Source organism: Mus caroli, chromosome 8 (assembly GCF_900094665.2).
Source record: "Mus caroli chromosome 8, CAROLI_EIJ_v1.1, whole genome shotgun sequence".
Taxonomy (NCBI): Eukaryota; Metazoa; Chordata; class Mammalia; order Rodentia; family Muridae; genus Mus; species Mus caroli.
Genome location: NC_034577.1, coordinates 117,114,638 through 117,182,634, shown reverse-complemented (window position 1 = coordinate 117,182,634; position 67,997 = coordinate 117,114,638). Strand labels below are relative to the sequence as shown.

The 67,997-nt window shown below is 46.4% G+C and overlaps 1 protein-coding gene and 1 long non-coding RNA gene across 2 annotated transcripts; both read right to left on the bottom strand.

Annotated features, from left to right (window-relative positions):
* Positions 1–8,357: 8,357 nt before the first annotated feature.
* On the bottom strand, positions 8,358–42,140 carry Kcnk1 (potassium two pore domain channel subfamily K member 1). Its single transcript, XM_021170139.1, has 3 exons — positions 41,497–42,140; positions 13,649–14,044; positions 8,358–9,542 (listed from the first exon to the last, which is right to left on the bottom strand). The coding sequence occupies exons 1-3, from the start codon at positions 41,849–41,851 to the stop codon at positions 9,283–9,285; spliced, it is 1,011 nt and encodes a 336-aa protein (XP_021025798.1). The 5' UTR covers positions 41,852–42,140; the 3' UTR covers positions 8,358–9,282.
* A 2,871-nt stretch (positions 42,141–45,011) lies between these two features.
* Positions 45,012–45,549, bottom strand: LOC115031770. The gene is made up of 2 exons (XR_003837436.1): positions 45,516–45,549; positions 45,012–45,402 (listed from the first exon to the last, which is right to left on the bottom strand). It is a non-coding gene; the product is annotated as an uncharacterized LOC115031770 (long non-coding RNA).
* Positions 45,550–67,997: the final 22,448 nt, after the last annotated feature.

Genomic DNA, 67,997 nt, shown 5'->3' with positions numbered 1-67,997 from the left:
TCTCTCTCTCTCTCTCTCTCTCTCTCTCTCTTTTAAACATGGGTCCTGGGGAATTGAACTGAAGTTCTCAGGCTTGCAAGGCAAGCACTTTATGGCCTGGCCATCCACTCAGCCTGGAGTTACTTTTCTTAATTTTAATTCTGTTTTATCTTCCTTTTCATTATTTTTTTTAAATTTTTATTATTTTTATGTGCATTGATGTTTTGTTTTGTTTTGCTTTGCTTTGCTTTGTTGGTTTTTTGGGGGTTTTTTGCCTGCATGTATCTGTTTGAGTGTGTCAGATCTCTTGGAACTGGAGTAACAGACAGTTGTGAGCTGCCACATGTGTGCTGGGAATTGAAGAGGAGCCAGTACTCTTAACTGCTGAGCTATCTCTCCAACCCGTTTTCAGCTTTCCTAGTTGGATTTCTTAATGGAAGGCTCTCGGCTTTCCTGTTTGGGGATCATGTTAGCATACCACACAGCTGGCTTTCTGGGTCTGCTAAACAGGAATCTTTAGGGAGATGGGTTCTGGATCCTGACATCCAGTTTAGATCAGAGTGTCCTGATGAGCTGATCATGAAAGGGTTACATGAGATACACATGCCCTTGGACTTCTGGTGGCTGGTGACAAAGTGAGTCATGGATCCTGCTGCCTCTCTCCATAAATGATCCCAGCCTTATTTCAGACATCTCACTGACAGGGTCTTTTTCATATACTCACAAGCTTAAAAGATTGGGAGGGAGGGATTGTCTGCTTTGCCTGTGGTGGTTAATCTTGATTAACAGATTGATAGAGATTAACAGATTAATAGACTCTCCATGGAGCAGACCTCTAGGCATGCCTGTAAGGCAGTTTCTACAGTGAGTAGGTTGATGAGGGAAAACCTGCCTTATATGGGGATGACACTATTCTATGGGCCAGCGACTAATCACTAATATCTTTGCTTCTTGACTTCAGAGGTCATGTGATCAAGCCACCTCATGCTCCCACCACCATGCCTTCCTCCCATGATGGATTGTAACCCCTCCAAAATGTGAGCCTAAATCAACCCTTCCTTCTGACATGACATTAATTATGTATTTTTCACAACAATGAGAAGAGTAACGGATGATGCAAGATGTTCCAGTGGAACTTGGGGACCGAAGCCTGCATTGTCACCATCTCTAGCTGTCCTTGTCTGATAATTCTAACCATTCAGGATAGCTGCATCCATTCCAGGGCCCCAACACATGTGACTACAGAGTCACTGGAACTCATGACTGACATCCACAACCACTTCCAGAGGTTCTGTCTACAGTCATGTTTTGGCAACAAGCTTTGAATTACACTAGATGCTCTGCAATCACAGCATGCCCAGAGCAGAAGACAGGGTTCTCTTGTCTGCACCAACATATCATTTACTGCTCCCTCTCTAGACCGTGTGGAATCTACTAGATCTCTAGATTTGATAGACAAGCAGCAAGGACTTCATTTCCTTTCAGGGACATCTAATAGAATTTTACATCCCAAATGCACAGCAAGCACTAATTTCCATTTGAAACCATTTCTGAGATTGTTGCTGTTCTCAAGAGACACCCGTGCTTTGCCTTTGGGAAGCAGACTATCTAAAGAAGCCTCGGGAAATGGGAATTTCTCAGGAACCATATATAAGCTGGGAGAAGGAAAAGCCTGAAGCCTGATGCCAGCTAGAAGAGGAACTTGTCTCCCAGAAAGAATGTCACACAGCTCTGACAACTTGTGAGAGAGACAGGAGCTAACAGTGGTAGGCTGGTGATGGGCAGGGCTATGCCTTGACCTGGACTGCTTATCAATAAACACCTCTGGCCCTTTATTTAATCATAAACCTCAGGGTTGGCTGTGGTAGCTCACACCTTTAATCCCAGCACATGAAAGGCAGAAAGAGAAGAGGAGCTTTGAGTTTGAGGCCAACCTGGTCTATAGAACAAGTTCCAGGACAGCCAGGGATACACAAAGAAACCTTGGGAGAGAGAGAGAGAGAGAGAGAGAGAGAGAGAGAGAGAGAGAGAGAGAGAGAGAGAGAGAAATGGATAAACATAACCTCATGTCAGGACCCTCAGGGGGACTTGGGAGTCACCGGATCACTTCGTTTCCCTATTCAGTGTAGCCACAATGCATGATCCACTTCCTCTACTTTCCAGTCACTTTTTCTTTAATTGCTGTCAGAGGAAAGATAGAGAGCCTAGCTTGCTGGGACTGCCAGTTCCCAGGCTAAGAGCCTAACAACTCCAGGAACAAGCTCTGCCGTTTGGTGGCCATGTGACTTTAGCCATTCCACTCTGCTACTTAAAGGCATTTGACTTGCACCGACTTGCTCTGCTATTCTGATAAGTTGGTTTTCTCCATCTGAAAAATTGAGACCGAGTAATTCGTTTCACAGGTCTGTCTGTGAAGATATGATTAGAAATCACCTAGTAAAAATGCCAGGCAGAGGGAAAGCGCTTGCCAATTATCAATGCTCTCTCCCTTGACGCTGACCTCAGGAAGCAGACACCTGTCACAGATGAGAGAACGAAGACTCAAACAGGGGAAAGAGCACCCCTAACCCCACAAGGGAATGCCCCTGCCTCGTGCAGAATGTAAGAGGGTGAAGTAAGATTCATAAAATAGCTAAACTGGTTCAGACATGCATTATAATAGCTCCTTTAAAGGAAAGATTCATTTATCTTTATGCATATGAATATTTTTCTGCATGTATGTCTTAGCCACAAGCATACCTGATGCCCATGGGCTCCAGAAGTAGGTGTCAGACCCCCTAGAACCAGAGTTATAGATAGTTGTGGATGTGAGGAAATGAACCTGGGTTGTCTGGAAGAGTGGCCGGTTCTCTTAACGGTTGGTCCATCTCTATAGCCCCAGTTAAAACCTTTGAAATCAAGCTATTTGGCCTGGACTGCCACTCAGTTAGTAGGGTACTTTCAGAGCATACACAAAGCCCTAGGTATGATCTCAGGACCAGATAACCCAGACTTGATGCTACATGCTTGTAACCCCAGCACCTGGACAGTGGAAGAAGGAGAATAAACTGCCAAGACTGTCCTCTGTTACATAGCAAGTAGAAGGCCAGTCGAGGGCTACATAAGACCCTAGCACAGTAAAATAACCTACGATAACCAAATAATAAAGCTGGTAATGGAGCGCAATGACTTCTGTCTCTGTGTTTGCTGGTATATCTCACTTATCTGGAATAACATCTGCTGTCTTGTTGGTAAAATAATTATTTACTTCCTCTCCTCGCCGCCAGTATTTTATTCACCATGGACCTAATGTTGAGAAAGTTTGGCTTTCCCGACATCTTCCTGTCTTCAGTGTATGTGGAGCTTAGTCTCATCGGATACAAGAACTATTTCAGGCACGCTTAGACATGGCTCTTGCCCAGTGTAGTGACAGGATCACGTAATAGCAAATGCAGAAATCCATCTGTATTAAAACAGGAAATCTCATGAGAGATGCCGTAAGGACCATATGGGAAGGAACTGGTGGCAGGGGGAAGCTGGGTTTGGATAGCATTTCTTCAAATAGCATCTCTGAATTGACAAGAGAAGGACCTAGAAATGAATGTCAGGTTGGTTCATAGAAAGGAGGAAGAGTAAGAAAATTAGAAACAGCAGGGACAGAGCTGCAGCTGACAGAGAACAGATATGTTGGTGCAGGCTGCCACAGGACAGAACTAGGACACCAGCTAAAGGCAGGCAGGACAGATGGCATCAACCTGGTGCCAATGGAGGTGAATGAAAGCTGACGGGGCAGTAAAAGGGGAAGAGACAGACAGACAGACAAAGACTGTATATGCGTGTGTGTGACAGATAGTCACAGAGAGAATGTGTATCTGTGTGTGTATGTGTCTGTGTTTGTATGTATGTGTATCTATATGTGTAAGTACATATGGAGACCAGAAATCAATATCAGGTGTCTTTTCTTATCATTCTCCACTCCACTTTTTTTTTTTTTTTTGGAGACAGGGTTTCTCACTGAACATAGATCTAATTGTTTTGCTAGATAAGTGGAACAGAAAGCCTCTGAGATCTTCTAGTTTCCACTTCCCTAACTTTCAGAATATGGGTTCTGCAACTTCATCTTTAGTATGCTTTGGGAATTCAAACTCAGATCCATAGGCTTGCACAGAAAATAGGCATGGCCCAGAGGCAGGAATTTAATATTTGATAGGCAACTGCACTGTCAGACCTGTTCACCCAATGATGACAAGGTAAAAGAGAATGTAAACAGGTGCATAATTCTCTGAACTACGCCTGCCTGGTGGAAGAGCCGCTCTGTGAAGTTTCATTGGTTACATTTGTTACATTAGTTACATTGATTAGTTACATTCATGTATTCATTCAGGAGGGAAACTCAGTGTCTGGATCAAAGAGAAAAACCACTGCCCAGGGCACTTGATTCAGCTGCCCAAGTCCCCAGGTCATGTGCACGTAAGAAAGTGGGATGGCTCCTATTGGCTGTCATCTAGACCTGGTCAAGTCTCATCTGGTAGACAGGCCTCTGTGCATGTCTGGGAAGGGATTTCTAGATTATGTTCATTGAGGTAGGCAACCCCACCCTAACTGTGAGTGGCTTTATGCCATGGGCTGGGGGTGCTGGGCTGAATAAAAAGGAGAGAGAGAGAGAGAGAGAGAGAGAGAGAGAGAGAGAGAGAGAGAGGCAGAGAGAGAGAGAGAGCTAAGTACCAGCTTTTGTCTCTGCTTCCTGACTGAAGGTGCCATGTGCCTCCCTCTCCTGCCAACACGCTCTCCCTGCCATCACGGGCCATGCCCTGGAAATGTGAGCCTGAGCAGACCCTTCATTAAATTGCATGTGTTGGGTGTTTTATCACAGCACTGAGATAAGTAACTAACACAGAGGCTCACCCAGGGGAGGAGCCTACATGGGAGACCCTGAGCTTATTCAGGAACTGGTTCCTTCCACTCTCCCTTTCCTGTTTGGTATTGAGGGAGGCAAGGGTGACAGAGGTGTCTATTTTGGAAAGTAAAGAGAAAGTCTACCTTCTGGGATCCTGGCCATTCTGTCTTGCTTTAGTTCAGGATGGCAGGATCCTTCTAAGACATGATTATGCAGAAATATTAAGATATGGAACTGTGGAGGGGATTCTAGGCAAGAAAGGGCTGGCATGTTTTAATCACTGAAACTGTACTGATTCTCTCTGCTCACACCTGTCTTGAAATACCTCAGTCCCTGTTGTATTTGCACCATCTGGACTCCCCACACATTTTTGCTTGCTACCCTCCTTGTTATCTGCTTGTTCCCATCAGGGGGCTGTGTACCTGCAAAGACCCCTTCTGGAACCCCGAGGACCTAAGGTGCACTAGTGAACTCCTTTCCTTCTCTCTTCTGCATCCTTAAGACTGTCTGAGGGATGCTCTGATGATTTTGCCCTTCCAGAGAGCGGAGGTGGGTGGTGCCTGTTCCATTCTGAGGAAATGAACTAAAACCCTGAAGCAGTAGATGGACCCTCTGATACCACCCAGAACCAGGTCTAGAACTGTTGGAAGGAATGTGTGCAGACTGGAGACTGGATTTGGCTCTGCATAGAAGCAAGGATCTCCCCCTCAGGAGTGCCCTCCCAGAGGCAAGCAGGACAATGAAGAAAATCGGAGACACCAGGATGCTTCAGCAGCAGTAATATTAATTATGAATACTATTCTCCAAGGTTCCTCTTCAAACTATCATTTTAGGGACACAGGGCTGAGGAACAGTGTGGAAATTTAATGAAGCCAGTGAGACTGTCATCAAAGAATCAGCAGGCTGTGTGACTATGCACAGTTCCAGCTCTCCCGCATGTGACTCCATCTCTTCTTGATGGGTCAAAAGGCGCTCAAGTGCTGGGGAGATGTCTCAGTGGTGAGGTGCCTGCTGTGCAAGCATGAGAGCATGAGTTTGGCTCTATAAATGTTGGGTGAGGGAAGCACACTTCTAGAATGTCAGCACTAGGGGATGGAGACTGTCAGAGCCATGAGATTTACTGGCAACAAGCCTGGGTGAATTAATATGGTCCAGATCTGATGAAAGATTCTGACTCCAAAAATATAGTGGAAAGCAACTGAAGATGATGCCCAAAGCTAACTGGTCTCCACTTGCACATGTGTAAGTGTGTGCCTGCGCTCGTACATTTATATGCCACATGCACGCATGCATACACCACATGCACACATTCACACACAACACTACACATACATTCACACATACACACGCCACACACAGAGACCACACACAAATACATACACACATACACATTCCATATACATACATGTACACACAACAGAGACCACACAGACATATACACACCACATACATACATACACACATACACATTCCATATACATACATGTACACACAACAGAGACCACACAGACATATACACACCACATACATACATACACACATACACATTCCATATACATACATGTACACACAACAGAGACCACACAGACATATACACACCACATACATACATACACACATACACATCATATAACCAGAGACCACACACATACATACATACCACATACATGCATACACACATGCACCACATACATGCATATGTACATACAGACCACACAGGCACATACACATATATACACGTACACCCCCCACACAGACACATATGTGTATCTGTGACCTCTTCTCCCTCCCCCTCCTCCTTGTCCCAGCAGAGCTGATGCAAATGTTATTTTCATTGCACAGCAAGAGCTATGAAAAATAAATTCCCATTTTAGGCTAGTTTGTTACTTCCTGGACAGATGAGGTCATAAAACGCAGCATTTAAATACTGACAACACACAAGAAAACATTGTTTTAAATCTCTGTGGGGAAAAGTACTATCTCTCCTGGTAGCTGATTTAACAATAATCTTCACTCTGATCAGGCTTTCCCCTACAAACATGGAGCACAGGCTCTCCTGTAGACCACAGAGGCAACTACTATCATTTGTGTTCTCAACAATACCATCAGTATGGGACATGGCCTCCAGGGTGCCTGAGGTACACAGATAACTTTGGAAATGGTGCATCTGTGTACACTTACCAGAGGGCATGTGCATGGGTGTGCCGTGCTTGTGTTGGTGCATGAATGTGTGTTTGTGTGTGCACATGTGCGCACATGCACCTGGAGTCCAGGGGACAACTTCAGATGTCAGTCCTTAGGCAACAACACCCCTGTTATTTTGGAACAGGATCTCTCACTGGCCAGGACTTTGCCTCGCAAGCTAAGCCACTGAGCAGCAGGCTCGAGACCCACTTCTTTTAAGCTTCCCTAGCCCTGGTGTTACAAATGTGCTGGGATACCTGGATATTTCTTTTAATACAGGTTCTGGGGCTTGAAATTAGGTCCTAATGCTTGTGTGGCAAACACTTGACTGACTGTGCTATCTCTCCAGCCCAGAAATGGATATATTTGACAAATAACCTTGGCCAGTTAAATGCTGTAGAATAAAACAAACAAACAGAAAATGCCCTATAGGATGTGAGAAAATATCCATAGTTGTGGTTAGGTCTGTAATTAGCCATCCATCTACAAAATTAGCCTCCGGAACCAAGACTAACCATCTGGGAATACATTAGAATGACATGGGTGTAAGGTTTGGAAGACTAATGTGAGAATCCAGGCCATAGTTCCTCATAGTAGCCCTTCTCACAGATACGCTATCTGTGAGTCCTTAACTAATAGACTCCCGGGTTCCATTGTTTCTCACCTGCAGAGGAAGTTAAACCTAAGGGACTATTAGTGGATAGACATCCCACTCCCTACCCATTCCTGCCTGAGAATCAGGCAGCCCAGCTGCAGGCTTATGTCATGGGCCCTCCCCAGACAAGCTATAAGACAGGAGCCCACTTCTCCCACTGGAGCCTTGGTTTCCTCTCTTCAGGGGCCCAGCCACACTGTCTGTCTCTGGCTGGGGCCTAAACTTTCTTTAGAACCCCCATTTTGCTGTTGTCTGTCTGTCTGTGTCATAAATAACTCTTGGTAATAAACTCTACACCGTCAAAAACCATCCCTGTGACTCTCTTCTATGAAGGGTCAGGCATATAATGTGACAGCCATTGTGTTAAATAATTCTCCCACCCACAAGGTACCTAGATCCTGGGGATACAAAGGGACTTTCCTGAGCCCCACACTCAGAATGTAGCTTGGGTGACAGAGCCACAGGTGTCCCCTCTGCTGGGTATTAGCTGGTCTTTACCTGGTCTCATTAAATGTCCTGACATGCCAGAAACACCAGTGACTTGTTACTGTGTAGTATCTATCCTGACATCCCAGATGCACTGTTATTGTGTAGTATCTCTAAGGTAGGGTATACATAGACAACGTGCATAGAGAAAAACATCAGCTGTAATAAACCACAAAATTGCAATCTGCCATGATTTTATTGATTTCAGATTCTAAATGTAGAATTCTCAGGTTAACCTGACATAATCTGTTCAGGGGAGAGGGACACTGCCATTGTGCTTTAGTGTGAGGTGGGTAGAAATGGTGGTATGCCCTCCAGACCTGTGAAGTGGGTAGAAGTGGTGGTATGCCTTCCAGACCAAATAGATTCACCTTCTCACCAATTCACTTGTTGTCTGGTCCTACACCATTGCAAGAGGGTAGAAATGTATACAGGAACAGAATATCATACCTATTTTCTCTTGGGTTTGTTAGGCCTCCTAGCTTGTTGTAGCAATTCTGGGTTCTTTTGTATAAAGAGAAATCAAGAAGAAAAAAAAATATCTCTTATCTTGGCTTAAGAAGTACAGGGATATCTGTTAGCCTACACATATGTACAGAATATAAACATATTTATATGTTCTATGTACACAGTGGATGGTGGCCTATTCATTATAAATAGAGTTAATTTAGACTCTACAAAAATAATCATTTTGGATAGGCACATGCAAGCCAGGACACTTAAACCTATTTATAAAATACATCTCTATAGATTTTTGTTTTGTTTTGTTTATAAATATAAATGTTGCTGCTTAGCTGTCGGCAAAATGATTGGAATGCAAACCCAGAGTCCCCAGTTACATATAAGATCTGCCTCCGCCTACTGCAGTACACTGTTTCAAGTATTCGTCCCCAGTGTGTGGCACCAAGTGATGACATCTCCTATGAGTTACAGGTGCATACCTCATTTGCCCAGGGATTAAAACCCACCCCAAGAAGCCAAAGTTCCATGTTTTTTTTTAAATATTGTTAACAGTAGATACTTCTTAAAATAACATCATCTTAGCTTTGACTTTCTTTTAAAAATGGATGCAGTCAAAGCTCTGCCTCTTGTCCGCCCACACTCAGTGGTCTGCAGAGCCATCCTCATAGGGTGGGGACTGGGAGGCCACAAAAGGCTCATTTTGCTTCTGCTCCTCCTTCAGGCCCGCCACCTGCTCAGTGACGGAGGAGAAGGACAGCTGGTCGTGCTCCATGATGTGAACCTGGTCTTCGTCCTTGTCTTTCTTCACATAAAACATCTTCCTGAACTTCTTCAGCTCGTGGAGTTCACAGAAGGTTTCCAGGACAACCAGCATGGCGATGAGTCCGAGGAGCAGGTAACCTGCGAAGCAGAAGACAGGCAGCATCTTAGTCTGATCTGGTTACCGTAAAATCAAGACGGAACAACTTCTCCCCGTCCCACGCCACACACAAGGGTTCTCCGGCAGGTAGGTCCACTCCAGCTGATTTCTAGGAAGGTTTGAAGTCCACACAGCTCACGGAGGAATGCAGAGAGAAAGAACGAGAAAACACTTAGCATCCGATGACTTTGGATTAGTCACAATCACAGGCTTCAGACGTGGTGTGAGTGAGTTTCACACAAGGGGGAGGGTGCACCCATGCAAGTGAGTGCAGAGGCCAAAGGACACTGGATGTCCTGTCTGTTGCTCTTCACTTTATTTCCCTGAGATAATGTCTCTCACTGAACCTGGCATTAGGCTGGCAGCCAGCAAGCCCCAGGATCATCCTGCCCCCACCTCAGCCAGCTAGGGCTGCAAGTGTGCAGCCTGCTTTTTATGTGGGTACTGGAAATTCAAGCTCAGGTCCTCATGCCTGCTGTGCTCACACCTACCCACCAAGCAGTCTCTCCAAGCCTGGCTTCAGTTGTCTTTAGGAGTTAAACACTCTTTATTTGATATCATGCATAAACTGCATCAAAATGCTATTCGGTACTAAAAGACAGCAACCTTTGACACAGGGAATTCTAATCAAATCTTAAATCGGCATCGTCAAGAGCAGACAGCTATTTCCTGGTTTTTAGCCACCGCCTGTACAGGTCTGTGAACACAGACGGAAACACAGCTCGGTCTTCTGCTTGATTCCGAGTCCATGAAGGACTGACTGTTCCTGTGTTTAAACACACTCATGTGCCCGCTACATACATCTAAGTATAAAAATGTTCTATTGCTTTTTGCAGTGACACCTCATCTTCGTAGAAAGTTGGATGTCACTAAGGGAGAGAGAAGAGTGAAGAATTTACACAACGGGAATAGTTATTTTCAAAAGGATGATACCCATGGGACTACCAGGCGCTTGTATCTAAATCTGGACTGTCCAACAGAAACACCGTTACCATTCATGATCTAATGTCTGATGTCTGAATTGAATTATGGTTCACATTAAAAGCCATGAGACATTGTTTTGTAATAAATAAGGCAGGTGTTTTTACTCAGCAGGATGAGCCATAAGGCCTGCTCTTTCTCCCTTTTTCTTAATCCCAGTGAATATTATTCTGTTCCAGGGTTGTACTTCTAGGTGTTCTCTAAATGCTCAGCATAGCCTCTCCCCAGGCCATGCCTTTGCTCTTGTTAGTGCCTGTGTAAGACAATCCAGAGGCCTGATCTGTCTTCTGCCCAAACAGACCTGGAGATCTGGTCCATTCTATGCTTGCCTGCCCTTTCTGCACTTGGCACACATCTGAACAAGAATCTTCTTGCCTTTTCCAACATCAGCCATTTTTAATTTGCTCCCCGCTGTTCAACACTGCTAATGCCTCAGCCTGAAGCTGGGCATCCTATTCTCCTCTGGCTTTACTCTTAGAGGAAGAAAGCAGTCGATTGTTGCTAATGTGGCTTTCCTTAGATCAAATGGCTTGTGATAGTCGCCCAGTGTGACCCTTTCCTTGCTGACTCTAGAATCAGAGTCACAAAACGTCTTTCCTGTTTTGTGAACACCTTTCCAAGCACTCAATATTATCGTCATAACTTCCGCTTCCTGAGCCTACTCGTTTCATGTTCCGGGAGTAAATCGTAAAAGATTGCCAGAAAATGCAGACAAGGAAAGTTAAAGTTTGCATTGTTGGGGCTTGAGTGGGTCCTGGATTTGTCAGGCACAGTTTAGGCATTGCCAGCTTTGACTGTTGGCTTTCGTAGTAAGCTGGTGCCATGGGGACTTTTTTGTGCTTGGCAGCAGCACTGGTAGCAGTCGCACTAGACGAATCCACTCCCTCCATGGTTATTATTTAAGCAGACTCTGGAACTCTGACAGAAGGGCCCATGGGGTTTCAGGTAAGCTGTGGGATTTGATCCCACCTACATCTTCGGAACATTCATTCCTTAGATAATCAAGTCCTGAACACTCCAAGCATAAAATCTCTCTTGGTTGGCTGCCTGAAAAACAAGGTCCACACTGTAACAAGGGGTGCAGGTTAAGGAAGGATTTGGTATTCTGTGGACAGCTGAGAGAGTTCCTGTGCCAGGAGGAAGAGGGTAATTTACCCAGAGAGAAGTGTAAGCAGAAGGCACAACCAAGGGATCCTCTACTTCCCTAGCTCACGAAGAAATTAGAAAGCAAAATGGAAGTTAAACAATTGACCTGCTAGCTTTTAGAAAGTTAAGATGATATCTATATTGTCATCAAAGCCACACAAAAAAATTTTTTTTTGTCAATGCCACCCAAGGAGGGTGGGAACTTAGATACCAGTGATTGTGTGGATGTGTGTTCCATTTGGGGACCTTGGAGTTGTGATCTGTGAGTCACACACACACACAAAAAGTATATTCATTTAGGGCACATATTTTTATTTCTTAGAAAGATCTCAAATATAAGAAGTGTAATACAAAAAGATCTCCACACTGAGGTGGTTTGCCATGCTACCAAATTATAGGCAACATAGTCAACAGGTGAGGAGGGTGGGCTGTGGAGTGGTCCCAGAGTCACACACAGACTAAAATATAGAGTATGAAGTCCTTGTTGCAGGACTCTGGCAAACATTTACTGGGCTTGGACTGGAGCCAGAAGCCATCGAAAGCACTGGGGTTCTGTGAGTGCCGGCTTTGTTCCTGGGGAGCCTACCGTTTCATGGAAATATTAAAAACACACACACAGTTCAATCAACCGCTTTGTGGGTTTAAAACCACAAGACCAAGATGGGGTGAGGACGAGACACCACTGCTCAAGAATCCATGACTTCCTAGAAGCTATGACTGAGCCAGGTCACAGAAAAAAAGAATCGAGAGAACGCAGAAATGGAAACTGTGTTGCAACTGCTTTGCTACATGTCCTGAACACATACAAGGGCTCACTCAGAAAATAAGTCATTTCTTCCAAATGGATGAGTGACATTTTTTTCCAGCTTGTATGTTATCTGGTGTGTGTGTGTGTGTGTGTGCATGTGTCCATGGAGGTGTGTTTGCTGGTGAATATGCATGTAGATGCCAGAGGTTGACATTCTATGTCTTCTGTGGCTCTCCAGTTTATTTTTGAGTTTCTCGCAGACCCCAGAGCTTGCATTTTCAGCTAGCCTGACCCATCAGTGACCCTGGGATCCTCCTGAATCTGTCCCATTCCAGCCTGGCGGCACACCTGGCTTGTTATGTGGATGCTAAAGGTCTGGACTTGGGATTTTATACTGGTATCCGCAGGCACTTTAATCTAAAAGTCATTGTCTACGTCACTTTCCATACGAAATCCTAAAAACAGTGGATGTCCGGTAACTTCGAAACAGAATAACAGAAAAATGAGGTCAGCGACCACTTTGAGAAATCTGGAAAATTAAAGAACATGTTAGTGACCAGGGTGGGGGAGGGGGAGTATGGTGGGGTGGGTCTTATTTTCTTCTGTGTGAAATATTTAACAGTGTAAACTAAGTTAGTTTAGTAGAAGTTGGCTACCACACCTGTGACACTGACCAGGGAGGGAGATGGCAGCAGTGAGAGCCTCGAAGTGTAAGGCTCTGAGTTGGATTCTCCAACTCCTTGGGGAAGCTGTTGTCCTGGCCTGTGTTGTAATCCCAGAGATGGTGAGATGGCCATTGTGGACAGGTCAGCCAGTCATCCTCCAGCACAGCCATCAAGCTCAGTCAACTTGATGAAATACCAAGACAAAGAGAGAACCTGAAGAAGGCACCAGAGAAAGGACCAGGGATGTTGTCCTCCAACAAACAAGGACAGCTACACCCCACCACCACCACCACCACAAAAATACACACAACAAACTCAGTGGGGACATGTGTGCACCCCATATGAAAACATTCAGGAGTCACAGAGCATTGGATACATAACTAAGCAAAAAGAGTTGTGCAGGGAATGGTGAAGAGAGACAGCTATGGGAAGTCAGGGACGAAAAGAAAATACTCCAAAGAGAACGCAAGCAGTCGGCATGACTGTCAATCCCAGACAAAGTGCAACGTGGGGGAACAGAAGAGACGCGCTCGCCACGGGTACTCACACGTGATTCCAATCTTGTACAGCTCTCGGAACTTCTGGTTGTAGCCTTCCCCTGGAACATAGTCCCCCAGGCCGATGGTGCTCAGGGAGATGAAACAGAAGTAAAAAGACTCAAGGAAGTTCCAGTCATCCTCCAGCACAGAGAACACGGCGGCTGGGATGAAGAAGAAGCAGGACACGGTGACAAATCCCAGCAGAACGGCATGGACAATGGCCACCACCTGCTTGGAGAAGCCCCAGCGTATGTGGAAGTAGAGGACTGGTCTGCGGGTGACATGCACGGTGACACGCTGAACCACGGCCGTCAGGAAGAGGAGGGTGAATGGGATGCCGATGACAGAGTAGATGATACAGAAGGCTTTGCCCCCATCTGACAAGGGCACCGTGTGGCCATAGCCTGTAAGGAGGAAAAACTCCGTGAGTGCACCGGAAGCAGAACTCAAGTTAGGAAACAGCATGCACGTGGGTTGTAAGGAAGAGAGAACATGAAATGTTAGGTGTGAGCCTTCAGAGGCTCTGGCCTCTGGTGGTCTGCAAAACTCAGCATGGGTGGCAGTCATTTGTGAGGCAAGATATGTGAATCATAAGAAAGTTAAGGGGAGGGACCCAGCAAACAAGAAAGGCTTCATTCAGACGGTTCCCGACCACCCGAAGGATTGGACAAGTGTGCTCCAGCAAATAGAAAACCAATTACCTACAACAGCCAAAGAAAAATCCACCCTTTAAAATAACTCTTCTCTGGCTGTCGGTAGGAAGGAGCCCTGAACCCTAAGCCAGGGCTCTTGAAACACATATGGCCTGCTCCCATCCTATGTGTCTACTCCATGTTCCTATGTGTCTGTGTGAGCCTCTGTGTACATGAGTGCAGGTCCCCGCAGAGATGAGGGCCACCTGAGGTGAGTGTTGAGAATCGAACTCCAGTACTCAATGCTCTGTGCCATCTCTTGGGCCCCCATTCCTATTTTTTTAATGAATTTACAGTTTCATGACTGCTAGGAGACACCCCCAAGATCCCCTCTGGTGACATTTGAAGTGTCCCCCTCCCCTTCTTCATGTCAGACCAGCAGCTCCTCTCATACACAGGTCTCTAGTTTAAGACACATTACAGGGTTGAGAAGGAAGAGCTGAGTGCTAAAGGCCAGCAGCCTCATCGCCTCAGACCACCCAGGAAAACTCACGCCAGGACACCCCACTCATCAAGGTTGATCCCTCTATCCATGCTCCTCCCAGGATCCTCGCCAACCTCTATCTATAAGATACACTACACTCCCATTTGAATCAGATGACTCATGGACTGTCCCAGTAGGACTGACAATAAAGGTGTGTGAGGGGAAGCCGACTGATAAGAGTAAGGGGGTGGGGTGGGGTAGGGTGGAGCAGACACCGGAAAGGCACAGAAAGCAAAATCCCAGGGAGTCAAGGGCTGGGTAATTCTTTCAGAGTCTCTTAGCCCAGGCTCTAGCTTCAGAACACAGTCAGAACTCCACACATTTCCCTCTTGCCATTTCCAGACACAGAAAACCTGGCACTCTGCCCTACTAGTAAACCACAGCAGTTACTTTAGAACTAGTGATTGTTACTTTAGGACTAGTGATTGTTACTTTAGGACTAGTGATTGTTANTTACTTTAGGACTAGTGATTGTTACTTTAGGACTAGTGATTGTTAGTTACTTTAGGACTAGTGATTGTTACTTTAGGACTAGTGATTGTTGCTCATAACATGTGTCTGTTTTTCTTTCCTCAAAATCATTATCAAAAAAAAACAAAACAAAACAAAACATATGGGGGGGAGGGGCGGCAAATGCCAGCAAGAGAGGACTCAGCCAGGTAGGAGGCTCTCTGGATCATATCTGAAATCCCATGAGGACTTCCTTCAGAAATGGCAAGTGTGTGTGATCAAGTCCATTCAAGAGAACTAGTTAAGAGCATTTAAAAAATAAAATAAAATTAGGTTCTGAAAAAAAAAAAAAAACATGTTAGTGTAATTGAAAAAGGTTTCAAAATGTAGTCTTAGGAATATATCTTGTTTTAAAAGAACAGTTCCAAATTCCTTGGTTGTAGATTCAATTTCTGCTTCATTCTCAAGTATCTGATATTTAAACAAAACAAAAACAAAAGACCTCTCTTGGGACTCAGGAGCTGAATTCAAATCCCTAGTGCCTATGTAAAAAGCCAAGAATGACCTTACATGCACCCAAAACCCCTTCTCAGTAAGGGGGCAGGGAACAAGAGAGCCACCGAGGCTTCCTGGTAGCCAGCCCAACTCCACTTTCTTTGAGAGATCTGGTCTCATGGGAATAAAACAAAGAGTGATAGACCAGGAAACCCATGTCCTCCTCTGACCTCTGTACCCTGTGAGCACAGACAGACAGACAGACAGACAGACACACACACAGAGAGAGAGAGAGAGAGAGAGAGAGAGAGAGAGAGAGAGAGATCCCTTGATTGTCCTGACTGCCTGCCCCAGAAGGTACGCGGCTCCTGAGTGAACCACAGATCATCTTCTGAAGCCCCATGCAAACACACACATCCATCCACATACGCCGCACGCTTTTATGGAGTTCTCAGAAGTGACAAACGTCCCTTTGTGGTTAAGAACCATCACTCTCTACATCAATTCCTGAATCCATCTGGTCCCCACGCAGCCAACAGCTCCTGGGAGGCTGAGGCTAATTTTTGAGCTTGACATTTAGAGAGCTGAGGCTTCCACACAGCATGAAAGATGCCAATAGTGTGCCACATTCAGGCAGCATACGGGGAAAGTTGGATGTTTCTTTTGATGGCAAAGAATGAGACCAGTTGCCCGTCAAACAGCCCAGCACACAGGTCCCCAGTCCCCAGAAGTAGAGCTTTCACTAGGGGACAGGTTCCAGCGATTGGGGATAACTAGAAACTCTGGACATAGCTTTTTATTGAACCACAGCAAAGCTGAGATTCAGGAGTGGAGTTGTGAGCTTGTGGCTAAGAGCGTGAGGCAGTGAGAGAGAGCCTCCACAGGCCAGGACAGTTAAGCAGAGATTTCAAGGGATGGAAATGACATTAGCAGGGAGTTTGTAGAGGAAAGAAAGTAATCCGAGGCAGGAGATAAGAAATGTGTATATTTGTGATTTATTCCCTTTTAGGGGGTATTTTTGTAAATGTGCTGTTTTGAAAGGGTTAAATGGGGCTGGAGAGATGGCTTGAGGGTTGAGTGCTTGCTGCTCTTACAGAGGAGTGAGTTTTATTCCTAGTACCCACACCTGCCTGCGACTTCAGTTCCCACTTCAGTTCCATCCGTATCCACAGACACTGCATGTGTGTGTGATACACACACATACACTCTCACACCCACTAAAAATAAATATACAAACAAATGCTTTTTAAAAAGTATGACATATCTATGCCACACAGCTTAGGTCTTCCATCTCTCACCTGTCCCAATAAATTATGTGATTTAGGTTTTCATGATGGAGAAGTAGAAAAGTAGACTAGTTTCTGGGGTTAGGGGACTGGAGAGATGGCTCAGGTGGTAGTGTGGCTCTCTGAGCAGGAGGACCTGTGATTCATCCTGAGACCCCATGGAAAAAAAGTCAGGCATGAAGTATATACCTGTCTTCCCAGGGCTTAGGCTTGAATTGGCAGGCCATGGGCCAATGAGAAACTCTGTGTCCAAAACAAGGTGACAGGACCTAAGGAAAAATCCTCAAGCCTGACCTCTGCTCCATGTGCATGCGTAGGTGGCATGAACTCATGCACACATGTATCCATGCACCAACATACACACACACACACACACACACACACACACACACACAGAGTCCACACATGAACACAGCTTCAGGACATAACATAATTTTTACTCTTTGTCTCTTTGCATTACACGTTGACTAAATCTTATTAACTATGATGTTCTTTTCAAGCTGTAAACATGATCACCACACATATCTGGCTGCCGAAGGTCATTTTTATGCTTGTAATAGAATCCAGCTAAGAGGTTAAAAATTATGCGCACGGGATCCTGACCCAGAGCCATTTCTTCCTACCTCCTTGATGTTTATATAAATCGGTTTGTATAGTGAAAAGCGTGAAAATTAATTTTAATTACCAACTCGACATGTTCTAGAGTCACTTGGGAAGTGAGTCTCAGTTAAGGATTGTCTAGATCAGGTTGTCCTGCTTGGGAGTCATTAACTTGATTACATTGTTTGATGTGGGAGGACCCAGACTGAAAGTGGGAGGCACCATTCCCTAGGCTGGAGATCCTGAACTTAGGAGAGTAGAGAAGTCAAGCTGAGCACAGGCAGTAAGTGTTCATTGTTTCTGCTCCTGACTGTGGATGTAGTGTGACCAGGGGCTTCAGGTTCCTGCCCCAGTCACAAACCGTCACGGAATCATGGGCCTCCAAACCCTTTCTCCTCTAGTTTTCTTTTCTTTTGTTTGTTTGATCACAACAGGAAATGGAACTGAGGCACAGACTGCCTCCCAAAACAGCAAAAGAATTAGATTCCTAGGAAGACAGATCTACACTTGATTCTTCAGTTCCAGTCTCCTGCTCCTCAGCTGCTATGCTCAGTCACAGCTTTGCACCTGTGAGTCTCAGGAGGGTATCAGTCTTCCCATTTGGGCCCTGTGGCTGCAACAGCTCCGGTACTGCTCTGGCTAATCTCTAATCTGGGGCTGTGAATGGCTGCTTTCTCATTACTGTGATGGAATCTCTGAAGGAAGCAATCTATGAGCAAATGTGCGCTCCCAGTTTGACAGGGCACAGTCCGCCAAGGTGGGGACTGCGTGGTGGCAGACAGGACCAGCTCTTGTGTGTACTGGTGGTGATGAAAGTGTTACATATTTGGGAATCGGGAAGCTGTGAACCTGGGACAGAAAACGGGGAGCCTAGAACAAGAAGTGGGGCACCAGGGTAGGAAGCAAGGAGTCTAGAGTGGAAAGCAGAGACCTTGGGGCAGAAAACCTGGAGGAGGAAGCAGAGGACCTAGGGCAAGAAGCAGGGCTGAGCTTTCCCCTCTGGTGACTCAATTTCTCTAGGTGGGTCAGATCCACCCAGTATAGCATTGCCATCTAAGGACTAATCATGCAAACACATGAGACCACCTAAACCCTAAGGCCATGCTGGCATGAGTCTTCAGTTATTTAAATCAACTTCATGGTATCTATCTCAGAGAACCTTTGTGAACTCTCACATGGCTTCACACCCAGGGTAAACAACTTTCTCACCTGTCCCAGGTGCTTCAGAGAGTCTGTAGTTCAGCCAGTGTAGTAATTATCTTTGCTTCTTTTCATTAACTAGCAAGATACGGAACAATTTGGAACAATGTATCTTCTGTATGGTTAGCTTGGTGCAGGCTCACTGGGGAAGGAGGCCCAGGAGCGGACTCCAGGAACTGAAATCCAGCCTCATAGAAACACAAACCAGTGGCTTCCTGACTGATTTGTAAACCTGGGCTCTGCTTGTTTGCTTTTTCTTAGTACTGTGTGTCCCTACAAGGGGTTAGAGGGAACACATCCTTCTCTGAAGCCTCCAGGCTTCCAACCTACAGAGAACAGAGCACTGGCCTGAGAAGCAAAGCCTCTGATATCCAAGAGCAGAAGCCCCAGCACAGGGAGGCAGAGAGAATTAATCCTTTGTTCAGTGTTGGCCCTCAACAGATGAGACACAACCAGACAGACACACTGGTGGGTAGATCTCCTTAGCCTAACCCTACGCTGGCCTCCTTCAGAAACACCCTCCCAGACAGACCAAAAAGCATGTTCATAATGTTCAACCAGTGACCTGTGCATCCTCCTGTCTGCCCCTACGGGTATTATAAGTACACACCTAGCTTTTTATGTGGGCTCCAGGGGATCTGAACCCAGGTCCTCATGCTTGCACTGCAATCCTCTTAGACACTAAGCCACCCCTCCGTCCCCACCTTGATCATGTTAGTAACAGGGCTGTGCTGGCGGTGATTCAGTGCAGACAATAGGAACAACAGACAAAGCTCTCTGGAAGCAAAGAGCATGAATTACTGCAGATCTGCTGAGTAAAAGTCTTACATCCTCTACCTGCCGCTTCCCCAAGGTCCCCTCTGGGTTTAACATAACCACCCTGAAGCCATCGCTACCCCGAGGTCTCAAAATTAGTGTACTGTAGAGATTTCCTAGATGTGCACTTCCACCACAGGGTGCACAATCCCTGCTGCAGGCTTTCCCCCAGGCATGAAGGCTGCTCAGACAACTCCGAATTTAATCTTTCTCCTCCTGGCAACTGCTAGGCGCCATTGTGCTGGGAAGGCAGACTGCAGAGGTAACTCAAAACGCTGAGTGACAAGGAGGTGCAATTTTATTTGTGTGTATGAGTGTGTGGGTATGTGCACATGTGTGCACGGACGCCCGAAGTGTGTGTCAGACCCCATTGGAGGTGAAGTTACAGATGGTTGTGAGCCACCCAATGTGGGTGCTGGAAACCAAACTGAGTCCTCTGGGAGAGCAACCAGTGCCCTTAATGACTATGCCATATCTCCAGCCCAGACACAGTTTTCTTGATGTCGTGTTTGCAATGTGTTCCTAGCCACAGAAAAGCCACAAGTCATCAAGAGAGCTCCCACTTGGCCCCAAATGCCAGCTCTAGAATAGAAGGTGAACTGGTCCTCAACTCTCATAATGAGTGAAGGGATGAGGGTCCTGAGGCACCCTCTGGAGCCAACGGAATCTGCCCACCTCCATTCCCGAGACTCACAATAGTCCTTTGTCAGCATCCCTAGTGGCTACAGGAAGAAGAAGGCACGATGTCCACTGAAGCTGAACGGAAACTTTACACCTGTCAGAGGCAGAAGTTTCTCAATTAGCATGCACTTCTGCCTCGTCAGTCATCCAAGGTGTTCCCTGTGGACTTCTGTGCTGCTTCACACAGGTATCCTGAGGATAAAGTGAATGATCCATGTGCTTGCTGTCTGCATGGAGCTCATGTGTGCACCTGAAACTATAGGCAACTGTTTCACTGCTGCCGGAAGAAATGGTGCCATGAGCTGTCCCCACGCAGCTCCTAGCAGACCACAAGGAAGCCACCTGCCTGCTCCACGCTACCCTCTGCACCCTGTTCAAATTGCACCACATCTTTAAGATAACATCCTCCACAGTGATCCTGACAGCAATTGATCAAGAAAAAAATCTGAGCTGTCTTAAAATTAATTGCACAGGCTATCAAGTGAGAAAAAAAAAAAAAAGGAGACATTTAATCAGCCACAGGTGAAGTCAACAGAGAGGACTGTGTGGAAACCCTGGCTTAATTCCACTGCAGCTGACCTTGAGGGTCCTGCACCCTGTTTTTCTATTTAGGGTAAGAACTTTCAGGACTGTTGCCCTAAATTAAACAGCTGATGACTCTCCTCTATCAACCGATGTACTGTTCCCCCTGGCATCTCCATGGGTTATCCCACCCCCTGAGCCAGCTTAGCTTACCATCCCTTCCCTTTCCAAAGGTGTGAACATGTTCTAAGGCTGGGGAGAATTCTCAGCCATTGAGGTGTCTGTCATGGAAATATTAGGACCCAGACTCCATCCCAGGCACCCATGTGAAGAATGGGCACAGTGCCATGCATTGTAACCCCCAGAGGCTGACAGGTGGATCCCTGGGGCCTGCTGGCTATTCAGGACAGCTGAGCAGTTTTGCCCTCCACTTGCTCCTTACCACGATGTTCTCTGTCACAGCAGAGGTCTAAAACAAAGACGGTGGGTTCATGAGCCAAAATAGACCTTTCCTCCTTATAAGTTGATGGTCTTAAGTATTTTGTTACAGTAATGGGAGATAAGATGATACACACACACACACATATACATATGTGTATATATAGTGATGGTTTGTATATGCTCAGCTCAGGGAGTTGCACTATTAGAAGGTGTGGCCCTGCTGCTGTAGGTGTAGCTTTCTTGGAATAGGTGTGTCACTGTGGGCATGGGCTTTAAGACCCTCATCCTAGCTGTCTGGAAGCCAATCTTCTTCTGTCTGCCTTTGGGTGGAGATGTAGAACTCTCAGCTTGTCCTGCACCATGCCTGCCTGGATGCTGCCATATTCCCACCTTGATGATAATGGACTGAACCTCTGAACTTGTAAGCCAGCCCCAATTAAATGTTGTTCTTCTAAGAGTTGCCTTGGTCATGGTGACTGGTCACAGCAGTAAAACACTAAGTTTTATTTCCCCTCCAAACTACAAAGGACCCTATAGCTGAAGGTGATCTAATGCAAAGACTTTATGCCTTCCGTTTACCTAAAAGCAAAATAGAAGTTCACAAGAACAAATGTCTTTTTTGACTTCCTGCTGCCTTTCTTCCTAAAGGCTGGAAGTAAATTTCAAGGCTTCTTTATTGACTCAGACTCAGGACCAGTGAGTCTTCAGCTCTTCCCATGAAATGTCTCTCACCTTGGATACCTGGGACAACATTACCTGTGTCCCATCACCTCCCTGAAATGTGCTGTTCTTTAGGCAAATACTTTTCTCCCATGTGATACACCTGCATGCTTAGCTAACGGATGGACTTTCCCCCTCAATCCACCTGTCGCTATGGGGCTGTGTCTCAGCCGCAAACTCATGCCAACTGAGGAAAAGTATATTTTTCTGTCTCTCGTTTTGGTGACTCAGGTGGGATTTCCAAGACATCCCACTTGCCACAGAGGAGCCAGAAGAAGACGACTCCATGCCAGACATCTTGACATGGGGCCTTTGTAAATGATTATCACCACTATCTGGAGTGGACCTTGATTGTTGGTACGCATGGTTGGCTTGCTCACCAATTTTCAGGCTTGCCCAAAATGAACATGGAGAACCTTATGTAAAATCCCTATGCTACAGAGAACCTTATGTAAAATCACCATGCCACGAAGAACCTTACGTAAAATCTCTATGCTGCGGAGCACCTTACGTAAAATCCCTATGCCATGCAAAACCTTACATAAAAATCCCTTTGCCACGGAGCACCTTACGTAAAATCCCTTTGCCATGGAGCACCTTACGTAAAATCCCTTTGCCACAGAGAGCCTTACGTAAAATCTCTATGCCACGGAGCACCTCACGTAAAATCACTTTGCCACCCACGGCATGATCCTTGAATCACCTCTATTACCTTATTCCTCCTAACTTCAAGTGCTTACTTTATGTGACAAAATTTCGCTAGCTTATACTCATCGGCATTATTGTCTTTTAAAATACATGTTCCATGGCCAGGATGTCTGCCTGTTTGTTTTAGAGTGCCTCCCAATACCCAGAAGCCCTCATGGTACCAATCAGTACTTTACTCTAGTATGAACCAAACTGAGTTTCATTTATGGAGAGCTTCATATTGTCAACTTGGCAGGTTCTAGGATAACAGCTACTGAAACAGCTCCTGGAAAGGAAACACGGTGTATATTCTTACGAACCTTAGCTACCACGAGAATCTCGTTTTTTAAGTCTGAGCCAAATAATGACAGATGGTACCAGAGAACTGCAGGTATTTGAACACTCTTTGGTCTTTCCAAGTTGAGCTCAAGCCTTGTGTACCAACCAAGGTCATAATGCATCCATTGAGTATTGGAATAAAATCACTTCTTTGATAGTTGTTCTTTTACAGATCATATTTATGAATTTGTTTCTTTGTTGTGTTGCTCTATATGTGTATGTCAGTGTGTGTGTGTATGGTATGTGAGTGTGTGTGTGTGTGTGTGTGTGTGTGTGAATGTGTGTGTGAGTGTGTATGTGTGTGTGTGAATTGTGTGTATGTGAGCATGTGTATGTGTGTGTGTTCTTATGTGTATATATGTGTGTATAAGTGTGTGTACGGTGTGTAAGTGTGTAAGTATGGTGTGTGAGTGTGTATATGTGTGTATTTGTGATTATATGTATAGCATGTTTGTGTTTGCACGTGTGTGTGTGTGTATGTGTGTGAGTGTGTATATTTGTATATTGTGTGTGTTCCTACATGTGCATGCATGTATAGGTCAGAGGACAACTTTCAGGAGTCAGGTTTCTTTGTCCATCATATGGGCCTTGAGGATAAGTTCAGGTCACCAGACTTGGCAGCAAGTGCCTTTACCTGCTGAGCCATCTCACTGGCCCTTTGACAATTGTTCCTTCTGGACAAACTGTTCACTCTGTGCTTGGGGAGGCGTGGGTTGCTTACAGGTTACAGTCCATCATCTATGGGAACCAAGGCAGGAACCTGAAGCAGGAACTCCTTCGAAGTAAGCCATGGAGAAAAAGGCTTACTGCCTGTTCTCCAGGGCTCACTCAGCCTGTTTCCTTATAGTACTGAGTTTACCTCCCTGAGGAGCAGAGGGCACATCACCCACAGTGGGCTAGGCCCTCTCAGACCAATCATTAATTAGACCCTACAGACTTTCCAATCCTATGGAGGCAAATCTTCAGCTGATGTCCATTTCCTTTTCCTGGATAACTCTAGCTTGTGTCAAGTTGATAAAAAAACCTGCCCGGCACAGCGAGAGACATTGGAAAACTGGCAAACTCAACCAGGCATCCATTTAGGCTGATCCAGCTTCTCACGATGTAGTCCAGAAGATGGCAGATGGCTCCCTGGAGGACACCTCTGAGGCCAGAGGCTCTGCTGTGCCACACCTCCTGGGTGCAGCGACCCCAGGAGCCCAGGTTCTACTTCATACCATCATTCTGCTGATCATCTGTTGTCCACTGTGGCAAACAGTGACAGAAGCAACTTAGAAGGTGGTAAAGTTCCTGTGGGTTAGTTTGGGAAAGTGTGATCCAATGGCCAGTTGTCTTCACTGCTTTGGGCCTGTGCATCACAGCAGCATCCCACGGCAGAGCAGGCTGCTAACCTCACGCTCAGGAAGAAAGGGGGTTTGCCCTATCTGCCTGTCCCCATTTCATCTCAGAGTTTGTATCTAGAATGTTCCTGCAGATTCTTATGTTGAAGGCTTGTTTCCCTAGAGAGGCACTTTTGAGAGGTGGTGGGAAGCTGACGAGGTAGAGCCCAGGAAGCCATTTCCAGGTCATGGGGAATGGGTCCATGCCCTTAGAAGAGGATAGTGGGTCACTGGGTCACTAGCCAGGTTTTCCACTGTTCAATTCCCAGGGCACACGCTGTGGAAGGAGAGTGCCAATCCCCAAAAGTTGTCTTTTGATATCCACATGCATGTTATAGCATGTGCCACCCATAAACAAATAAACAAACAAACAAATTAAGTGCAATTTTTAAGAAAGAACAATTGTCAAATAAAATTATTATTACTAAAACTCAACAGATACATGTTAACCCTGACTGATGCCAAGGCTTGTCTGTGCCCTTGTAATGTTCTAGAATCAAAGCACAGCTCCCATCAAGCCTTGCTGACTCAGAGCCCGCAGCCCATCGGGGCAGGTGCATTTGAGTCCCCACCACCTTACTAACGTCTCACGGAAGACATTTCCCATCACAGACTGCAATCACAAAGGGCTGGCCATCTGTCTGTCCACAGAGATGCCAGAGAACACGGAAGTCCTGCAGCAAGAGCCACCTGTCACTGCACGGCCCTGGGAAGGTAGATAATGCACTCTGCTTCCTGTCCCTTTCTTATCTTGGCCCCTCTGCCAATCACCTGTATTTATAACTTCTCACCCCCAGCTAATAAATAAGTGAACAAGAGGGCTGCTGTTTCCTGAGCACACAGACCTGAACAGGCCTTCCACATAAGATTCTGCAGAACATTCTAGGAGTGTGTGTACATGCAACTCTGTGTGTGTGTGTGCACACTCAAATAATGTATGTGAGTGAGCATGTATGTCAAGGTGCACATGGAGAAGCTAGAAAATAACTTTGTAGAGACAGTTGTCTTTTTCTGCCTTGATGTAGGTTCCAGGAAGAATGCTCAGGTGTCAGGCTTAGAGGACTAGTGCCTTTACCCCTGCTGAGCTATCTTGCTGGCCCAGGAATAAGTTTCTAGGGTTCACAAAAGAAACTGCTATGGCCTGAATGCCACCTTCCCCAAACCAATGGTTTTCAGGACCCAGTGCTACTGTCTTACATTAATTGAAAAACTCAGAGAACTACAAAGATAAGCTGAGCCTCTGAGAAAGCTAAGGGGCAACAGAGACAGAGAGATATAGTCAGACTGGAGACAAAGGAAGACAGATTTCAAGGCGCTTTTAAGGATGGAGACATTTTCCTGGCTAATATCTTCAGTGAAATGATGATGAAGAGATAGGTCATGTGACTGGCGGGATGGCTCCACAGTTGAGAACACTGGCTGCTTTTACAGAGGACTGGGGTCCATTCTGTGGTGGCCTGGTGCTTGGGGAGGTACGGAAGAGAGAGTCAGGTTACCTGGGACTTGAAATACAGGTGTTGGTGAGTCCCCTCCACCTTACGTTTTGAGACAGGTAGCTCTTACTGAAATGGGAGCTCACAGACTGACTACACTGGCTTGTCAGCAAACCCCAAGGATCCTCCTGTCTCCTCTTCCCCCCCCCCCCAGTCTGGAATTGCACACTATGCCACCACATACAACCTTTATGTGGGTGTTGGGGAGCCAAGCTAACGTCCTTGTGCTTGCACAGTAGGTGCTTTGTGCACCGAGCTCTCTCCTGACCTCTCCCAGTCACCTTTGGAGACCAGCAAAGGAGAAGGCTGAGCTCAGCAGATTCTAGAGCTCCCAGCTATCCCATGCCAGACAGGAAGCCTGCAGCTCTCCACAGTCATGCTTCTGTGAGAACGTCAGCCAGACAAAGGATGGGCTCACCTTCTGCAACACTGCTTTGATACAGAGCGCAGGCCATGATCAATTCCTGTTGCCTTTGAGTCTTTATGGCTGGCTGGCCTTGGTACCTGTCACTCAGGAGGAGTATCATGGCTGGGACCCAACCAAGCCCTGACCCTTGGAGTCTTGGTTCTCAACTGTATTAGCTAAGCAAATGTGAGACGTCCAGTGAGTAGCTCCCCTGTCCTTTTCAGGACCTTGCTTATGACATCTGCTAACCACAGCCTCTGTCAGAGTTAACACTTAGGACACAGGATAAGAGAGACAAGCTAAAGATGGAACATGTTTCTCAGGCAGTACAGAAGCAATGCATGGCCATCTTCTTTTTAAGAATGCTGTGCTGGAATGCCTGCAAGAATGACGTCATAGCAGAGCAGGGGTGCAACGCTCAGCAGTCTGATTGATCAGCGAGTCTTCCGGCAATTCCAATGCTCACCCCTGATTAACAGCATGAGTTCAGCATCAAGTTTGTAGGGTCCTCTAGCGGCTTAGAGGTCATCTGTCCAAACACATCTCAGTGTCCCACACTGGGGGTCAGAATGTCTGACCTGGACAGAGGGATATTCTAAGGTTACACAACGGGTCTCTAGAGAGTCAGAAGTGTTAGCCAGGTGGCAGCTCACACTTGTAATATTAGCACTCAGGAAGCTAAGGCAGGAGACTGATTACCAGTTCAAGGCCAGCTTGGGATACACAGCCAAACCTTGTCTCAAAAAGTTGGGCACTCCCAATCCCCCAAACCCAAACAAGTCTGGTGGATGTCACTTTGCAATTCAAACACTTCTGTGGACCTGCCTGGTCATGAACTGTGGACATATGTGCCTGTTGCACATGTCAGATCAGTAAGACACTCAGTTCTTGGGTTCACACCTTTCAAAGAAAGTAACAAGAAGGAAAAGGAGACTTTGCAGGTCTGATCCTGTGTGTGTAGGCTGGAGAGATGGCTCAGCAGTTGAGAGCACTGACTGCTCTTCCAGAGGTCCTGAGTTTGATTCCCAGCAACCACATGGTGGCTCACAACCACCTGCAATGGGATCTGATGCCCTCTTCTGGTGTGCCTGAAGACAGTTACAGTGTACTCATACAAAATAAATAAATAAATAAATCTTTTTTTAAAAAAAAAATCACATCTTTTGAAGTTGCTGGCAGATCATTAATGTGAAAGTTACTGATGGGAACTTGGCACAAAGTCTGCATGGATTCCACACCACTTCTGTGAAACTGGGACTTGAACCCATGAGATCCTGTGTCCTGAGAAACAGTGAGACTAGCCAGACGTTAGAGAAAAGCTAGTCGCTTTTCTGAGTCTAGAACCCTAAGAAATTACCTTGAACAGCTACATAATACCAAGAACTGTATTTAGAATACCCAGTTTCAGGGTGGCTCAGTTGGTAAAGTGCCTGTCACTTAAGCATGGGAACCAGAGTTCAATCCCCAGCACCCAAAAAAAGCTACAGTAACAAAGCAGGAATGTTACATAGGTCTCTACTCCCAGCACAGAGGAGATTGAGACAGTGGGACCCCTGAAGCTCCTCTAAATAAAATGTTGAGTCCCAGGTCAGAGAGAGATCCTGAATCAAAAAAACACAGAGTGGAATGATTGAGGAAGACAGCCAACATGGACCTCTGGCCTCCACTAGCACGTGTAAATTAAATATATGTGCATGCACACTCACACAAACACATACACAAACACACGCACACAAACACACACAAACACATATATAAACGCAAACACACAACACACACACACAACACACACATATAAACACAAACACATAAACACACAAATATACACAAACACACATATAAACACAAACACATGTAAACACACAACACACACAAACACACACACATATGCACACAACACACACACAAACACACATACACACACAAATACACACAAACACACACATAAACACACATATAAACACAAACACACAACACACACAAACACACACACACCGGGTATCCTGACCACCCAGCAAGAACAAGTATATACACAGCCCAGATACACACAGAGTACCATGTCTTTATGGGACAGGAACATCAGGGATCACCTAAGAGCTGAATTGTCACTGGTTTTTGTTGTGGTCTCAGTGTGCTGTCACAGTTTTACTGGGACAATTAGGAGCGTAGCAATTGGATGACTACCCACTTGGACCCACACCAGCTGTGTGGACATATACCATCTGTGACTCATCCCGGAACATATATTAGTCTACACCCTTGACAGCTTGCCCATCACCCCAGAGCTGGATCCATGAGAATCTGGGATAGTGAGTCCAACTCCCCACCAAGACCTGCACAGAATACCCAAAGTATGAGTCTTGCCTAGCCTTGGAGATGGAGGTAAGAACATAGAACAAGGTGCTCCTCCATTCTATAACCCTGAATCATGCACAGTCCCAAAGGAGGTGTACACCTGTCTCGTCATCAGCAAACAGGGAGGCTGCATTCTGTCCTTTGTTCTATCAGTAATGACCTCAGAGGCATGGCCCAGAAGCAATTCCCATACCTGTGGTTTCCTGGGGCTGGGGTGTGTGTGTGTGTGTGTTTGTCTGTGTGTGTGTGTACGCTCGCATTGTATTGCATGCTGTATGTGGAGGTCTGAGAACAACTTTTTCAGGGTGGGATTTGTGAGACCCCCATGTCTTTACATAGCCCTGGCTGTACTGGACCTCACTATAGAAACCAGGTTGGTCTTGAACTCAGAGGGACAGAGAACAACTTTGTAACCATCCTGGCAGGAGTGAAGATACTCTAAAGAGACACTGTGCCCTCCCTTTGCCTATCAGACTATTGAAACAATGAACTTCAAGAAACTGGAGGTTCCCCAGGAATCTCTAGAGGAAAAGGCTACAGCATGGGGGCAGCTTGATGGAGGGTTAACCTCCCAAGAAGGCATATCTCACAGTTCTGACCGCCTGTCAGACACCTAGAAGAACAGACTGGAGCCTGATAACAATGGTCAGTGATGGATGAGACCATACTTTGACCAGATCTTCACTGTATCCTCTTGTTCTCTATTTAAGTCTAAACCTCCTGTCAGGGCCCTGAAGAGGGACTTGGAGGTCACTGGTTCCAAGTGTCCTTTCTTGTGTGCTTTCACTACTTCTGGTCCTTTTAAGCAGCCCACTGATGTCAGGTGACTGTGACCCTAAAATAACCCACCGAGTGTAATGTTCTGTTTACATTCGCCAGGACTCTCCTAGGGAAGCTCTATGCACAGTTTGGCCCCTCCAATCCCACCTCTCTGACCTCTCACATGCAGGGCCTGTGATCAGTGTCTCTTCTGTCTCTTCAGTCTCCTCAGAGCAAGGCCCTTAGTTCAGTGTGGCAGAAGCCAGCTTTGCCTGATTTAGCTTTCCCTGTCCTCGATAGCGTGTAGGTCAGGCCATGCATCAGATAACAAAATGACTCCTGCTGCTCGTTCGTCAAGGCCCAGCCCTGCACCTGCACCTGGCTGCTCTTGCGGTTGGCGTGGGTAGTTCTGGACTCTGGACTCCCGAAGGCTGCATTTTCACTCTCTATGGGCAGCCTCATGCCTGCCTCTGGACATGCGCATTGCGCAGATGTCCCAATAGAACAGCCTCCTTCCGCTTCGCCAGCCCAAGCTCACCGGAGTCAGCGAGTCAAATGCCATTCCCTCCCCCCAAGACTGCTGCTCAGGTCACAGCCACCCACATCAAGTCCTACAGAGTCCCACACGGTGCCAGGGGCCTCATTCAACCTGCCTCTGCATCTCTTCCCGTCTGCAGAGTGCCGTGGGGGCTCTTGGAGATTACGTGATTGTCTCTGTACTGTGAACTCAATAGGAAAAAAAAAAAAACCCAATTCAGAAAATAGGCCCCTGTGGCCCAAGTGGAACAGTGAGCCCCGGCGAAAACACTGATTGGAGATGACCCAGCCCTTACCCTTACCTTGGTCCCCAGCTGGATACCTTCATACCTACTGCTCTGCATTTGATCTTTCTAGACTTCTGAACACAGCGTTGCCTTAAAACGAGACATGAAGGGGTAGAGATGTAGATCAGTCGGCAGAGTGCATGCCTGGCACGCAGGAATCCCTAGGCTCAGTCCCACTGCATAAACCGGGTATGGTGGCTCCTGCCTGTGACCCCCACACTCAGGAGTCAGAAGCAAAAGGATCAGGTGTTCAAAGTCATTCTTGGCTGCAAGATCAAGGCCAGCCGAGGACACCTGAAACCATATCTCAAAAAGTTACATTAAACTAAGTAAGTGACAATAACAAAATAAAATTAGCCGTTAGTCTTAGCTAACTAAAATTAGTCTCACTCTTTGTGAAATCACGCTGGAGTTAGTCTTAGCTAACTAAAATTAGTCTCACTCTTTGTGAAATCACGCTGGACCTTTATCAACCAGACTGACTCTTGGTGATGTAACTTCACTGTGTCCTTCCCATGGTCTTTGCCAGTGACACTCAGAAGGGACTGCAGACAGACCCCACCATCGCCGAGAGGAGCTGACAGCCTGTGTGCTGCAGGAGACTGGTCCCAGGAAACGGTGGGACAAGAGGAGGCATCCTCAGGCTGTCCTCCTTCAGCTCCCTCTACTGCCAGAAGAAAGAAGGTGGACTCGTATCATCTTCCATTCTGACCAGCTCCTTCTGCTTTTTCATTTTCAGTCTCTCTTTGTCTTCACGGTTTTTTGGACTGCTAAGCTTCAACTGCTCTGACATGGCAGGAGATGAGCTAGAACGGTGTGGGTGACAGATGGCTCATCCACACAGCACACCCTTCCCTTCTGCAGGGGACCCTGCCATTCCATGCCCACTAGGAGGCCCATCTGGAGCTGTGCAGTCAGTCCACAGGCTGCCTCTGTGGTACTTGCCAGGGCCTGGGTGGAGGATGGCGGGTAGAGGGTGAAGGGGCCCTTCTCTTAGCTCAGAGCCTCTGGGAGCCACTCGACAGTGACACATAGGCAGGCAGCTTGGGAACAGCTTTCTCCTGTGTCTTTAATTAACTTAATCCACCTAACCATGTTCTTTAAATAATTGAGTACCTTGGTAACCGGTACTCAAGCGCTTGAAGAATTTTGGTCACAGGAATGCTGGAACCTTTTAATTTTGGTTTAAGACATTTCGCTTTCCCTGTTCCTATTCCAAACCAAGGCTGTGCCGGGAATAGTGGGTGGAAAAATAGAAAGCCCTAAGGGATGGAAGGCAGCTGTTGAGGAGCAAAGATTCCTTCAATCTGTGAAGTGGCCCATGCAAAGGCCTCTGGAGGGGAAGTGAGACGGCTCAGTGGCAGAGGGCTTGCCTAGAATGTGTGATGTGAGGTCCTGGGTGATGTGAGGTCCTGGGTTCAAGTCCCAGTACAAGAAGAGAAGACAAGAGAAGACAAGAGAAGACAAGAGGAGAGGGGGAAGGAAGGGGGATGGAGGGGAAGAGAAAGAAACAGAGGAAGAGAGAGACAGAGACAAAGAGACAGAGGGAGTCAGAGAAACAGAGGCAGAGAGAAGGAGGGGGAATGGGAGTGGGCGAGAGGAAAAAGGAGGAGAAAGGGGAGAAAGGGGGGTAAACAAGAGAGAGGAGGTAAAGGAGAGAGAGAGAGAGAGAGAAAACAACAAAATGAGACAGACAGGAAGAAGGGAGCCAGAACAGAATCTTCAGGCACTCACAGATAATCACAATTAAATCTTTTTTTTTAATTTCCAAAAGTTTAGGAATAATTTGTGTGAATCCTCTAATTTTCTCTGCTACTAATAAACATCCATTTATATGGCAGAATTTTCTAACCACGCCACATTAGAAACGCATCCAAATCAAGGTAGCATGTAGCTTAACAGAGGCTTGTCTCACATAATTAAGGGCCTGAATTGTACACTGCCTGCCCAACATGGGAAGAAGTTTTACAGAATTGTAACTGAGTAAAGACTGAACAGTGGCCCCGAAAGCTGCAGCTGTATGGTGGAAGCCCCCCGACCTTGTCAATGTAACCTTAGTTTTGCAAACTTAAGTGTGTAAACACAGTATGTAGCACTAGAAAAGAGCAGACAAGCTTGCCAGCCCAATTCCCCACCCCTGACCTTCTTATAGATCTCTGGCCAGCGTCACATCCCAGCAGCAGGTCACTGGCAAACTGACCACCAACAGCAAGGTCACAGTCTCCCTAAAATGAACAGGGAGGATAAAAGCCTAGCTGAGTCCAGGGCAGAGGACAGGTTCAGGAAAACAAGACACTCAAACACCATGTGCTTCACCACCTGGGCACAGATGGGGTGGACCCTATTCCACACTGCAAGAGTCTGAATGACCCTACTCCACACTGCAAGGGTCTGGGTGACTCTGCTCCTTGCTGCAAGAGTCTGGGTGACCCTACTTGCCACACCACCTCCAGTAAGGATCTGTGTGACAAGTTCCACAGGCTGAGGCATTTGACCTCAAAAGGGAGAGGCCTCCTGGAACCGGTTGTGGAACTCTTCCCAGGAGAAAAATTATTGAGCTGTAGATCTCTTGGCTACTTATCTGTTTTATGTTTTCTATTCCTTTTCCTATATACAAGATGTTCCTGATAGCCTAGGCCAAGATCTTAAGCGAGTATCATGGCTACAAAACCATCCCTTGAAATGGAGTCACTAAACATGACCTCATCTCCGGGAAAACCAGCGCTTCACTTTATAAATCATGTATAAGATAGTATTGATAAATATAAACTTTCCCAACAATAATATTTTATATGGCTGCACGTGTCTCATCAGAAGTAGGTTTTGGTATCTTGTTTAAGAAAGCCTTAATTAGAAAGAATTGAAACAGTTTAAATTTATGTTTTGAAGAGGTACAGAAGAACAGGAACTAGAGGTTAAATCGTAACGGATCACACACATTCATTAGCTTGTTCTTGGGAATTTGCCACTAACCATAGATGATTTTTGTATTTTGATGTACTAAATGATCATAACAATATTCGTTCTACCTGGATGTTTTACTGAAAACACCTTTTTTTTGAAGTTATAAGACTTGAATGATTTTGTATTTTGATGTACCAAATGATATTGTTATGTCTGTTCTATTTCTCTGCTTCACTGAACACAGCTTTTCAGAGCTGTAACACCTGTTTCTCTGTGTATAAAAACCCTTGGCTGAGAGCTGCAAAATACACTCCAATTCAAACTGCCTCTGTGTTTGTTTCTGTTTGTCACCACCAAATCCTTACCCACCCGACCTTGAGAACCCACATCCCAGGGACCCCCATACCCGCTGGGATGGTCCCTGGCACCTACTCCTTACCGAAAGGGTCTGACTGTAATTGTGATGACTCACCCTGATTGTCAGTTTGGCAGGATCTAAAATGCCCTAGAAGAAGAACCTCTGAGCATGCCTGCCTGTGAGAGAGATTGGAAAATTGAGTCTTTAAAAAAAAATCTACCCTAAATGTAGGGAGCGTCATCCCATGGGCTGGGGTCCTGGAGTGCGTAACAATGAAAAACCTCAGAACCAGCATCCATCTCTCTCCTCCGAGTCGCCACTGTGTGACCATCATCTATCTCTCTCCGAGTCATCACTGTGTGACCAGCTACTTCACTTCCTGCCATCAGACTTTCCCGGATGACCGTGCCCTCAAACCCTGACCTGTAATTGACCATTCTTTCCTTAAGAGACCTCTGTTGGTTATTCCCTTACAGTGATGGGAAAAGCCACTAATGCAGTTGCCATTTATGGATGCCACTTGAAAACAGAATCCAGCAGATCGACACTCTAACCATGCCAAAAGAGCATCTAGTGTCAACTGTGGGTCTATCCCTGAAGCCAGCCTTGTGCTGGGGGGCAACTTTTGGGGTGGGGGGTGAAAATAGGTCCAAAGAACTGACTGAGGTTAACTCTACCTGCTTTGGTCTGGGTAATGTCAATCAATCGTATCCTGCAGGTCACAGACCCTCCCCCTAACACCAGTCAATGTTGTAGATACTCTCCCTTCCACAGTGTCCTGAGGGCCTCACTGCTCCCAATGGGCTAATGGCTCAAGGGAAGATTTTATTCCTAACAGGACTCGCAGTTCTGTTATTAAAAGCAAAGATGGAGTTGCCTTGAAATCCACGGCCACTTGGTTCTAACAGTATGTTCCAAGTTCTATAAATAGGTACAGAAACAGCAAGTTTGGGGCTAAAGGGTAAACAAACCCTTTGAGATAGCGAGACACTAAAGATTTCATGTATGTAGAACAGATGGGACGGGTTTATACATTTAAGCCTAAGTCTTTGTTCTCTCTCCTTGACTAATGCTGGCTAGAAGCTCTCATAGAATTTATCATATACAGTGTGTGTGCATGTTTGTGTGCACACCTATGTGCAAGTGCATGCCATTGTGGGCACAGAAACCAGAGGAGGATGTCAGCTGTCCTCTTTATCTGTCTCCTCTTGACGCCCACCCCCCCAAAGACAGGATCTCTTACTGCATCTGAGGCTAGACTGACTAACAAGCAAATACCATAAATCCCCCTGCCTCTGCCTCCTGAGGAGCCGGCATGGACTATGTGGGCTTTTGATCTGTGTGCTAGGGGATTGAGTTCAGGTCCTTGTGATGGCACAGCAAGAACCCTACACACACACACACACACAACCCCATTACACAGTGTTCTTAAGTAGGAGCATGCTGAAGTGTGGTTTTGGCTCAAGGTCATCTGTATCTATATTTGGCTCTGTAGGAGTAATGTCCTGTTTGAGGTCCATGCTTACAAGAGCAAAGACTTAGAAATTCTTTTCTTAGCTTTGTGTGCTGGCTGGTTTTGTGTGTCAACTTGACCCAAGCTGGAGTTATCACAGAGAAAGGAGCCTCCCTTGAGAAAACGCCTCCATGAGATCCAGCTGTAAGGCATTTTCTCAATTAGTGATCAAGAGGGTAGGACCCATTGTGGGTGGTGCCATCCCTGGGCTGGTGGTAGTCCTGAGTTCTATAAGAAAGCAAGCTGAGCAAGCCAGGGGAAGCAAGCCAGTAAGTAACATCCCTCCATGGCCTCTGCATCAGTTCCTGCTTCCTGACCTGCTTGAGTTCCAGTCCTGACTTCCTTTGGTGATGAACAGCAATGTGGAAGTGTAAGCTGAAAAAAACCCTTTCCTCCCCAACTTGTTTCTTGGTCATGATGTTTTGTGCAGGAATAGAAACCCTGACCAATACACTTTGCTTCCCTTCCATACTGCCAGGATTACAGGTGTGAGTCCCACACCCTGGAAACTTCTGTTTCTTCTGCTCCTTTGTTTGACCTCCCCCCCACCCCTCCCACTCCGGCCCCACCTACACTCTATCTAAAGGACAAAACAAAAAAACAACAGAAACAAACAAAAAAAAAACAGCCAAACAAACAAACAACAAAACAAAAAACCAACCAGCCAAACAAAGAAACAAACAAACACAAACCAGACAAAAGACCCCCTGCTTCTATACTACGGCTATTATAGCACAAGATCACAGACCAGTGCTCTAAACCGGAAATTGACATTCTACTTCCGGAATCCCAGCCCTAAAGGCAGGAAGTCCAACATCAAGGAGTTGGGGAGTTTCTTCTCAGGCGTCTCTGGCTGCCAGGCGGCTGGTTTCCAGCTGGGTCCTCATTTTCCACTTACCGATCTTTCTAGGCCTCCTATATCTAAACCCAGACCATGCTCCAGGTTTCTGGTTAGGACTTGAACATGGGAGTTTGTGAGACTTAGTCAGACCCGAAACTACCTTCTGCAGCGGGAGGCTAAGAGAGATTGTAGCCTGGTCACTCACGGCTGTAAGCCAAGCAGAGCATTCAGCCTGTGGGGTTCAGCTTCCGCCTCTGTACTGTGAGAAAGTGATGTGGTCCACAGCCCACAGTCTTTAGAACTTTAGTTTTGTACGTCGTGGTCTGTCTGTCTTTCCGCTGCCTGCGTTCATGCCTTCCCACTTCAGCCTACATGGGCTCACAAAACCACACAGCTCAGTGGATGGAAACCAAGACCAGGGCTGGAGAGATGACTCCATGAGATGAGATAAGAGCCCAAGTTCATTTCCCAGTCCCTATGTTAAGCAGAGGGCTCACAGCTACCTATATAACTCCTGCTTGCTTCAGAGACTCTAACCCCCTCTTCTGGCCTCTGATAACACCTGCACTCATCTGTACATAATTATACATAGACACAATCATATACAGACACATAATTTAAGGCAAATCTAAAAAGAGAAAGAGAGACCGACATGGTTCTTCAGAGAAGCTGTTTCCCCTCTGCCTCCAGGGTTACAGCTCCACCCTGGCTGATGGAGACTGTCTTGTTCATTGTTTGCTCTCATTCCCGTTCTAGATAGAAGGCATATTTACTGCTCTTTGATTTGGTCCTGTTTTGTTGAGACAGGATCTCACATAGCCAAGGCTATCCCTGCATTCCCAGTCCTCCACTTCTGAAGTGCTGGGGTGACCAGCATGCAGCACAATGTTCTGCACTCACTTTTGATAAATAATCCTAGAGTGACGCATAGCTTTGTTGCCCTTCAGAAAGTATGGGGGTGTGTCACAGACTTGTCTGAGTAATTTGGGACACCCACCTATAGCCATAGGTTTCCCAGAAGTCTTGCTGGGGATCAATATCTCAGAGGTGACATCCAGCTTAGCAGCCCCCAGGGAACTGTGAGGAACACCACTGCAGCTGTCTTATGGCAAGAGGACAAAAGTGTACGGCACTCAGCGGCTCCCAGAGCTCCTTCCAGAACATTCCTAACAGGTGTATGAAAGTTGCTTTGTAAAGACACAGAGAACAGGTGTTTTAGGGTGTGTGGCCCTGTGGTTTCCATGACAACCTTTCAATTGTTCCAGAGAGCAGCCATAAGGAACATAGAAACAACAGGTGTGGCTGGGGCGGTAGACTTCTTACACACCAGGAAAGTGGATTGTTGCCAGCTTGAATTGTGTTCAGAATATTTTTTTCTTTTGCTGCTTTTCCCAGTTATTTGAAAATATGGGGAGCATGGTTCAGGCCTCTTAAAGCTGTGTGCGTAGCTGCACAGCAGGCGCTAATGTTCCCTGTCTGTCCTAGACAGCTCATAAACACTGCCTGAGGGTAATGACACATTCCCCCTACTGACAACAGGTTTAAAAGGGATCAGGCAGCACCCATTATTACCTGTCCCCACCCCATATTTAAAACCACTAGTGATCAGGTAGTTGTTGCTCTGACTAACCCAAAGCCTGGTGTCAAAACACCCCAAACAATTCTTTCTTGGACACTTTTTTTCTTTTGATTGTGTGTGTGTGTGTGTGACAGAGTTCTACTCTATAGCTGATGCTGGCTATGAACTCTCAGCAATCCTTCTGCCTCAGCTTCTCTAGGACAGGGAATACAAGTGTGAACCTGTTTTTTTTCCTGGCCTTAGATGAGGCTTAAAGTGGGAAAAGTCACTTATCTGCAGTTGGCAGAACAGACTCTGTCATGTGACCCACACATTGAGAAGAAATGGACGGTAGAGACAGCTTGTGCGCCGTCTGACTCCTAATGGTACATTTACAGGATACCCATCATCGTGCTGTGGCCCCGCCTGCAGGGGTGCAGGAGACAGCAAACCCATAGTTCACCCACCGCTCATGTTGGTCCTAAGAATGGATGGCAGCTAAGCCTGGTGGTGATCCAGGCCTTCCACCCCAGCTACTCAAGAGGTTGAGACAAGTTGATCTGGAGTTCAAAGCATGCCTGTCTGGGCTACAGAAAAGGCTTTGGCAGCCTAGTGAGATTCTATCTAAAAAACAAACAAACAAACAAACAAAGTCTTGGGCTTAATTAGTGCTTTCGTAACACGTACCATAGTGTGAGGCCTGGAGTTTGAGACCCAGCAGTGAACAAAGCATAACATCAGAAGGAGGGAGAGAGGGAGGACGGGAGGGAGAGGAAGAGGAAAGGAGAGAGGGAGGGAAGGGAGAGAGGGAGGGAAGGAAGAGAGAAGGGAAGAGAGGGAGGGAGAGGAAAGGGAGGAAGGGAGATGAGGAGAGAGAGAGGGTGATAGAGGGAGAGAGGAAGGGGGAGAGGAAAGAGAGAGGGAGTGAATTGAGAGAGGGAGGGAGGGAAAGAGGGAGCTAAGAATGAATAACACAATGAATAACACGGCTCAAAGTTTTACACAGCTATTGATGATACTAGCATAATGATCTCTCGTTCCCCAAGAAGCCAGATGTGATTTCCTTGTGTAGAAGGTGCACAGGTGCCATGTTCTCTTCTTTCCCTTACATGCCCCATTCCCTCGGAAAAGCCTGGCTCAGGAACCCTTTCCTCATTTCTAACATGATTTTGAGATGCTGTCCTTAAGTTTCACTTGAATCAAGGTTGATGACATTCAGGGCTGCTCCTCCACATTCGTGGGAAGGGCAGATGTGGGAAGGCTGTGGCTCTGTTCTCCTCCCTCTTGTCTCAGAATAGACCTCCTCTAAGGGACCCTCATTCAAAGTAGGCAGGAGAGCCCACTTTATACACCGAAGGTAGAAATGTCCATGTGTATTGCCAGAGGCTGCTGTGCCACTTCTGTGAGCTGCAAATGTGTGGAAATGCCTCTCCTTGTGTGGTGTCTCAGCCAAGAAACTTGCAGTGCGGAGAGGCAACCATCTTGTCTCCTCTACCCAGGAAGATTAAAATCAGATCCTCCCATCTAAGCACTAAGTTTCACCCTGTTTAGCTTCAGAGAATAGACACATCCAGAGCATGACTGTAGACCAGCGAGGAATTTTGTTATCCTTAGGCCTCTTCTAAAAGGGCTGGGGACATTCCACCCATTTCCTTCCATCGATGGAAGCTGGTGGCATGAGGGCCAGCAGACACTGACAAAAGCCCTTGTTAGCCTATGCTAAAATGGCAGCCAGCAAGGGTATCTTTATGGGGTTTGCTGTGGTTTGGGTTTAGTAGGGAGTGGGAAACAAGGTCTTACTACCTCAAAATCACAGCAATCCACCTACCTCAGCTTCCCCAGTACCCAAGGCCAGCAGAAATGTACCCTTGTGAAACCTGCCCTACTGTTCCAGCCAAGCAGGAAAGGGCCAAACTAGCTGACAATCACAGTCAACTGACTGAAAGTTTACTGTGGGGGGGGGGGGGGGGGGCTGCAGGCCATCTGAGGTCTTCTCTTGCAGTGAACAGTTTCTTAAGTGGTGAAACCCACCAGCTCCAATCTTAGCACCATCTGCATCTCTGCCACAAAGCCATTTTGGAAACCAGAGGTGCAATCAAATGTGTCTGATGATGGCATCAGCTCAAAACTGAGAGAGGAGGGGCTTTGACTCACAGCACTCTGTTCACTACACCCACCGTCTCACCGATCAGCTGGTTTTATACACGGAGAGTCTCCTTTGTCTGGCTTATCCCTAAGTGCCCCTTGCTCTCCTTTCTCAAATAAACCCTTGTTCCAATACCACAGTACAAACTTTCTTCCTCCGAAGGACAATGCAATAGGAATACCAACACGACACCCCACTCCTCCCCTCATACATCAGACACCCCACTCCCCTCTCGAGGATATTTCAGGAGTTGTGGTGATTCCTAACATTAGAGGCTGAGCTCACATTAAACAGACAAAGATTCCCCAGAAGAAATGGGATCTGAACCAGCTTTTGACGCATAGGATACCACGATTATACAAGAACTTCAGCACTGCCCACAAACGCCACCTAGGAAAAGCATGCTTTCTCTCCTGGGCTCTTCCTATCCCTGCCCTGTCTCCCAGGCCCGCAGGGTAAGGGCAGTCTTCATTCTCAAACTGCTCAGCCAACGTTGTGAGCCAGTTGTGAACTTTATGTAAACATTCATGTCTATGGTGGAGGAGGGATTTACACTCTGACACAAATAGGATCCAAAAAGACCTGACTGGCCTGGGTGATGTTGAGATAAAGCCCGGACTGTGAGCAGCAGGGGAGGAGGAGACTTTCCTCTGGAAAGTGAGCCAACAGGTTTGTCTTGTTTCGGCATCCATTTAACACAGTTTTTAAAAATACCGCAACACAGCCTAGAACTCTTTCTGTGTCGATTACAAGTTCAGGAACTCACCCCAGATTTCCAAACAATAAATTTACCTGATCTGGCTGGAGGTTGTGTGTTTACAATAGTGGGTAATTAATAAGATAATTTACCCGGCCACAGCCCAAAGAAAGTTGTGAAGGGTCAGCCTGAGAGGTAGAGAGGAGGGAGAAGGAACGGCTGGAGTAACCCAGGTGCAATTGAGTCACTTGCAAAGGTGGGGCAGGGGCATAACACACTGTTCCTGGCAAGAACTCACAAGGCTCGGATTCCAGAGTGTCCCTGGGCACTGTGTGACCTTGTGCCTGCCAAAAGGGGCAATTTCAAAAATTGGATCTCATGCATAAGAAGAAGGCACAGTACTGAGGCCCTTTGAGAGTCCCTCTGGCTGTCCGTGCACCGTTTATGTCCTTCCTAGCCTGCACGCATGGCTAGCCACCACTGACAAAACCTGGCCTCTCTTCATCTAGTCTAACTGCTATGCCCCTGGGCATGTATGTTCAGCTGGATTTCTAAGCCTCTTGAAGACGTTGGAGCCTCAAAGTAGAAGAGAAGCTCAACGCACCTAAAGTTGAAGTAACTGCTGATTCAGGAAGCCCCACCATGTGGGGCCCAGGTCAAGTGAAACTCCCTTCCCTTCTCCCACTCTTCCTCCTACTCTGAAACCCCCATCGGCCTCTCTGCTTAGAGGTCACCTGCAGAGAGCAGAGTGATGTCACCACTGTCCCCAAAACAGATCCAAAGAAGCTGTAATAGGTCTACAGTAGGGAAGGGAGTCACAGTCATGAAGGTGACCCATCCAAGGGTCATTGCCAGGTTTCTCGGCCTGGGGTCTCTGGGATGGGGCCATGAGGAGGCGACCGCTCCTTAAGCACAGGATACTCTCCTCATCTCCTGGCCTTCCTGCTCAGTTGCCGGGACAGAAATGTCGGGGACCTACCCTCCCATCAGCTCCCACCGGCTCCTCACAAGTACGGAGAAGTGAATGAGACCCCTGCAGCCTCAAGGTCCAGAGTGTTTGAGACCATTCCCAAAGAGTAACAGCTGCTGTACCCATATCGTGCTCCGAGGTCACCTCACTGGCTGCCGCCACTGCGAGCCACCGCAGGATGCGCCCAGCGGAGGCCTGGGGACGCCGGGGTTTGGGGTAAGGTGGCAGCAGCGGCCCTACCTGTGGTGGAGAGCACGGTGCTGGCGAAGAAGAGCGCCGAGGTGAAGTCCCAATTCCAATTTCCCGAGGCGTTGCTGAGCACCGACACTCCATAATTGCTGGCCTCCAGCACGCGGCCCAGGAACTGCTCCAGCTGCGGCTCCGACAGGCACTCGTGCTCCTCCAGGAAGCGCCGCTTCAGCTTGCGCAGCTCCTGGCGCAGCAGATCCTCATAAGGCAGCTCCACGGACGAGAAGACCACGGCGCCGAACACCAGGTAGAGCAGGTAGCCCAGCACCAGGAAGCCGAAGCACCAGGCCGAACGGTGCCGCTCCACCAGGCGCACGCACGAGCTGCCGGCCAGGGACTGCAGCATCTTCCCGGCGCCCGCGCTCCGCGCCTCCCGCCGCCGCTCCCTTTCCTGGTTTCGTGCAAATACAAGAGGCCAGATGATGTGGCGGTGACGTGGTTGCCGGCTCAGGTAGCGGGAGTTGGTCGGGCGGAGCGCTCTCACCCACTTGGCGGGAGCTGCTAGCTGCTCGCGCCCCCTACCTGGCTTCCGAAACCGGAAAGTGCAGGTTTGGTGGCGCCAGACCCTGGCCAGGCCACCCGGAGGCTGCCTGGCTCCCTCTTCCCTTCCCCAGTGCAGTCAGCAGGCCTGAGCTAAGTGTGTGTGTGTGTGTGTGTGTGTGTGTGTGTGTGTGTGTGTACGCGCGCGCGTGCCACCCTAGCCCCTGTCCTAGCTACTTTTGTCCCCCAGGCATTCCTCCTGATTAAAGCTACTATAGCCAAATACCAAGGGTACAGATAGATCTTGTCTTCCTCTGTCTTGTTGACTGGACAGCTGAGCCATTTGCTGTCCAGACTATTGAAAATACAATGAACCTTTCTAAAAAGCTACTTGAAACCTCTCCTGACCCCAACCTCCACCTGGAACAGGAAAACACAGCTTCTGGATTTTAGCTTAAACAATATCCCAAACTTCAGGGACTTCGTGGTCAGGAGACAGAAATGGAAATGTGCGCTAGGGCACAGAGAAACTGATGGTGGACGAGGTTGGGTTCTACATTTCTGCATAGACATGTGCAGCTGTGTGCTTCTAGAGTCTCCGGGGTGGGGGTGGAGGACCTGACTCTGTGACACTTCCTAGAGAAGGATGACAGTCACATACATAAGACTCAGCATAGCTGTATCCTGTCTTATATATCATGTCATACATCATACCTATTGTCTTAGGTTTTTATTGCTGTGAAGAGACGCCATGACCACAGCCATTCTCATAAAGGAAAATATTTACCTGGGTCTGGTTTACAGTTTTAGAGGTTTAGTCCATAATTATCATGACTGGGAACATGGTGGCACACAGGCAGACATGATACTGGAGAAAGAGCCGAGTGTTCTACATCTGGATTGGCAAACAGGAGAGAGAGAGAGAGAGAGAGAGAGAGAGAGAGAGAGAGAGAGAGAGAGAGAGAGAAACTGGGCCAGCTTGAGCATTTAAAACCTCAAAGCTAAATCCCCAGCGACACACTTCCTCTAACAAGGCTACACCTCCTAATAGCGCCACTCCCTATGAGCCTGTGGGAGCCATTTCCATTCAAACCACCACATCCACACACAAAGGTGTATTTTTGTCATTATATGCACATGGAGTCAAGAGTCAGGGACATTCTAAAGGCTCCTAACTAGGGGAATGGGAGCAGGAAAGATGACTTAGTGGTAAAGTACTTGGATACCCAAACTTGTGGTCAGACACTCAGGACTCGAATTTAAAAAAAAAAAAAAAAATGTTATAGCAAGCACTAAGGGGATAGAAACAGCAGGGTTCCTGGGGATTGCTGGTCAGCTAGCTTTGATAGCTCAAGTTCATGGAGAGGATTGATGCAAACATCTGACACTGACCTTTGACCTCCATAGACATAGATGTACCGGCACATAGGAACACATATACACAAATAGGGGATGGCTAAGAAAACTATTGTACCTCAATGGTATGAGTGATGAAAAAGCCTTTAAATTTTATTTATTATCATCATCATCATTATATCATTATTATCAATGTCTCCAATGAACTCCGGGAATGGACTCCAGTTGCCCGGACCGTGGTTAGCACCTGGACTGCTGAACCGCTCCCCAGCCAGGATGACATCTGATCTTTAAAGATGAATTTGAAGACTATGCAGACGTAAGCACGGCTGTCTGGAATCTCAAATATGCGAAACGTTTATGCTGTAATCTATAACAGAACTGTGTCTGCAAAGCAGACTAACATGTAGAAGTAGAACTGCCTCCAGCAGCTGTTTGTGGGGAAGTAGAGGAGAGAGGTAGCTTCAATTTCTTATATTAAAAAAAAATACTCCTCATCTATGGTAGATGATATCAGTAAGAGAAAGCATTAAAGTAAATCTGAATTAATCTAAATACTTGGAAAATTCCATCATCTGCCTACTGAACAGACGTTCTTAGAAATCATATATTCATAGAGAGTGTGCAACAGATTTACTCTTCTTCTTTTTAAATTTTAGTGAATAATCTCACCCCCTGCCTTCCTCAGAGATCCCTCCACATCACTGTCTGTATTTCAAAGCCTCCCCATTGGTCACCCATTTCTTCCTTCTTCCCCTCTCCCAAGGACAAACACATCTTGTTTTCTATGGGAAACAGTAACCCACCACCTTGGGTGTTTGCTTTCTGAGACACAGAGCTGCGCTCGGTTCTCTGAGAACCACCCTCAGCCGTCCTTTCCTCCTCACACACTGTCCTGTGAGATGCTAAGCTATGCTCACCTGCCCTGTTTCCGGTCCTCTTTGTCCTTGGGGTTGTCATTCCCTGGAGGATATACCATCAGAGGCCTCCTGCCCTCACAGTGTTACCCTCCTCTCTGTTCCCTGCTGCTGCCACTTCAAGATGCCTCCTCCCCCTGAGGGGCCTGGGTTACCGGTTCCTGCTAGTGTCTCTGGTGTGCGGGGATCGGGTGCTTCTTCCTTCTCTGAAGCCCACAACTCTCCCAGTGCCCTGGATGCTGAGATGATAGTGATACTGCGTGTCCAGGTATGGTGGCTTCCTCATGCACACAAACACACATGCAGCAGGTAGGGACCTTAACACAGGTGTTGGCAAATTCTCAGACTCCTCTTATTAAAAGGCAGAGCTGGGTCTCCTGTGCTCGAGACCCGGTTGCCCGAGACTGTCCCAACTGGTGGACTTCATTAAAGAAAACACTGTGTGACTTCTAAGGGAAGGACATAAAAACCGAAGCTGCTGACCTTGACCCCTGGAACACTCGTCCAGTCAGGGAACCTTGAACCACAGTGGGAAGGCCACATGTGTGTGTCAGGTGGTAGTTCATTGGAGTCCAACCTCCTGATCGATCATTCAGTGACACAGCAAAATAGGGCTGTGGTTTTTCCCCAAACTTCAAACCCAGAATCCACTGGACTAGTATCTGTGGGTGTCCTCTGGACTACACAAATCTCTCATCTGAGCCCTGCCTGAGTCATGAGAGGTTCTTGTCTTTTTTTTTTTTTTTTTTTTTCAAACAAGTCACTTTAATTTCAGATCTCAGTACTGACAGTTGTTGGGCAGGAGGGACAAAGTATAAATATAATGTCTGTTCTGCGAGGGTCCTTTTCCTCTAAAAAGACAGTGTAAACCAGAAANGACTTGTTATTCATAGAAAGTGTAGACAAACCCCAAGGTCTGGGAACCCTCAATGCCAAAGTAGCGGGGAGACACTGGGCTTGGCCTGCCTCTGGGTCAGTGCCTTTCCCTGCTTGGAAAGTGCTAGGGTTCCTGAGGGGCACCCGTGCATCCCCACTGCTCCCTGGATTTGTACAGAAGCAGTCACGTTGACGGGGGCCCCATTGATCAGCAGCTCCCTCAAGCATCCTCGGTAGGCAGGGAGCTCTGGCCAAGCAGTTGAAGACTCTGAAAATACAGAGGGGCCAGAAGACTGGTGTCATAGTGGCTGGGTCCTTTGCCCCTGCATTAGCTAGTCAGCCTGGCCTTTTGCTACCCTTTTGGAGGTAGACCGTACTTACTGGGCAGGCTCCCAAGGTGCAGAAGTGCTGGAGAGGTTCTTGTCTTAAGTCACCCAGTCTTGTATTAACTTGTTACACTCTAATAAACACCTGGAACAAGGAGCATCTTGGCTTTCAAAGGTCATCATTAGACATTTTTCTTTTAGATGGGTGGTCCATGCTTGTACCCTAATGCTTAGGAGGAGGAGACTGGCAAAGCCATGGTACTCACTGGTCAGCCAGTTTAGCCTACTTGGCATGAGTTCCAGCCCTGTGAGAGACCCTGCCTCAAAAGACAAGGTGATGAGCACCTAAGGAAAGACAGCTGAGGTTGTTCTGTTTGTCCTCCAGAATATGTATGTGCATATGAGCATGCACACACACATGCACATGTACATGCACACACGTGTGTACATGCGTGCACACACAGCAGTTCTCATAGATGATCTCTCTTCTCCCTTCTGTTCCTTTTTGGTTGCTCATTATCATTGTTGTGACAAATGTTCAAAACAAACAAAAAAAAACAAAAACAAAAAAACAACAACTTAGTTGTTTCATCAGCTCCTGATTTCCATTTTCAAGACCCATTTCTTTCTATTCCTTTGAAGTCTCTCTCAGGCAGGGGCCATCAGCAGTCCAGGATTGTGACCCTTGAGGACAGGAGGCAATAGTACTTACGGCTCCACTGAGCAGAGGGGCCAGAGATTTGGGCTCGTTCTATGACATGCACATGTGGGAGAGAGGGAGGAGTTTGGGGGAGCTGCTTCTACCCTTTCAGCCCATGGGTTCTAGAGATTCAACTCAGGTCATTAGGCTTGGCAGCAAGAGCCTTTACCCATTGGATCTTCTCACCTATCCCAAATGACATGTTTAAAAATATGTTTTGGATTAATGAAGTTGAGAGATTCGGTTATTCTAGGAAAGATGAATGATACCCTTCAGACTAAACAACATCGTTACCCACTGCTGGGATCAGCAGAGTGAAACCAACCACACACACACACACACACACACACACACACACACACACACACACACGTCGTGTAAGTAAGTCAATGCAAGAGGATGCATTTTCTTCCCCCTTGTAACTTAAAGAGACAACCAAAAGTGTAAGATGAAGCTAATCACACTGTGAGGAGCTTGTGGTGTGTCTGGAAACAGCTCGGATCATTACACTGGGAAGCAAGAGATGCAAATTAGAAGGTAGGAGATGTGTTAGCTGGGAATAAGAAGGGGAGAGATGGAGGGGGGGGAGGTACAGAACGTCTGGTGTTAAGTATATGTGCTTGGTGCAACAAATTGAATGTTTGCTATATTGCCCAGACTGGCCTTGAATTCAGGGTCCTTTTAGTTACACCTCTCCGGTGCTAAAACCCTAGGCATAGATCATCAGCCTGGGGGGGGGGGAGTACAAAATGATTTAATGTAGAATCCAGAGCAGATAAAACAATTGCTACAACTCAATATCAGAAGTCAAATCATCCAGTGAAAACTGGGCAAGTGGCTTAAATAAGTACTTCAAACACTCACTGGGGACAGTGGGTGATGGTTAATATAAACCATGCAAAGACACCACCTACACTGCTGGGTAATTAAAATAAATATTAGCAAGAAAGTAAGGACTCGCTTTTGAGACGCTTGAAAAGATATAGAAATCAATTTGGAAATGTCCCAGATGCCACAAAACAAAAAACAATGTCATTACGTTATAACTGATGAGGTCTGGGTAACTTCCTGGTTATGTCTCAGTGAGAGTGGTGGGTGCACACCTGCAAATGTTTACAAAGTTGCCACTTGTACCCTTCCCCTACACAAATGCCACTGCACACAAAGTATCTCCTTAAAGTGGGGAGGGGATTCTGTTCCAGAATAAAAGGTGATAAATCACTGTGTTTAAAAAGTAAAGATGCTCACCGGTGCTCATTGCTGCTCTGCTCCCAGGAGCCAGAGGTGGAAGCAGCAGCGATGTCTGTCACCTGACTAGTGGATAATGAAAATGTAATACATACACTACAACAGCAGGGGTTTTATACAGCTATGAACTGATATAAAATGATAGCATTTGGAGGTAAATGGATGGAACTGGAAGCACACTGTACTCAATGAGGTGAAGACCCAAGAAGACAAACAAATGCTGTCTGCTCTCTTTTACAGGCAGGTCCCACTGTCAAAATGTACGCCTTTCATTCCCCCTCGTGTTGTCTTGCAGCTTCCTTGATCTTGATATCTAGGGAGGACGTTGCCTGCTCCCATTGCAAAGGAGTCCTCTGCTTGAGTCCTGTTCAGCAGGGGAGCAACGTGTTCCCACTTCAGATCTCTGCTACTGGGCTGTCCTGACAACATCCATCCCCCTACCTGCAGGCCTGATGCCAGAGCTTACACAGACCCCAGATGCTCCAATGCTCCATGCACTGAGCTATTGCACTGAGATTTCTGCTGTCAAAGAAAGAGATCATTGGTTGGTGATGCCCAGTCTTTAAATGTAGGCGCATTTATGTTTACTGAGTAAAATCTGTGTGCTTCTGGAAAATAAAGACATGTTTCAAATTGTTAAAAAGTTAAAAATGTGTGTGTTTAACCTGGGGTGTATTTAACTCTGGGTTCCTATCTATAGAGAGTAGCAAACTGAAAAGGGACCATTGGTACTTTCTGAAAGAAAGACCTAAGGGAGAGGAGCCGTACAGCACAGTGTTCTGAAGGTGGCAAGGAGAACAGGGGGTTAGCTGGAGACCATAATGGGAGGATAGGGCAGAGAGGGGTAACTAACACTACAAGTACTCAGAGAATCCATGTGGAAACCTACTCTGCTATCCTCTTTGGCTATGGAATCTTCTGTTCACTGGCAAAGCCTTTCTCTATCTTCAGAAGGGTCAGGCAGGCTCATTGTCTCCTTTCTTTCAGGGACAAATCTCTCATTCAGCGATGGACACTTTTCCCATCTCTGCCATCTTTAGTCCTGTGCCTGCCTCCTCCAGGGAAAGCTTCCCTAGTGATTGCCACTTCTGACCTTGGACTTGCAGAGTGTCCATGGAAGGCCGTTTGTGTGGCACTGTGCATCTTGCCTTGTAAGAGGAAATTTGTCACTAAAGAGGTCTCATGAGGATCTCACAAAAAAGACTGGGGACTTAGTTCAGTAGAAGAGTATTTCCCCAGAACATCCAAGATCCCAGGGCTCAATCCTCAGCACCGAAAACAAAGAGGAGGAGAACGTAGGCAGACAGCTTCAAAAACACAAGAGAACACAATATCTATCCCACAGAAACAGAAATCTGGAAAAACTGATGGATGGATCCAAGGAAAACAGATGATTTGACTAACAGTGATTCTTTGGGAAGTAGAGGGTGGCTTGTCTGGAAACACTAGAGTGAGGACAAGGGGGAGGGAGTTGTACTCACAGGACAGTTATTTTCTGTTTCTGTGACCAAATACGCAACATGATCAGCTTAAAGGAAGAAATGGTCACTAGGTTCAGTATTTGAGAACTAACTTACTTTCTCTCTCTCTCTCTCTCTCTCTCTCTCTCTCTCTTTCTTTTCCTTTCTTTCTTTCTTTTTTGGGTTTTGTTTTTGGTTTTGGGTTTTTTTTTTTTTTTTTTTGGTTTTTTGGTTTTTTGAGACAGGATCTCTCTGTGTAGCCCTGGCTGTCCTGGAACTCACTCTGTAGACCAGGCTGACCTCACACTCAGAAATCTGCCTGCCTCTGCCTCCCAAGTACTGGGATTAAAGGCGTGCGCCATTTCAATTCATAGCCCTTGCCCTCTACTGATGCAGGACTCATGCTGCTGTGGGGGAGGGGGGGGTGGAAACATATGACAGAGACAGCTTACACCACAGCAAATGGGAAACAGAGAGGAAGGAACAGGAAACCAGGTGGATCCCTGATAGGTGCACCCCCAGTGAGTACTCTCTCCATTTAAGCCCTACTTCCTAAAGTTTCCAGAATTTTCCAAATAAAGCAGCTCCTTGCTAGCCATGACCACGCCTGTTTGTTCTTTGTTCTTTCTTCTCCATCTTAGTTAAACAATGATAATTCCCTAAATAGTTCCAGTTCTTGAACTCAAATGTGTAGATTCTTCTCCTCCTCCTCATCCACCCTCAGAACAGTAGCCCCTAGAGATGTTTTTAATCTCCTGATATTCTTTAACTCACTGGTTACCCCTAGCAACAACTAACTTCAGGTCAAAAAAGGAAGCATCTCGGCTATCCTCCTGCACTCTCTTTCCTTCCCCATAGCCATAGCAGGCTGTAAGCAGATGGCTGACTCTGACCCTTACACCAGAGACCCCTCTGCAGGTCTCTCAGTGCAAGATAAAGGCCTGTACAGTTCCCCAAGTCACTGGCTTTCTTTTTCCTCTCCTTCTCAACAACCTGACACTGCAGACAAAGTATTCATTACACAAGCTGGTGGGGAATGTCTCTGGGTGATGGGGAGGTAGAAGATAGTGTAGAAGATGGGGACCACAGTAGAGAACGAAGCAGTGTGGGCCAAGAGCAGAAATCCTCAGGGTTTGGAAAGCACTGGAGAAGATGAGTTCCTTGAGGAGGACGATGCCTGTTTCTATATTCTAGTCACAGATCACCCAACACTTCTTGGTCTGAGCCTAGTCTTTACATATTCCTGGCATGCATACACACACACACACACACACACACACCCCACTACCACCAGTAGCAGCAGCAGTACTACCACCACTACCACCCCACCACAACAGTACACCAGATACAGGTGTCGGTCAGACTGTCAGTATTGCCTGATGGGTGGGGGTGGGGGGTAATCTTGCTTTTAGATAAGCCGCAAACTTCAATTCAGAGACTCCTTTTCTTTTGTAGACATTTTCTTTGCAAGTTTCCTTTACTAAGTTCATTTGTATTTGGTGCTTTGAAGTCTGTAGATCATTTCCAAAGGGGGGAAAATTCATTAGGCAAATTCCTCCGACTGATACCATGACAATAACTGCGTAAGTAGGCCAGACATTGTTATCCAATTTCCACAGCTGAATGAACCTGGAGACCTTGGGAAATGCCCTGTCCAGGGCACCCTGGGTGAATGTTTCCAGCCTGTGCCTGTCCTCCTGAATTTCAGTGACACAGGGCACACTGACAGGCCTGCAGGAAGCATGCTTCCCAAACAATCACCCTGCACTTGGCATTAGCTTAAGAAAGGAATTTTAAGGACTGGGTAAGAACAGCTCTCTTGCTATGGCTTTGTCGTCTTTCAAGGACCCTTGCATCACTGGAGAAGCACATTTGACCTTCTCTGAGAACCATGTGAGCACAGAGAAACATTTAGGAAGAGAGAGAAGAGGAATGCTTCAGAGTGGCGACTGCATTGAAGCAATAAGCTGGGGGTTGCTGTCTCCTGGGAGCAGCAGAAGCTAAAAGAAAACACTTGTTGATGGGACTTGGTCAAAGCTTGTGTTAACCATTAAAGTTGTTAGATGGCACACATCTTCCTGAGAGAGCAGCCAGACTGTGAGCTTGGCACTTTCACATGAGGGACCAAGGAAAAGAGAGGTGTCTGAAAGAGCTGAAGTGCAAACCTTTCAATATTCCTAAGCAAAATAGACACAAGAGACACAGACGACGCATCGAGGACCCATCTTCAGCTTGTGGACTGTGATGGTGTGTATATGCTCAGCCCTGGGAGTGGCACTATTAGATGTGGCCCTGTTGGAGTGGGTGTGGCATTGTTGGAATGGGTGTGGCCATGTTGGAGTGGGTGTGTCACTGAGAGGGTGTGCTTTAAGATCCACATCCTAGTTGCTTAGAAGTCAGTCTTCTCCTAGCAGCCTTCAGATGTAGATGTGGAACTCTCAGCTCCTCCTGCACCATGGCTGCCTAGATGCTGCTATGCTCCTGCCTTGATGCTAATGGATTTATCAATTAAAAGTTGCCCTTATAGAGTTGCCTTGGTCATGGTGTCTGTTCACAGCAGTAAAACCCAAAGACATGGACCTTTTTGTATTTTAGCATTTTGCAATACTTAGTTGAATCATGTAAAATTCTATTTGCAGAAGAACAGTAGCCACCCCTTTACCCTCTCTCATCTTGAACCCCCCCCCCCACTTCTCCTCCTCTCTGATTATAAAATGTGTGCTATGTTGTTTCCAAGGTAGACCTGAAACTGAGGACCCACTAAGACACTGATTCCCAAATCACATCTCCTGTGTAATCAGGAGATGGAGGGCTTCTCTGTCCTGAAGCCACTCCTCTTTCCTTTCAAGTGTAGAGAGTAAGTGGGTCTGCCCTGGACATCGCACATTTGCCTGCAGAGGAGATGGCCTTGCTTCTCTGGGGCTGCAAACCATAAAGCAGCTGTTGGCTTCCTGCAGCTTCACCACTGAATCGGTCGCCAAGTCTGTTGGTTCTCTTTTATGACAAAAATCTCTTTTCCCCGTACTCCATTCCCAGCTTCCCAGATTCTGAATTTTTAAAGCAACCAGGAACAGACATGAGATGGAAAAGCATTGTGGTTTTTGTTTGTTTGGTTTTCCTTGTTTGAATTTAAAAAAAAAAAAAGGAATTATTTCCTGGCTTTGATATGTTTCTGTGTCCTTAAACCTACAATTGGAAAAGCATCTGTGGGGATGGAAGGACAGACATAAGGCAGGGTATCACACACTGAAGCGTTGTTATTTCTTGGGATGTGGGTCATGCCACATACTCTTCTCAGCTCTCATCCTAGCCTTAAAACTAAACAGAAGTAACCTATACTACAACTCGAAAAGCAAAATCCCAGGAAGGCAGGGATATGGTACAGTAACCATGGTAACCCAGCACTGAGCATATGGGAAATCTTGGACCATCACGCCCCACCTCAACCCCACATCCATGTGAATAAAGATAGTACTTAGCCCCATCTGGGAAGAAGTGCAGAAAACCCACTGTGAGGTGAAGCCAGCCCTTGGATTAAAAAAAAAATTGTGGGTTCCAGGCTTGCCTAGCGGTTCACTTAATGAGGGCTCCACGTCAAATCTCATCAGTGCCCTCTCTCAATTAATCATAACAACTTTACTCTGCAGTAAAGCTAAAAATTAATTTTAAAAAGGAAGTACATTTTTAAAAAAAGAAGCTAGACTCTTGATAGAAAATTAAAATATACTCCATGATGCTGTGGCATTCATTGACAAGGATTTCTGTCCTTTGGTTTCCTTTCTCCTCTGTACTTAACTCCATCCATCTCAAGGGGCAAGATGGGGTAAATTCTGAATATGTAGTGCAGGGTGCCCAGTGAAGACCCAGTAAGTGTGTGTGAAGAACAGACACCTCTCCCCAAAAGCCAGAACTATCTCTGAAGAACTATCTCTGAAGCCATGAAGACTTCCTTTTGTTGTTGGCATTCTCTCTCTCTCTCTCTCTCTCTCTCTCTCTCTCTCTCTCTCTCTCCCTCTGTGTGTGCGTGTGTGTGTCACGTGCACATGTTTGTGTATATGCGCATGCATGCGCACATCCACCTGTGTGCCTGAGTGCCTATGTGTATATGCATTCACTCGTGCATGCCTGTGGGTGAGGGTGAACTCACACATGCAAGGGCATGTGTATATGTGTTTATGTATACATGTACAAGTGGAAGACAGATGTCAACATAGGATGACATTCCTCAGGAGCCATCTATATTATTGGTTTTTTGTTGTTGTTGTTTGTTTGTTTTTAAAGATTTATTTCTTATTATACATAAGTACACTGTAGCTGTCTTCAGACACACCAGAAGAGGGCATCAGATCTCATTACAGTTGGATTTAAGCCACCATGTGGTTGCTGGGATTTGAACTCAGGACCCTCAGAAGAGCAGTCAGTGCTCTTACCCGCTGAACCATCTCGCCAGGGCCTCTCATAAGACCTGGGGCTCTCAGGTTAGGGGATCTGCCTATCACTATGTGACTTGCTCAGCACTAAGATTACAAGCACACAGTTGTCTTGTTCCACCCATGAGCCCTGAGAAACAAATTCAGATTCTTGTGTTTGCTTCACTGGGCTCTCTTCCCAGCGCCCTGGATTTTGAAACCACTGCTCTAAATAATAAATTAAGATAACTATTACCAAACATTAGGAAATCTCATGCTGACATGAATAGCCATTATTGATTAGCTGAGAAGGCGCTTAGGGACACTACTGAAGCCTGGAACGGGTGAACTCAGGTGACCGCATTGCATGTCTGATTTAGTCTCATAGTGGTTCTTCTCTGGTGGCTTAATAGGATATAAATAGGTATGGTTTTTCTTTGGTCAATTATATTCTGTCAGGTTCAGAAAAAAAATATGTAATGAGCCCTTAAACACGTCTAAAACAATGAAAAGCTGCTGCGTTTCTAGGATCGCCACAGAGTCTACTGATTTCTGAAGATGGAATGCTGTTGTCTCACTGCTTTATGGACTTTGTGGAGCCCTGACTGACATGCATGCAAAGCTTCAAGTCATCGCTAGCCCAGGGAGCGTGGGAAGGGTCCTTCTTATTCCCTGTCTTGCATGGACAGTAACTGTGCCAGGAGACAAGCATGGCTTCTTAGGACTTGCAACCCCTCAAGTCCACCTGTAACTTCAGGGTGCACACTGCCAGAAGCCGAGGGCAGGCACTATGCTTTGGACAAGTGTTCCCTGCAAGTCCCTGAACTGAAGGTTTGTGCTCCTTCCCTCACACCCCTGGGGCTTTGATGGTGCTGCAGGGAGGTTGTTCAACCTTTAGGAGGTAGGAGGAAGTTGGGTTCTTTGGGCTGTAACCCCAGTCTTTTTTCCCTTCTGTCTACTTCCTGATTACCACGAGGTGAGCAGCCTTCTCTGCTTCTTAGGACCACCAGGGTGCAAAGGCAAATATAGACTCAAGGTTACCCAGCCAGCCCATGATGAACTCAATACCCCCAAACTGAGTCTCAAGAAACCATTCTCGGGCTGGAGAGATGGCTCAGCGGTTAAGAGCGCCAACTGCTCATTTGAAGGTTGTGAGTTCAAATACCAGCAACCACATGATGGCTCACAACCATCCATAATGAGATCTGATGCCCTCTTCTGGGGTGTCTGAAGACAGCTACAGTACTTACATATAATAAATAAATCTTTTTTAAAAAAAGAAAAGAAACCACTCTCTCCTTCCTTCCTTCCTTCCTTCCCTCCTTCCTTCCTTCCTTCCTTCCTTCCTTCCTTCCCTTCTTTCTTTTTTTAAAAGCAGATTTACCTCAGGTGTTTGCTATAGCAATAGAGAGCTGCCTAACACCGCAGGGAATGGATCCTTAGAAGAGCTGAATGTATTGAAGCTGGTCCCTGGGGACAAGACATCCAGGATTTTAGGAAATAGACTTCCTTTATAAACACACATATATCATCCAGAGTGCCCAATCAACTCACTCTGAGAGGAGAAGACAAACGATTAAGGGAGGGAACACTGACAGCAGATTACTTAAGCAGAGGCCACTTTGGTCGTAGCTCCCATTCCACATCTTCATGATGTGGCTCCTTCCCTGTGACTTCCTTTAAAAGCTGTGTGACTACTTCCCTCAAGCATAGACTTGGAGTAGGTACAATATCTAGAATTAAGACATGAATCCCCATTCACAGGTCTTGGCTAAAACTCTTAAGTTGTTCACTCTCTTTGATTCTCTTAACATGGTGTGGTTTGAATATGCTTGGCCCAGAGAGTAGCACTATTAGGAGGTATGGCCTTGTTAGATTAAGTGTGGCCTTATTGGAGTAGGTGTGGCCTTATTATAGTAGGTGTGTTACTATGGGTATGGGTTTTAAGACCCTCATCCTAGCTGCCTGGAAGTTAGTCTTCTCCTAACAGCCTTCAGATGAAGATGTAGAACTCTCAGCTCTTCCTACACTGTGCCTGCCTGGATGCTACCCTGCTTCTGCTTTGAAGATAATGGACTAAACCTCTGAACCTATAAGCCAGACAATTAAATGTTGTCCTTATAAGAGTTGCCTTGGTCATGGTGTCTGTTCACCGCACTTAAACCCTAACTAAGACATAACACATGGTCTGAGGTGATGCATTGAAATCAAACACTTTAAGGTTGGGTTTTTTTGTTTTGTTTGCTCACTGAGATAGGTGTGTAGCCACTCTAAGTTGACTGAGAATTTTAAGTGGTCTCAGCCCTCCTCAGAAAAGATTTGTTGTCAGACAAGGTCAGGGAGATGGGATTCTGCTGCCAAATGCATTGTGGGAAATTCTTCTACTTTTCAGGTCTTCTGGACTTTGGACTTGCAGGTCCCTGGGTGCTTAGATTCCTCTGTTATCCCTTATGACCTCAGCAATACACCACCCCTTCCTGAGGGAAAATGATGGGTAATGCTCCAGAGAAGTCTTTGGTATTCTGCTCATAGCACCTGAGGAATCTTTCAGGTCTTCACAGAGGCCACTTGAACCTTCAAGCTGTATCCAGGTAGTCCTAGTTCCTCGAGGCATGAGTTGAGAGGAGGCACCATCCTCTCCCATATGAACACATGGTGGTTTTTTTTTATTGGATATTTTATTTATTTACATTTCAAATGTTAGCCTCTTTCCTGATTTCCCCCCAGAAACCCCCTATCCCATCCCTGCTTCTTCTGCTTCTATGAGGGTGTGCCCCCACCCACCCACTCCCACCCCCTGCCCTCACATTCCTCTACACTGAGGCATTGAGCCTTAAGAGAACCAAGGGCCTCTTCTCCCATAGATGCTGGACAAGGCCATCCTCTGCTACATATATGGCTGGAGCCATGGGTCCCTCCATGTGAACTCCTTGGTTGGTGGTTTAGACCCAGGGAGCTTTGGTTGGTTGATATTATTGTTCTTTCTATGGGGTTGCAAACCCATTTATCTCCTTCAGTCCTTTCTCTAACTCCTTCCTCCATTGGGGACCCAGTGATCAGTTCAATGGTTGGCTGCAAGCATCTGTCTCTGTCTATGTCAGGCTCTGGCAACTGGCAAAGCCTCTCAGGAGACAGCTGTATCAGGATCGATCCCATATACAGTCACCAAATGCAGACACTATTGTAGATGCCAAGAAGTATATCCTGACAGGTTCCTGATATAGTGTTTGTTTGTTTGTTTGTTTGTTTGTTTGTTTGTTTTTTAAATATCCAATTGCTTCTCAGAGGTCAAATGCAAAGCTGTCCTGTGTTGCAGATTTGGCACTAAGGATTCTGGGAAAGAACAAGTCTGAGCTCACAGCTAGGGGAGAGAAGACTCTCCTACCCCAGTGGACCCTGCAGTTAGACATCAGCGAGCTTTGGGAGGATGAGCTGGAAGAGGTGTTGATAATGCAAATGAACAGTTAAATGGGGGCAGTGTCCAGTTGCTAAAACTGTCTTCCAGTGGCTGATAACTATGACTACGTTGCTCTGAAGTCAGGGACCTGAGTTGCAGACTGATGAACTGTAAGTGCCTTGTCATCTTCAGGAAGGAAGCCGGTCTCCTCTCTTCCCCTGCCTGCTGGGAGGCAGATGGTGAGCTGTGAAGGAGGCACAGCTGGGGTCCTAGCCCTGGGAAGACAGGCCACTATGGCTAGAATCTCTTTTTCTGACTTCATTTGTATAAAAGGAGAATATTTCTACCCTGGTTAAAACGTGAATATTTTGCACTGCCCTGGGCAGCCAACTCTGCTCCTAACCCACGTGGGGCACTGACACTGACAGGGAGCAGTGACTGTGGGGTTACTGACACTGGCAGGGAGCAGTGATAAAGAGAATATTCATCTTTTACAAACACTATTAATTGGAAATCTTTCCAAACAATAAATTTTTAATATTTAGTTGTTTAGTGTGTGTGTGTGTGTGTGTCCATGTGTGATATGTACATGTCAGAGGACAACTTGTAGAATTTGGTTCTCTCCTCTGCCATGAAGGATAAGGGGCTGGAACTTAGGTCCTCAGGCATGGTAGTTGGTGTTTGTCCTCACTGAGCCATCTCTCTGGGCCAAACATAGACTTTTAAATCACACAAGCATAAGTCCAATGTTCTTGGAAAGCCATGTTCACATATCTCTGGGTTATAGGAGGCATGGATGAGATTAACCATAACATAAAGTAAACTCAGTTTTTTAAATTCACTTCTGTTCTCTTGGTACTTAGGAGGGAATTCAGATAATTGATGCAACAAGACAAATGGCTACCTACTTGCCGTCTGCGGAAACCCACATGTCATTGACCCTGGTTAACAGCGTGACATTTGTATCTGAATTAGCTTCTCAGTAGTGGTTTTCATCTAAATGTATCTTTTATGCATGTGTGAAATTAAAATCTTCTGAAGAAGAAAAGCATTCCTTGAACCAATATGGACATTTAAAAAAATGCCTTGTTCTTTGTTCCAAGGAAGTCCAACAAATTATTTTTAGCAGGTTAAGAGCATGAGGAAACTAAACCTTCATACATGAGAGACCACTAACCATGGTGCGAAGAAATCAAAGGGAAAACACTGCAGCATGTGGGTGAACTCCTCACATAAGGAAGGAATGAAGAAGAGCCCTTCCTTTATAGATGAGCCAGAGCACATCACACTGCCTGTGCACTGGGCTACTCACCCTACTGCCCTTGGGGGATGGAGGTGAGGTGGTACGGATTCAAGACACAGACTCAGGGAGCAGGTGAGATACGCCAAAGCAAGCTCATCTCAATGCTGCTAAAAGTTCCTTTAATACCCTCCACCCACACCCCATTGGTCCCAAGAAAGTATCTCTTCTAAACAGCAGTTCCTGATTGGCTGGCATTGTCTGCATCAGCAATCCTTGGCCTCTCAGGCAATCTTCAATTAGGTTCTCCCACAGGAGATGCCTTTGGGGCTGCACAGGCCGCAACATTAATGTAGTGGTGGCCACTGTCATTTCTCCTACAACATCAGAAATGGATTTGAGGTGGGCTGGAGAGATGCTCAGCATAGCCTCCTATATGTCCAGTTCCGGGAGAAACTGAGCACCTTCTTCTCTATGAATGCACACACACACACACGCACGCACACACACACACACACACACCACACATGTATGCATACACTCATGCACATGCTAAAAATTAGTCTAACTACCTAAAAAAAAAAAAAAACGAGTGAGGATATGGTCTGTTGGTAGAACACTTGCCTAGCATTCAAGAAACCCTTGTTTCCATCCCCTGAACTCATAAAAACCAGGATGTGCTGTCACATCCTGTAATCCCAGCAGAAGCAGGGATAGGAAGGTTGGGAGTTCATGGTCATCCTTTACTACACAGAGAATTTGAGGCCATCCTGGGAAATGTGAGTGTGAGCCCCTTATCAAAAACAAAACAAAACAAAACAAACAAACAAAAAACAATCTAAATATAAGATTTAAACAATAAGATTCTGTGAAAACAAACCAAAAACTAAGAAGAAATCCTGGGGATCAGGTTTGGCAATGACTCCCTGGATATAACACCTGGAAGAGAGGCAGCAAAAATGAGAAGAAACAAAACAGATGTCAAAGCTCAACCCATCTGTGCTTCAAAGGACAATGAGCAAAGTCACCACAGAGAGACTGGAGCACTGGGAAGCTTTCACAGACGATCGAAGAGGTGGCTACGAAGCTGGATGGGTCTAGAAAGAACTCCCATGGCTCAGCAGCAGCAGGAAAAGTACGAGTGACCTCCTTAAAAAGGTGCACAGATCTGAATTACACTTCTCCAACAGCCATGTGCAAATGGCCAGTAAGCGTGAAAAAGTGTTTGGCAACCGTTATGCTGGCTTTAACCGTCAGCTTGACAGCACCTAGAACTGCCCGGAAGACAGTCAGTGAGGGATTGCCTGCACTGAGCTGGCCTATGAGCATATCTGTGCGGGATTTCTTAATTATGTTCATTGATGGAGAAGCCCCAGCTATGTGTGGGTGGCGCCATTCCCTAGGCAGGCTGTTCTGAGCTGCATCAGAGTCAGGAAATCAAGCTGAGCCAAAGTTAGCAAGAAAATATGCTTGCAGCAGTTTCCCTCTGCTCTTGAATGTGGATGTGATGTGACTAGCCCTTTGAAGTTCCTGCTACCTTGACTTCCCCACAGTGAAGGAATACAGTCTTGAATCATTTGCTAAAATAAGTCTTTTCTGCTTTAAGTTGGTTGTGGTTGGTTGGTTGGTTTTTGGTTGTACAAAGTATTTTATCACAGCCTTGGAAACGAAACTAGGGTGGCCTCACCAATATTTTTTTTTAAAAAACATAAATCAATACTATCTCATATCCATTTTGAAGGCTGTTGTCAAAACTAAGCAAACCCAAGAAGTAACAAGTGTTTGCCGGTGTACAGAATGGAAGCCTTTGTGCATGGAGAGTAGGGGTGGAAAATGGGGCAGCTGTTATGGAAATGAGCAGGGCAGTTTCCCTGATAACAGACAGAGTTGTGATATGACCCAGCCAGCCTACGTCCGGATGCATAGCCCGAAGAACTGAAAGCAGGATCTGAGAGAGAAAACTGCATAGCCACTTTTATACCATTATTACTCATGCTATCTAAAAGGTGCACAAAATTCAAATGCCCATTGACACATAAACAGATAAAAAATATAGGGGACACACACACACACACACTTGAATGAGTAGAGAGGAGGTACTCTGTGACTGAAGAGACTTCAAGATATCCAGTCACTAAATTACCTCCTAAGAGATCAAGTGGATCTGATGTGTCTGAAACCCAGTAATCTCTCTGGTTTTCTCACTCTTCAACAGCCGCATGTGATATGACCTGAGGTGGCCTGGGGACTCGTATCTGAGGTAGCCTGTGGACCCTAACTTGGGATGATCCAAAGACTTCCTTCCAAAGTAACCCATGGATGCCTACATGAAGTGATCCATGGGTCCCCCTGAGGTGATTTGGGAACTGCTACCTGAGGTGATCCATGGACTTCTATGTGAGGTGAACGGTGGAATCAGACCTGAAGTGAACCAAACACTTCTCTACCTGAGGTGACTGATGGACTCCTACTGAATGACCATCAAGATTGATGACCTGAGATGACACATGGACACCAACTTGAGGTGATTTAGGGACTCCTTTGTGAGGTTAACCATGGGCTTCCATCTGAGGTGACTCAAAGACTCCTATCCTGACCTTAGACCTTACTGCCTAAGATGACCTATCAACTTCTACCTGAGCTGACCTATAGACAATTTTTTAAAAGATTTATTTGCTTATTTTATGTGAGTACACTGTAGCTCTCTTCAGACACTCCAGAAGAGGGTGTCAGAGTTTCATGGATGGTTGTGAGCTACCATGTGGTTGTTGGGATTTGAACTCAGTGCTCTTAACCGCTGAGCCATCTCTCCAGCCCCTAGACTTTGTTACGGTTTCTATTGCTGTGATAAACCTAATCACCAAAAGCAACTTGGGTACAAAAGCATTTATCGGCTTACATACCCTGGGTGACACTCCATTGAAGGAAACTAAGGCAGGGGTTCAAGCAGGGCAGGAACCTGGAGACAGGATTAGGGCAGAGGCCATGCAGGGACAATGCTGACTGACTTACCCCTCCTGTCCTACTCAGTTTGTTTTCTTACACACTCTGGGACTGCTGACCCAATGGTAGCAGCACCTACAATGTCTGGGCCCTCTCACCTCGATCACTAATCAAGAAAATTATACAACAGGCCATTTTATGGAGGCATTTTCTCAATGGAGGTTCCATCCTCTCAGAGGGCTCTAGCTTGTGTCAAATTGACAAAAAAAAAAAAAACTAGCCAGAACAGACTGTTCCTACCTGAGCTGACCAAGGAACTTCCATCTGAGGTAACCTGTGAACTGTCCTCACCTGAGGTGACCTGTGAACTTTTATCTGAGGTGACCTTTGGACTGTCCTCACTTGAGGTGACCTGTGAACTTTTATCNCTCACCTGAGGTGACCTGTGAACTTTTATCTGAGGTGACCTTTGGACTGTCCTCACTTGAGGTGACCTGTGAACTTTTATCTGAGGTGACCTGTGGACTGTCCTCACTTGAGGTGACCTTTGGACTGTCCTCACTTGAGGTGACCTGTGAACTTTTATCTGAGGTGACCTTTGGACTGTCCTCACCTGAGGTGACCTGTGAACTTTTATCTGAGGTGGCTTATGGACTCTACTCACCTGGGGTGACCTATGCATTTCCATTTGAGGTGACCTATGGACTTGCAACTGGGGTGACCTAAGTATTTCATTTCTCCTTTGCCTTCTAAAAAAAGCTACTGACAGGAACAAATGCTGACTTAATGGCTTTCTCTGGGCTCACGCAACTCAGCAGCAGCACTCTAGGGCTGAGCCAGGTGACCTTCAAAGCTCTTCTCGGCTATAATTTTTATATTGACACCAGATCATTGAGGGAAGCAAAGAGCACTACACAGCAGTATTCTGTGGGTATGAAAGAGAAAGAGGTCGGCTCAGTCTAGGGAGGTCAGAGAGGCGCTGCGGAAGGTCACCACCTCAACAACACTGCCAAGACCTTCCTATTTCTCATTTGGCAGAGACTCAGCTGGACTGGACTATGCGTACCAGTCTGTTTGATCCATTTGTATGCCAGCCCCTGCCTACAACAACTCTTTCTAAAAATGTAGATTTTGTTCCCCAATGTCTAAAACCACATTTATTAAAAAGAAAAATAAGAGAGGAAAACAAAACCAAAATTACTTCCACTACCCGAACATGATGATGGTTAATAGTTCAATCATCTCTCTTCTCCTCTTCTCACCCAACACTACACTAAGAATTTTCTGACATTTAATATTTTATGAAAATTGTATTTTAATAGCTACCCAGTAGTATGTGGTATAAAAAAAATAAGAAGAATACGCGTAGGTTTTTTTTCAATATTTTAAACAACATCTGATAGACATACAAACCTTTTGTGCATTTCTGTTATGTCTTGGGTGAGCCACTGGAAACAGATGCCTAGGTTCATTTGTAACTCCTTATCAGAATCCCACAGGCTACATGCTTTATAAACCAGGAATATTTATTTCTCTCAGTTTCAGAGACTGGAGATCCTTAATGTTGTGGTTGAGACACGGTGGACTGGTGTCAAGTAAGAGCCCACTTCCCCTTCACAGACTGAAAGTACCTTCTTGCTGTGCTTGCATAGTAGAAGAGGTAACAGAGCTGTCTGGCCTCTAACCCAGGTGACCATGGCTTCACCCTTATGACCCAATTACCTTCTAGTGGCTCCACTTGCTAATACCATCACTTGAAGAGCAACCATTTGAACAACTATCACACTCTATCTAATGTCTGCAGGTGCCCAAGAGGGGCCAAAAATTTCACAGCAATCCAATGCCTAAGAAGGTTCATCTATAAAAAGCAAATTGACAACATTCCCAATTCAATCATGAATGTGTGTATGTGTAGGGGACTAGGGTGTATATGCCTGCAGGGAGGGGTATGTGTGTGTGTTGGGGTCAGGTGTGTGTGTGTGTGTATGTGTGTGTGTGCATGTATGTGTGTTGGGGTCAGGAACGTGCATGTGTGTGTGTACTTGTGTGAGTGTGTTTGTTAGGGGCAAGGGTATGTGTGTCTGTGTCTTTGTGTCTGTGTGTTGGGGTCAAAAGTGTGCATGTGTGTGTGTGGTCCTGTATGAGTGTGGGACAAGGGGTGCATGTCTGTTTCTATGTGTCTGTGTGTATGTTGAAAGCAAGTGGGGTGTGTGTGTGTGTGTGTGTGTGTGTGTGTGTGTATACCAGAAGTCAACCTTGGATACTTTTCTTTAGGAGGCAGACACTTGATATTTTCAGACCGACTCTCAGCAGGACCTGGAACTCACCCATTCGGCTGGGCCGGCTGTCCAGAGAGCCCTAAGGATCCTCTCATCTCTTCCCCTCCGTTCTGGGGTTAGAGGTGCACAACATTGTGCTTAGATTCTTTGCAGAGGATCTGGGAATTGAACTCAGGACGCCAGGCTTGTACAGTAAGCCCTCTACTGATTGAATCACTTCTCCAGTCTGCCCCACGCTTGAGATTAAGGGTTCATTTTGACCTGAGAGGAAACCTTTACTAGACAAATGATTGTTTTCACCAGGTCTTCTAACATGCTACGTAAGCATAAACCACCATGTGTATGGGCTTCATTTAACATTTTTAAGGGGATTGGAATTAGAGACCCTTTAGGGCAAAGCCTGAGTAAGCCTTCATATAACGGTCAGCAGCACTGTCCGTTCTTAACATGGTTGGTATGAAGCCAGCCTGCTGGGTGGATTTTCCCCATTTTGATAATAGGCTGTACATGAACTTGACTTACCCACATCAGAGATGAAGTGAGGAATGAGGCTCTATAATCATCACGGCAGGAGTGATGACTTTACAGATACCTGTGCCCCTCCCTCTGCCTGTCAGACAATTTAAACAGTGCACCTCAGGAAACTGGAATTTCCCCCCAGGAATCTCAAGCCAGAAGAGAAACACTGAATCCTGGTATCAGCCAGAACTTGTCAGATCACCTTGCAGGACTGGACCTGAGACAATGGTGGGTGGGTGACAGGTAATGATCACCCCTTGACCAACACTGCTTAGCTATGCATCTTATTGCCCTCTATAAACCCAAACCTCCTGTCGGAACCCTGGCATGGGGTCACTGCACCCCTTTACCCTTCTCTTTTATGGCCACATCCACATCAAATAAATCTCCTCTTCCTGTTTCCGTATTAAATTTTGTTAGATCACCTTGTCATCACCACCATGGTCACACACACAGAAATTAGGCCATGCCTCGTTCCAGTCTCTCTGCCTGGATGGTACTGATGAAGCACATGGTGTCCCTACAGTCTCCCTCCCCATCATTGCTCACTGCAGGCCTGCCCGACTACCTTGGATCACTGCTTCTCTTTATCCGTGTCTTACAGACTTCCTTCTAGCATGCACTGATGTAACAGAGCCTCATGCCTGTCACTCTGGAAACATGTAAGCACCAGAAACCCTCTTTGTGCTATAAGATGGAGGTCCTCACCTGCCCTGTCCCCTGTTGTGTTTTATAAAAATAGAGAGAAGGAATGTGTCTGGTGGAGGTGTGGTCAGGTGTGGGGGTAAGGGGTGCCTCCGCAGGCCCATGCTGAGGCATCCCTTCCCCCTGAGGAACCAGCCACATATTGGTATAGTATAGAATAGAGTTTATTCAGGACATGGGGAGGGGAATTGAGAGGGTAGTAAAAACAGAGAAAGGCAGAGAGAGAGTAGAGGAGTAGAGGCCGGCCATGGTCACGTGAGAGAGAGGAGGGAATGGGGAGACAGGGGTACAGGGCAAGATGACAGAGCAGAAGCAAGAAGGCCAAGAGAGAGGAGGGGCGAGCAGCCCCTTTTATAGTGACTCAGGCACACCGGGCTGTTGCCTGGTAACTGGGGCAGAGCCTATGCAAAATGCTAACGTCCCCCCACAAGACTCCCTCTGGCCCCCTAACTGTGCTGCACTGTTGCCTATGGTGTGAGATACTAACTCTCCAAATCTGGGACCTCTAGAATCTCTCTCTCTCTCTCCTCTCGGGACACCCCACCTTGCCACACATGGTGAATATCTCTCCTGTGCGCTCTCCCTTCAGGGTCTCATCATGGCTGTCTGGCCCATGAGCTCGCGACTCTCCATAGGCTTTCTTCACAGACGCTTCTTTTATGGGACGTCCTAACACTCCTGCCTATCCTCGGCCTGTGAGGTTAGGTCATCGAGCCTAGGTGTGGTAGGGGTGGCAGAGCCCAGGCTCTGAACCTAGAAACTCTATTGATAGATGTTTTTCCTTCTAAAACTAGCTATTGATCTCAGATGTCTGCATAGCAATCAGAGCCATGGCAACCTGACTTGTAAGGTCCCATCTATCCTGAGAAAGTAGCATCCTGTTGTTCCAACGTAGAGATGATTTACCAGTTTAATCTGAGAATAAGTCATGAGCCAGGGTGGAAGAAGAGACGCAAGGGGTAACAACAATGGCCCCGACACAGGCACCAGCATGCTGCAGACATTTTGTCTACTTATTACAGGGTGGGAGGCTCGGCATTCCTTCCAGCGGTCACGGGGGGGGGGGGGGGGGGAGAGGTGGGGCTGGGAGCGCTGGGGGCAGAGGGCAGTAGGGAAACCCAGCCAAGATCTGGGTGACTGGGATACATGGCTATGTCTTCCTCTACCCAGAAGCACCTTGCTCTAGATAAAGGTTATCCAGACACCCCTGGGATGGAATTTTGCTCCTTCCTTCCCTCTCAGGTCTTGACTAATCACTTTATGTCTTTGACTCTAATGGGGGAATAGTTTCTACTTTGAGGAATTATTGTAATGGCTGACCGTCCCCAGATAGGTGGGAACACTTGGTAAAGGCTTGGGTTCATTATCAGGTTCATTTACGGGACACTATTAACAAAGGTAAATAATGGTGAGACTAGGGAAGCCGCTCCAACGTGAGCTATCTCTTGTACCCAAAAGTCTTAGCCAGGTCCTAGCTTTAACTAGGATCCAGCAGGCAGGATTCTCCTTTACTTCTGTCTCTCCACATTCCCAGGGCTTGGCAGGAAACAGGTGATTTGTTGAATTGCTCCTGGAGGGGTGTTGAGGGCATCATAGCCTATTCCTTTTGTCTGGGTAGACAACGGGCTTGGGTTATTTCAGGGAAGACACAAGTGGAGTAATCTCCTGTCTCAGGGGAGCAGATGCCCCAGCGTAGGAGAATGCTAGGGTGGTGAGGCAGGAGTGGGTGGGTAGGTGGTAGAGCACCCTTGTAGAAGGAAGGTAAGGGGGAAAGAAATAGAGGGTTTGTGGAGGGATAAACTGGGAAGGGGGATAACATTTGAACTGTAAATAAATAAAATAACCTATTAAAAATTTAAACATAAAATTATTTTTACCAATCAAAAAAAAAAAAAAAGATTTATCCACAGAATCTGGAAATAGGACCTTGTGGGCTCTGCAAAACAGCTTTCCTTATTTATTGCCAGGAAGTGGACGGATCAAAACATTCAGGGGTAGAGCTCTATAGCTAATTAGCTGTCTGGATGCTGCTGACAGAAGACAGAGATAGAATATAACTTCAGCCACTAGTTACACTGTTTCTTTAAGGGTTTTTTTGTTTTGTTGGATATAGAGTTGCCTAGGAAAGAGGAATGCGGGTGTGGGAGGTGACATTCCACGCTGTGTATATTTCTGTATGGATGTGGAAAGTGGGCAGCTGGAATTGAAAATTCTGTCATTGTCTTCTCCCTGGGTGGGAGTTGTTTGGGTGGCTGCCTATGGAGGCAGGGCCTCTGAAATAACCTAACATTGAGGGCTCGGAGCAGGACGCCCTGTGCTTTCTTCAATACATTCTATTTTTTTCAGCTAGTCTTGGGGATCAAAAAAAGCACATAATATTTTGTCTTTGACTGTTTGCTTCTCGCCTTATTCTGTATAATAGGGCCTTCATTTCCCAAGTCCTCTCCTATTGTAGGCAATAGATGATAACTTTGCTAATTACTGCTTTGGCAAAAGTTCTTTAGCTCAGAAAGAGAACCCACCCAGAGGAGCTCTTGAGCTTATCTTTCTTTAATACACTTGTTTCCAAAACATACATGGAACTGCTTCCATGTTCAAAGAACCACGGACTCCTAGGGGCTGTAAGAAGGACCAAGATGCAGGTCATGTCTTCTTTGAAAGGGTATCCGGAAAAATATTTGAAGACAATAGTCATTTTAGTCTTGAGAAAAATTCGGATGGTGGGTGTTGTCATTTGAATGTGAGGAGTCTCCTAGGTGTGTACACTTGAACACTTTATCAATAGCTGGTGGCACTGACTGGGAAAACTGTGAAACCTTTAAGAGGTGGGGCCTTGCTCAAGGCAATGAGTAGCTAGAGGTGGGCCTTGGGGCTTTCAGCTCAGCCCCACTTTTCATTGATACTTTGCTTCATGATTGGTGATGTAATGTGAGTACTCCTTTTCCTGCCATTATATCATCCATGCAATGGTGGACTTCACCCTGAAACTGTGAGCCAAAATAAATTCTCCCTCACTTAGTTCTTTCTGTCAAGTGTTTTGTCATTGCCACAGTAACAGCCGCTAAAATGGTAGATTACTGTCTTACTTAGGGTTTTCATTGCTGTGAAGAAGCACCATGACCAAGGAAACTCTTCTAAAGGCAACCATTTAATTGGGGCTGAATTACAGTTTTAGAGGTTCAGTCCGTTATAAACATGGCAGCATTCAGGCAGACATAGTACTGGAGGAGCTGAGCGTTCTGCATCTTGATCCGATTACAGCCAGGAGAGACTGTCTCACAGGCAGCTAAGAGGAAGGACTCAAAGCCTACCCCAGCAGTGACACACTTCCTCTAACAAGGCCACACCTCCTAATAGTGCTGATCACTCCTTGGGCCAAGCATATTCAAACCATCACAATTGCTAAGATGGGAACTTCACTACTCTGAGAGACATATGACAGAAACCAGGGAGTGCTCATGGATAGAACATGCTGTCAGCATTGGTAGTGACCTATCCCCTCCTCGCAGGCTACCCATACATGTCATAAGATGCAAGGCAGAAGGACGATATTCAAGGATAGAGCTTCATGTTGTGTTCTCAAATCACACACATCCTCAGATATCAACCTCTGCATGGGAATTCCTCTGTGACAATG

Coding starts and splice junctions, on each gene's coding strand:
- Kcnk1 (XM_021170139.1), bottom strand. CDS start 41,851: ATGCTGCAGTCCCTGGCCGGCAGCTCGTGCGTGCGCCTGGTGGAGCGG. Junction 14,045..41,496: donor CACCGTGCTCTCCACCACAG/GTAGGGCCGCTG, acceptor TCCTCCTTACAG/GCTATGGCCACACGGTGCCC. Junction 9,543..13,648: donor GTACAAGATTGGAATCACGT/GTGAGTACCCGT, acceptor TCTGCTTCGCAG/GTTACCTGCTCCTCGGACTC.